This window comes from Trachypithecus francoisi, unplaced genomic scaffold (assembly GCF_009764315.1).
Source record: "Trachypithecus francoisi isolate TF-2019V2 unplaced genomic scaffold, Tfra_2.0 Contig00405, whole genome shotgun sequence".
Classification (NCBI taxonomy): domain Eukaryota; kingdom Metazoa; phylum Chordata; class Mammalia; order Primates; family Cercopithecidae; genus Trachypithecus; species Trachypithecus francoisi.
Genome location: NW_022680625.1, coordinates 29591 through 101637, shown reverse-complemented (window position 1 = coordinate 101637; position 72047 = coordinate 29591). Strand labels below are relative to the sequence as shown.

The window sequence follows — 72047 nt, the reverse complement described above, 5'->3', positions numbered from 1 at the left end:
GCTATTTGCATTATCATGCCACGGGTTGTTGGAATTCTTTTTCACTCATCGTTAAGATCTTGAGACTGTTCACCTCACTGCATATAAGGAAAATACATTTTGAATTATGTTTAGTATTTCACACTGGAATTATTTAAAATGTCTATAGCTAGGTAAGGTGTGGTTGCTCCTGCCACCATCAAACCCCAGCACTCTAGCCTAAGTGATAGAGTGAGATCCTGTCTCAAAAAATACATATAAATAGTTGATATTTATATATGATTCCTGTATGCTGCATAACTCTTGTAGCACAGTCATTTTTTAGATAATGTACATTATTTGCCTTTTTCAGTCATATTTTTATATTTTATGTTCAGTTTAAGTAGTATTTTTATTATTTGTGCAAATAAATATATTCTTGCCTATTTTCAGCTAATAATCTGAGCCACATAGTTTTAAAATATTTTATTAAATTATCTGGAAGAGTTGATACAATAATGTTATTTTATATTTTGTGAGTGAACATGTAAATATCTAGACAATGTAATAAACTAAGTTTGATAATACTTTTCAAATGCTTTTTTAAATCACTCTATTTTAAATTCATCCTTTTTATACATTCTATAAATGGATGGAAGAAGAATACATAGACAGATACTATATAAATGTATGTGTAGATAAATGTAGATGCAAGTTCACATCTGTTTAGACAATGTTGCTTTCAAAATCACAGAGAATGGTCACTTTTCTTTTTTTTGAGACAGAGTTTTGCTCTTATTGCCCAGTCTGGAGTGCCATGGCGCGATCTTGGCTCACCACAACCTCCATCTCCCAGGTTCAAGCAATTCTCCTCACTCAGCCTCCCAAGTAGCAGGGATTACAAGTATGTGCCACTACGCCTGGCTTATGTTGTGTTTTTAGTAGAGACGAGGTTTCTTTGTGTTGATCAGGCTGGTCTCAAACTTCCAACCTCAGGTGATCAGACCACCTCGGTCTCTCAAAGTATTGGGATTACAGGCGTGAGCCACTGCGCCAAGCCCCAATTTTTATATTTTTAGTAGAGATGGGGTATCACCAGGTTGGTTAGGCTGGTCTCAAACTCCTGACCTCGTGATCCATCCACCTTGGCCTCCAAAAGTGCTGGGATTACAGGCATGAACCACTGTTCCTGGCCCAGAATCTGTTTTTTGTTTTCGCTTTTGTTTTGTTTTGTTTTGTTTGAGATGTAGTCTCACTCTTTTGCTCAGGCTGGAGTGTGGTGGTGCCGTGTCGATTCACTGCAACCCCCGCCTCCCGGGTTCCCGCCATTCTCCTGCCTCAGCCTCCCCAGTAGCTGGGACTACAGGGGCCCGCCACCATGCCCAGCTAAGTTTTTGTATTTTTAGTAGAGACCATGTTAACCAGGATGGTCTTGATCTCCTGACCTTGTGATCGGCCCAACTTGGCTTTCCAAAGTGCTGGGATTACAGGTGTGAGCCACTGCGCACGGCCTTTTTTTTTTTTTTTAAAGAAACTAATAAAATACATACACTAAAGGAGGTGACCACCTCTCCTGTTGTCTTATGCCCAATTTCTGCCTCCAAAGAAAGAAGAAGTAAAAACTAAAAGGCAGAAATGAAATCCACAGGCAGACAGCCCGGCGCTGTGCCCTCGGCCTGGTTAAAGATGGACCCTTGACTTAACCAGTTATGTTATCTACAGATTCTAGACATTGTATGGAAAAGCATTGTGAAAATCCCTGTCCTGTTCTGTTCCATTGTGATTACCAGTGCATGCAGCCCCCAGTCATGTACCCTTGCTTGCTCAATCCATCATGACCCTCTCACACGAACTCCCTTAGAGTTGTAAGCCCTTAAAAGGGACAGGAATTGCTCACCTGGGGAGCTCAGTTGTTGGAGACATGAGTCTTATTGAAGCTCCCAGCTGAATAAAGCCCTTCCTTCTTTAACTAGGTATCTGAGGGGTTTTGTCTCTGATTTGTCCTGCTACACCACCACTAGCTAAAGTAATAAAAAGAAAAGAGAGAAGAATAAAATAGACACAATAAAAAATGATGAATGAGATATCACCAGTGACCCCACATAAGCACAAACTACTAACAGAGAATATTATAATCACCTCTATGCAAATACATTAAAAAATCTGAAGAAATGGATCAATTTCTGGACACATACACCCTCCCAAGGCTAAACCAGGAAGAAGTTGAATCCTTGAACAGACCAATCAAGCTCCGAAATTTAGGCAGTAATAAATAGCCTATCAACCAAAAAAACACCAAAAAAAGCCCAGTACCAGATGGACTAACAGCCGAATTCTACCAGCAGTAAAAAGAGGAGCTGGTGAAGCAGCATGGTTGTCTGGAGTAAATACCCGGGGTTGATTATCTCATGCTGAGAAGATTAATGACAGGAACACACACACAAAGTGGATTTTAAGAGCAGAAAGTTTAATAGATAAAAGAAAGAAGAGTGGGAGAAAGACAGTTTCCTTATGCAGAGAAAGCAGAGCACCCCGAGAATTTTTTCCAGGTTTGGAACAGGATGTAACTGATTTTTTAGAAAAGCTTGAGAAGGGGGTGATTGATTTACATAGGGCTCAAAGGATTGGTTTGGCCAGGTGTACCATTTATGTAGCCTACAAAAAAACTGGCCCTCCCATCCCAATCTTTTTTAATGCAAATGTGGCCTCTACCTGGCTGGCTCCAGGACAACTGCACACGTGGGGACAAAGAAAAGGAAGAGGGAGCCGGGCGCGGTGGCTCAAGCCTGTAATCCCAGCACTTTGGGAGGCCAAGACGGGCGGATCACAAGGTCAGGAGATCGAGACCATCCTGGCTAACATGGTGAAACCCCGTCTCTACTAAAAAATACAAAAAAAACTAGCTGGGCGAGGTGGCGGGTGCCTGTAGTCCCAGCTACTCGGGAGGCTGAGGCAGGAGAATGGCGTAAACCCAGGAAGCGGAGCGTGCAGTGAGCTGAGATCCGGCCACTGCACTCCAGCCCGGGCGACAGAGAGAGACTCTGTCTCAAAAAAAAAAAAAAAAAAAAAAAAAGGAAGAGGGAAATGCCATACCGGGTGGTCCTGGCTTTTAGTACAGCTGCCAGCATTCATTTATGCAAACTTTCAGCTTGCTTATTTATGCTTGCAACTTGACTTTTCAGGTTGCTTTAATGTTAGAAAAGAAATGGTTTTTGGGTGCTTTCTATTAGAGAAAAATTTCACTGAGAACTTTTTTACCCTTGCTAACTGCCTAAAATAATTGCTTAATAACTCCTATACTGGTACCATTTCTTCTGAAACTATTCCAAACAATTGAAAAGAAGAGACTCCCCCCTACTCATTTTATGAGGCCAGCATCATCCTGACACCGAAACCTGGCCGGAGACACAACAAAAAAAGAAAACTTCAGGCCAATATCTCTGAAGAACATTGATGTGAATATCCTCAGTAAAATACTGGCACACCGAATCCAGCAGCACATCAAGAAGTTATCCACCACAAACAAGTCACATTTGTCACTGGGATACAAAACCCATTTAACATATGCAAATCAATAAATGTAAACTAAACAGAACCAATGACAAAAGCCACATGATTATCTCAATAGATGCAGTAAAAATCTTCTATAAGGACCGGATGGTGGCTCACACCTGTAATCCCAGCACTTTGGGAGGCTGAGGTGGGTGAATCATGAGGTCAGGAGCTCAAGACCAGCCTGACCAATATGGTGACGTAGCAGGACGAGCGGCAGACAAAACTCCTCAGACATCAAGTTAAAGAAGGAAGAGGTTTATTAAGCTGGTGGCATTGTCAAGATATCGCTCAAGAGCCGAGCTCTCCGAGTGAGCAATTTCTGTCCCCTTTAAGGGCTCACAACTCTAAGGGGGTGCACGTGAGAGGGTCGTGATTCATTGAGCAAGTAGGGGGGACGTGACTGGGGGCTGCATGCACTGGTAATTAGATCAGAACAAAACAAGATAGGGGTTTTTACAGTGTATTTCTGCACAATGTCTGTAATTATAGATAACAGAACCAGTTAGGTCAGGGGTCGATTTTTAACTGCCAGGCCCAGGGTGTGGCGCCCAGCTGTCTGCCTGTGGATTTTATTTCTGTCTTTTAGTTTTTACTTTTTTTTTTTTTTCTGGAGGCAGAAATTGGGCATAAGACAATATGAGGGCTGGTCTTTTCCCTTGTGTCCCCCTTTTGAGACTCTTACTTATTTTATTAGTGGGAGTTTTTACTTTTATTTTTATTACTTATGTTTTCTTGTAAGACAGATTGATAGTGATTTACATAGTACATTTGTGTTGAGGCATTTTGGTGAACTGAGGTAGTAATGAAGTTTTTTATTATTTGAAGAAGTATAGGTATTAAACAAGGGAATAGTAGGCAAGTTTCTATTATTATTATAACTTCTATTATAAGAGTTTTAAATTTTTTTAGCACTGGGAACTATTTTTTAAACATGGCCTCAGGACTAAATTTATGTTACACTTGCACGGGCACATGTGCCAGTTTTGTCATATTTTTAACTATGTTTTTAACTACTTGCCCTTGATTATTTATGTGTAGACAGTAATTAGTAAGGTTAAATTTTTCCAGACCCCTCCTTTAGTTGCTAGCAAGTAGTCAAGAGTCAATTTATTTTGATAGATAGCATTTCTCATCTGAGTTTATTGCCAGGCTAGAACAGTCAAGGCTCTGCCGGTTTTATTAGTGATTATTTTTAAAACAGTTTGTAACTGTGTGATTCGGTTGATTATGTAAATGGGGGTCTAGTATTCCCATGAGCTGTCTTGTGTCCAAGTAGCAGGCCCATAATATTGTATGATTTTCTCAGGGGGCCATTTATTATCTTTTTAATTTTTTATAGTTATGCTTTTCTTTTTATGGGAAGTATAGACAGGGAAGCCCAGGAGTTCGCCTGTTTTTATGGGCAGTAGGAAGAAAGATGGCTTAATAGTGTCAATAACACAAGTACCTGTCCACTGGTCAGGTAATTTGGCATAAGCTCTATGCCTATATATTCAATACTATTCAGTGGGGGCTGTCCAGTCCTGGTGGGACTCCGGGTGGGCCTGCACAGTTTGTAACCTTGGGAATTTGCTAAATGGATTCCTCTCTGTTTGATTTGAACTCCACTAAGTGACTGTTTTTGTGGTGTCATTATATAGTTTCTGTCCCAGATAATTAAGTCATCCTACAGGATGAGGATTAAGGGGATTGATTATTGTAAAGGTAAACTGAGGCTGGAGCTGAACGGGGAACGAAGACACAAGGCAAATGGCAGTGAGAATAGCCTTTATTAGGACTTGCGGGTGAGGTTCCTTGGTCCAAGGGCACAGGCCGAGGAAGTCACACTGAGGGAGGAGGGTAGGGATCTTTTATAGCTCAAGTGATGGGGAAGTTGGTTGTGCAAAACAAGTCCTGGGGGGTCTTGAAACTTCAATGCCATGAGGAAGCGGTCTCTAGAAACTGTTTAACCGAAATTGCTGTTTACAGGTTTGCAGAAAGGTCACAAGGGAGTGCAGCTGCCTAACCGAAACTCTGAAGCATGCAATCCTGTGGGTGTGTGTAAGGGTGAAGGCCGGGCCTAGATCCTTGCCTAACATTCCAATCTCTTTATAATAAGAAAAAGGGGTGACGTGTTCATCTGGCTGCTTCCTGCTGGTATGGGTCGTCATGGGGTTCTTCGGAGGTCAGAACTTGGGTATAGGGGAGGAGCAGCATCTGATTGAAAGTGACCTGGGAGACTTCTTTCATGTGGTCCTGGATAAAGTGGAGGACACAGGGAGCTATGAGTAGCAAGAAGCCAATGATTAGTAAGGGGCTTAGAAAAGGTAGGACTTAACTGGCCACAGATGATTGCCACCACCAAGTTCTGTGGCAGCCGCCAGGGCTTGTAGACAAGGTTGCCAGCCCTGGACCGTGGGGTCTAACTGCTTGGAGAGATAGGCCACAGTCTGGTATGTGGACCCAACCGGCTGGGCTAGGCCAGTAGCTACCTTTTGGTGCTCCTCGGTGAATAGATGAAAGGGCCGAAGGGGGTTGGGGAGAGAGAGAGCGGGGCAGAAAGGAGACAGTCCTGAAGCTTCTTGAAAGAGTTGGCAACCAATGAGGGGTCGGACAGCGGTCCGGTGGGTGTCTCCTTGGCAGCCTGGTAGAGGGAGTTGGCTAGGACCCCAAAGTTGGGAATCCAATGCCTATACCTTACCAGTCCTAGGAAGGACAAGATCTCTTCCGCATCCTGAGGAGGCTGGAGAGTTTCAATGAGGCTTATTCTATCCGCCATGAGGTATTTTGTAGTGGGTGTGAGGAGTATACCTAGGTAGGTGACAGTAGGGGTGCAAAGCTGAACCTTGGCCGGGGTAACCTGGTAACCTCGGTCACCAAGAAAATTTAAAAGTGTAGCAGTATCTGCAAGGGAGCTCTCCCAGGAAGGACTACATAGTAATAAGTCATCCACATACTGCAATAGTGTACTGTGGGTCAGGGGACAGAGGACAACATCCTGTGCCAGTGCCTGTCTGAAAAAATGGGGGCTATCACAGAACATTTGAGGCAAAACAGTCCAAGTCAGCTGGGAGGAAATATGAGTGTCTGGATCTTCCTGTGTAAAAGCAAACAGAAAGTGACAGTTGGGAAGTAAGGGAATGGTGAAGAAGGCATCTTTTAGGTCAAGGACAGTAAAGTGAGTGGTATCGGGGGGAATGCATGAGAGAAGTGTATATGGGTTAGGAACAACTGGAAAGGTGGTGACTACTGCCTCATTGATGAGGCATAGGTCCTGCACGAGGCAATAGGCCTTAGAGCTTTTCTGTACAGGCAGGATAGGAATATTGCATGGTGAGTTGGCGGGGACTAGAATGTGTTGCTGGAGCAGGTGCATAATGATGGGTTGTAGTCCCTGTCGGTGTTCAAGGGAGATAGGGAACTGGGGTCTAGAGGGAAACTTGGAAGGGTCTTTTAGCCAGATGCGGACCGGAGTATGGTGCTGGGCAATGATCGAGGTGGAGGTGTCTTACACCTTAGGGTTAATGGGGACTGGAAACGGGAGTGGGGAGTCAGCCTGGCGGGGTTTATCAGGTGATAGGAGGGAAAAGAGGAACACGAGGTGTGGGGAGGGATTGGGTCAGAAGTGAACTGAGGCCTCTAGCTTGGAGAGGAAGTCTCGTCCTAGTAAGGGGACCAGGCACAAAGGGATAATGAGAAATGAGTGTGAGAAGAGGGAGCCATCCAGGCGACAAGACAGAGGAGGAGTCTGGCGGTAGGTGGAGGGAGTGCCGTCAATTCCTATGACCGTGACAGTGGAGGGGTGGCTGGGGCCACTAAAGGAAGGCAAAACAGGGTAGGTAGCCTCTGTGTCCATGAGGAAAGATATGGACTTACCCGCTACCTGGAGCATAACCCTGGGCTTGGCGAGAGTAAGAGGGGTTCCTGAGTCTGGGCCTCTTCAATCTTCGTGAGTGTTGAGGAGCTGGAAGGCGCCTCCAGTACCTGGAGGAGGGTCGTCACGTGGAGATGTAGCAACCGTCCTCAGGTTGAGGCAGTCTGACTTCCAGTGGCCTATTTACCGACAGCTTGGACAGGGGCGAGTTGGCTCCTTTGGGTTGGGGCACTGCTTGGCCCAGTGGCCGTTGTTGCCGCACTTGAAGCAGGCACCAGGTGGCGCTCGGGGAGTACCTCCTCTCTGAGAGCTCCTGGAGCTGGCCGGCCTCAGGGCTGCTACTAAAGCCTGGGTTTGGAGTTGTATGTTCTCTTTTAGCCTGACCTGTTGCTGGGCCTCAGCTGCTTCCTCCCTGGAGTTGTAGACTTTGAAGGCCAGTTTGACTAAATCCTGGATGGGTGTTTGAGGGCCGTCCTCTGCCTTTTAAACTTTTTTTTGGATATCGGGGGCTGATTGAGAAATAAAGTATGAAGCTAAGATGGCTCCTCCTGCAGGGGAGGTAGGGTCAAGGCGGGTGTACTGAATAAGTGACTCTGTCAGTCGGTTAAGAAAAACAGTTGGATTTTCATCTGAGCCTTGGGCTACCTCCTTTAACTTATTAAAATTGACTGACTTATTGGAGGCTGCCTGCATGCTGGCAAGAAGGCACTGAACCATCATGTTTCGGGGGCAGTGGCCTGCCTGCCTAACCTGGTAGTCCTCGTCGGGCTCAGCCGAGGGCACCACCTGAGTGCCAACTGGCATGGCAGGGTCAGTTAAATGGACCTGGTCAGTGTGCTATCTGGCTGCCACTAGGATATTCTCCCGTTCCTCAGGGGACAGGGTTGAGGTCATAATGACATGGAGATCATGCCAGGTGAGGTCATACACCTGGCACAGGTATCTGAACTCTTTCAAATACCGAGTGGGGTTGGCTGAGAAAAGGCCTACACGCTCTTCAATCTTAGACAGGTCTGCTAGCGAAAATGGCACATGGACCCAGACCACTCCTTTGGCACCTGCCACTTCCTGCAAGGGGCACAGGAGGTCGTTCCTGGACTGGGTATGGGCTGAAACCGGTGAAGAGGAGGAGGAGGTAGGAGAGACAGGGTCCGTCAGGTTTGGTGAGGACATAGGAGGGGTGGAGGGAAGGGGTGGCGCTGACGAGGACAGAAACAACAACGGGACAGGGTAAGGGGGAGGTTGAGTGGGGGACCGAAGCGGGGGCAGGGAAAGAGTATCAGGAGGCTCAGAGAAAGAGGAAGAATCATTCTTCTCCTTGCTTGAGGGAGTAGATTTCATGAGCCAGGCCTGGGCCAACGAACATCGGGCGCAGACATCTGGGCAGGAACGCAAGTCCTAAAAGGCCCAGCAGTGATGGAATTGAGTCTTAAATTTGGTGAGATGGCTCCAGGCTTGAGGAGGGGATCCTGGCTCAGGGAGAGGAGAGCCTGCCCGATCTGGCAGGGGTCCAGGGAGGGGTCTTCTCCTGGGTTTCGGTACCAATGTAAAGGTAAACTGAGGCCAGAGCCAAACTGGGAATGAAGACACAAGGCAAATGGCAGTGAGAATAGCCTTTATTAGGGCTTGTAGGTGAGGTTCCTCGGTCCAAGGGCACGGGCTGAGGAAGACGCACTGAGGGAGGAGGGTAGGGACCTTTTATAGCTCAAACAATGGGGAAGTTGGTTGTGCAAAATAAGTCCTGGGGGGTCTTGAAACTGCAATGTCACAAGGAAGGGGTCTTTAGAAACTGTTTAACCGAAATTGCTGTTTACAGGTTTGCAGAAAGGTCACAAGGGAGTGCAGCTGCCTAACCGAAACTCTGACGCATGCAATCCTGCGGGTGTGTGTAAGAGTGAAGGCAGGGCCTAGGTCCTTGTCTAACAGTTATTACTAGTTCTAAGAGGTTACCTTGTCCCTTAGTACAGGAAGGGCCTTTTTTTTTTGAAGGTGGGCTGGATTTTTTAAATTTTTCATTCAAGTGGCCCAAATTACACAAGACCAGTATTTACATTTATTTTTACACAGTCCTAATTTATGACAAGTGTACTTATTTTTGGTTATATAGCCTTTTTTAAATTAAGAGAACCACACCTTATTTCTAACTTATTACTATTAATGACAGCACAGGCATCAATTTTAAGGTGACTTGTTTGGACATCCCTTTTTCTTCTGTTTTGGCTAACACTTTACTCATATCATTTATGAGTCCCCACCAGTCCTCAGTCCTTAATCTTATTTTTAAAAACTGTGGTCATGGGAGACTCAGATGGGTTATAACATACATTAGGTTGGTTATTTCCTGGGCTACATACCATGTATAGAATAACATTATACAAACAAGTTGTTTTTAGAGTTCCAGTATACTTGTAATAACTGTAAAATAATAGGACTGTAGTAACCTTTTGTCCTACCTTAGTGACTTGGTGTACACACTGGGAGCAGTCCTCAGTCTGAGGAAGGTTAGTTGAAGTTCTTACTGAACAAGTCTAAATTTTAAGGAAAATGAGTCCTGTGATGAGTTTCCTCATGCTTTAGCCATGTGTGGACCAGTCAGCTTTTAGGTGTGACAGGAGCAGGGCTTGTCATCTTCTTCAGAGTCACTTTGCAGGGGTTGGCAAAGCTGCTCCCGTTCACATACTGCTCACAGTCTACTGATGTTTAAGGATGGTCTCGGAGGTTGGGCCTGCTAGAATAAACTGAGTCCAATATCTCTACACAGTTATGTTCAGCTAGGCTCTCTGATACCAGAAGCAAGGTGGTGGGGTTTAGGGTGTTGCAAACTTCAATGGTTATGTGGGGATTTTTACATAGTAAGCTTTGGTACTTGGTTAATCTAGCATTTGTTAACCAGTGATATTCTTTGGTATTTATTAAAGTTACTACAGCATGGGGGTGGCTTTATATTTAGGTTTTGCCTAAGGGTTAGTTTATCTGCTTCTTGTGTTAACAGGGCCTTTGCTGCTAGGGCCCTTAGACCTGGGGGCCAGCCTTTGGAAACCTTGTCTAGTTGTTTTGAGAGCTAGGTCACTGATCTTGGCCAGGGCCCCACAGTCTGGGTTAAAACTCCAACTGTCATTTTTTCTTTTTTTGACACATAGAGTGTAAAGAGTTTTGTAAGGTCAGGTAGCTTCAAGGCTGGGGTCGACATGAGTTTTCTTTTAACTCATGAAAAACTCATTGCTGTTGGTTGTAATAGATGTAGTTTATTTAATTTATATTTTTATTAACTGTCACCTACTAAAATATTGACTCAAATCCTGTAGCTGTTTGATTTTAAGCTTTAAATTGATCTGGTATTCCTCGTGGGACTCCAATTGTGCCTAAATAGACATGAGAGTCAAAAGACCCGTAAGGGGCTTCTTTCACTTTATGATGTTTAATATTTTTTTTCTTCTGGTTGATGAAATGCCAGGGTGAAAGGGATAGCCAATTGGACTAAAGTACAAGTGTCACTCCAGTTATTCAGCATAGTGTCCAGTAAAGGTCCACTTCAATACCACCACATATTTGCTCAGGGATGAACAAGGGCTGACTGATTGATAAGCTCTTGAAAATTTTTAAGCTCACTGTATCCTTTTAGGTCTCCAAGGAATGCTAAATTTTCTCCCTGCCGTGAGAGACATGAAGTGAACTTAGTGTTGGGAGACGGAAGCTGGATCACCCTCGGGGGTTGACCCACAGGGACTTTGGGATATAGCAGAGAGAGCTTGTCGTGACTTATTACTTTAAGCTGTAGAATCCTGGAAAAGAACTATCATGCAGCCTATGCCTGGTCTACTGGAGGATCACCTTAGTGGAAGGGGGACAATGAGGGCCTCTGGCCTGCCATGTGTACAGGCCTGCCATGTGCACAAGCATAACAATTGCTTTTGTTTAATGTGCAGATGGAATACTTGATCCATTCCAACCAGGCATTTGCATCTTGGTATCCTGTCTTAATTGCTAAATTTTGTTTTAAGTCTTTAACTTCTATGATTCTCTAGTAAAATGAACACATGGTTTTAGAGAAATTACAAAAACTGGTTGGGGCAGTCCATCCTTGTTCTTTACGGGTCCACAGAACGTTGGACCAACTATGGCATGAAAACTCTATACTGGGGGCAACACTTCTGGTTGGCACTGGGGTCTTTATCAAAATGCCCCCGGATTAAATGGTCCTAGTTCACTAATGCCTAGTCTGAGGTGAGTCAGGAGGGACAGAAGTACTTTTCTGAAGTAGAAAACTGTCTTTGACTTGGCAAGTCCTCACCGGGTATAACAAGGCAAGTATTAAATTGACTTGGTTATATTAATAACTAGATGGTCAGTAATAGAACGAGGAAAAAAAGAGTAATAGAATAGATTAAAAGAATTAAATTTTTAAAGCTTTAGCTTGGTAGAGTTTTCCCCTGGGACTATGGCCCATGACTCTGGAGGGGGTGGTGCTTTCTTGACTCAGGTGTGATGAGTTCATTCTTTTTTTTTTTTTTGCTGTACAAACAGCAGTCTTGGTGGTTAGCAGCACAAGGTAGGGTCCTTCCCAGGCTGGCTCAAGTTTTTTTTTTTTTTCACCTTTCCACGAGAATGTGATCTTCAGGCTGGTGTTGGTTTGCTGGAAATACTAGGGGTGGTACATGTGCTAAAAGACTTTTAGTTTTTTTGTGTGTGTGTGAGAAAGGAAAGTGGAAGATAAACTAAGTATATAAATTTTAAGAAATTGATCTTTTGTTTTAAGTGTGGGTACCTTGGCAGTGGACTTTATAGTTCTCAGTGCCTTTTTACTGAGAAATTTCCTTTAGCACCTATTTTTATTGGTTTTAAACCAAAGAAAGCCAAATACCATTTTACATTTAACAATGCTTCTCGTATGATTTTTATACCAGATAAGATAAATGTTATTTTTATATTAGTGTGCTATTAATGTTAAACCTAATTTTTTTTTCTTTAGATCAAACCTTTATTCTTAATAATGTTTTTACATTTTAAGGGACTTTTCTATTGACAGAAATTTACCATATGGTACATTTCCCCCCCAATATTATTATATTGTATTTGAAGCTGCTGATGAATCTTTAAATCTTTTTGTACTTATTCACAATGTAAACCTATATTTTAAAAACAGTTTTTTAACTTTTCATTGCTTGGTATAATTCCTTAAACAAATAATAATTACAATTTAAAAGCACATTGGGTAATATTACAAGATAGCTTTATAGCAATTTTGAAGTGGAATGAAAACACTATAGAAAATGAGTCTTTAATAAACACTTAAGTGAATATATAATGTTTTGTGAAAACAGTATTTTAGATGTGATTAAAAGCTTGAATTGTATTGTTCTACTACATGTAAATAAACAATTTGAGCAGTAATCTATATAGCTTATTCTCTCATTGCATTTAGTGAGAGTTTTTTGTTATCATATAAATTCCCAAATCACTAACTATATAGAGAATAAATTGAGGAGTAAAATAACACATCTCTGAGAGAATCACATATTGGCATTCACTGCAAAGTCATTACTTTGTCCTATGATTACTCCAGAAATGAAAAAACATAAAAAGAAGCAATTTAATATGGTCAATGTATAATCATTCTAAAATTACTTACCCATATGAAAATAAAATAGCAAGAGACTCTTGCCTCAAAATATTGATATTGGAGCTAAACCTACTGATGGACTCCTAGAACAAAAATATTTATGACTAACAAATCTTTGACAATTGTTTTCCCTTTTCTGCAACATTATTGTTATAGATTAAACCTAATTTTAATAAAACCTTGTAGATATATTTATTTATTTTTTAATGTTTGACCATAAGGTAAGATTTTATAGACTCTTCTTAATTTTTTATAATTTTTGCTAAAGAGAAGGTTGGTGCTTTAAGAAAAACCTGTTATGCTTTTGCTTTAATGTCCAGTTTACAGAAAAACTGAATGATAATTTTTTAACTTTAGCTAATATGTTTACACACAGAATGTTCTTTACAATTAACATTTTAAAATTTATTTAAACCTTTAAAACAATAACTTTTTAAAACTTTTTAATGTAGGTAAAAATGTACATTCTTATGCCTCCTTATAATTTTTTTACCAAAGATATATTTTGCTTTTTTTATACACCTTGTATATAAACTGTTCTTTTTTTAAAATAGTTTTACATTTAGGAGGCCTAGTTACTTTTAAATTATACAACATTTTTTGCATAAAGTTTTTTTAATATATATTTTTATAACCTTTTTTTAATGAATTTTACAGATAATTTTCCGACATGCCTTAACTATCTGACTTACTACAACATTTTTCTTTTTAAACAACCAGTTAATTTATTTTAGGACAAGAATTTACCATATAACACTCTTTTTATATAAATTCCGCCCCCCCCTTTTTTCCTTTTTTTTTTTTTTTTTTAGGATACTTTTGAACTGGTTAGTTGTGTTCACGATGAGGTTTTCTCTAAAAGTTATTATTTTTTTTTTTACTTTTTTTGTTGTTTTGTTGTTGTCATTGTTAGCAAAGCAGTTGTCACTACAGACTGAATGCATTTGGGCCATCCGTGGGTTACTGGGTTAAGGATTTTTTTTTTTTTTTTTCTTTTAGGAAAGCCTCAGTGCTTTTGGGATGCGCCCTTATTTACACTGACAACAAAGTGGTATTGGAGTGTTATAGAATTACGGAAAATACTTTTAATTATGAATTATAGGTTTAAAATTTACCTTGGCTTTTAAAGGAATAGGGTACACTTTTTAAAAACTGCTTGTTTATCTCTCTCTTTTTTTCTCTCTTTGACTTTGTCTTTTTTTCTTTGACTTTCCTTTTGCCTCTGTCTCTTCCTGTCTCTCTCTGCCTCTGTCTTTCTCTCTCTCTCTCTCTCCTTGACTCCCTCTTTGTCTGTCTCTTCCTCTCCATCTCTTCCTCTCTCTCTTTTTCTCTCTATCTCTTTCCCTTCTCTCTCTCTTTCCTTTCTCTCTGCTGGTCTTTCCTTGCCTCTGCCAGCCGCTTAATCTGCCGTTCTCTCAACCACCGTGTGTTGGGGGCAGGGGATTTAAAACAAGCTGGTCTGGGTTCCCTCGCTTACAGGTTACCTTGTACCATACCTTTGAAACAAGGGACCAATCAAGGCTTTCTTCTAATGGCCAACCTACCTCTAATGCTGGCCAGTCTATCTTATACAAAGTTTCAAGTTTTCCTGGTGTCATAGTACTCCATAGTCTCCCTTAAATCCTTTTTTTTTTTTTTTTTGAAAATTTTCAACATAGTTCCTCATGGGGTGGGTTTACTTTGTGTGTCACCCATGTTTCCTCTAGACCAAACACCACGCTCACACCACATGCACACCACAAAACAAAGAATGGGTAAAAAGGACACACACACACTTTTGCAGTTTACACCAAACCAAAATCAAAACCAAAATCAGAGTATCCAGAAATCCAGGCCAGGTCAAAACCAAAACCAAAGTATCAAGGAATCCAAGTCAAGTCAAAAACAGAAACCAAAGTGCTGGTACAGGCACACCATGGTGATCAGGCTACGCTTCCACTCAAATGGAGTAGGCAAGTTCCAAGACCAATCCTGTTAAGCAATTCAAACCAAGTTAAAACCAAAGCCAAAACCAAAGTGCCAATAAAGACATGCCATGGGTGATCAGGCCACACTTCCACTCAAATGGAGTGGGCAAGTTCCCAAGACTGGTCCTGTCAAGCAATTCAAACCAAGTCAAAACCAAAACCAGAGTGTCGGTAAAGGCACACCATGGGTGATCAAGTCAGGTTTCCACTCAAACAGAGTGGACAAGTTCAAAGACTAGTCTTACTAAGTTGTAGATGTCCAGACTCCAAGTGCCCATTCCTTCCTGGTGTTCAGCCACTGCATTGATCCTCCATGGGGGCCTGCCACACACAGCTCTGGCTGTCCCGCTGGGGCAAATGCCTACCCAGGAGCACTCTCAGCATCCGCATCGCTCTGGGTGGTTGGAGTCCCCCGGAGGGATGTTCCACAGGGCAGGCTTAAGCTACCTAAGGAGCTGCCTCGTCCACCACCATTCACCTCGCTTCCAGGTCAGGGAACCAAGAAATGTAGCAGGACAAGCAGCAGACAAAACTCCTCAGACACAGAGTTACAGAGAGTTACAGAAGGAAGAGGTTTATTCGGCAGGGGGCATCAGCAAGACTTCTGTCTCAAGAGCCGAGTTCCCCAAGTGGACAATTCTTGTCCCTTTTAAGGGCTCACAACTCTAAGGGGGTGCTTGTGAGAGGTTTGTGATTGATTGAGCAAGCAGGGGGTACATGACCGGGAACTGCATGCACTGGTAATTAGATCAGAACAAAACAAGATAGGGATTTTCACAGTGCATTTCTATACAACGTCTGTAATCTATAGATAACAGAACTAATTAGTTCAGGGGTCAATCTTTAACTACCAGGTCCAGGGTGCGGCATCGGGCTGTCTGCCTGTAGGGATTTCATTTCTGCCTTTTAGTTTTTACTTGACATGTGGTGATAAGAAGAATGTATACTGTGTTGGTTTCAGTTGGACAGTTCTATAGGTGCCAGTTAGGACTATTTGGTCAAATGTTGAGTTTAGGTCCTGATATCTTTGTTAATTTTTTGCTCTGATGATTTGACTAATAGTGTCTGTGGGGTGTTGTAGTCTCCCACTATTATTGTGTCAGAATCTAGCTCTCTTCAGGGGTCTCTAAGAACTTGTTTTATATTCATGTGCACTCATGGATTTTTTTAGAACACCTTTCTGTCTTCTGCTTTTGTCTTTTGTGTGCCCAAGGCTACTCCTTAGATGCCTGAACCTAGAATCTACTGAAATTCAGATCTCCAAGAGATCAAGAACCTGTCCAGACATTTAGCTGTTTTTGTTTTTGGTTTTTTGAGATGGAGTCTCACTCTGATGCCCAGGCTTGAGTGCAGTGGCACGATCTCTGCTCACTGCAAATTCTGCCTCCTGGGTTCAAGAGATTCTCCTGCCTCAGCCTCCTGAGTAGCTGGGATTACAGGCATGTGCCACCATGCCTGGCTAATTTTGTGTTTTTAGTAGAGACAGGTTTCAACATGATGCCAGGCTGGTCTCCTGACCTCAAGTGATCTAACCATCTTGGCCTTATAAAGTACAAGGATTACAGACATGAGCTACTGTGCCTGGTCGAGATCTGGCTGTTATAGGAGAAAATATAAATTAGAGATTTATATTTCTATTATATTTTATTAATTTATTAATCAGTAAAATTAATGATTATTATAATTATTAATCAATAATTATATTAATAATTACCATTATTAATTTATATTGGTCTTTATTTTCTTACCTCATCATAAGGGAGGATATTTTGTTCATCTGTCTTTATTGAAGCATTTTGATTATATGTAGATATTCTCTGCTTTTTTGAAATGTACGTAAATTATATTTACAGCTAAAGAAACGTTTTGTCATTCTTTCTGACTCAGGATTGTCTTCATCTAGGACCTCAGAACCATTGCAGTGTTTTTGCCTTGGCAAAGGTTTTTTTTTTTTTTTCTTTTTTTTTTTTTTGAGACGGAGCCTCGCTCTGTCGCCCAGGCTGGAGTGGAATGGCCTGATCTCGGCTCACTGCAACCTCAGCTTCCCAGGTTCCCGCCATTCTCCTGTCTCAGCCTCTGGAGTAGCTGGGAATACAGGCACCCACCACCATGCTTGGCTAATTTTTTATTTTTAGTAGAGACGGGGCTTCACTGTGTTAGCCAGTCTGGTCTCGATCTGCTGACCTTGTGATCCACCCACACCCGGCCCCAGAGGTTTCTTTCTTCTTTCTTTCTTTCTTTTTCTTTCTTTCTTTCTTTCTTTCTTTTTTTTTCAGTCTCTTAAAGTAGATACAGATTTGTTTAGATTAAAACTTATTTTAAGAGCATACAAAAAGTGGAGCACAAATATAGGATTAAACTTAGCAATACAGAATGATAAAGACTAAAAGATGCTGAGGAAGTTTCTTTGACAAAAAACTGATTATCCAAGGTAGTTATCCAATATTTGCAGGCTCAAGTACTTACACTGCAAAAGAAAGAACAGTTCTGTGTATAAACTCAACAGTAGAGTCTGTGGTTACGCTTTGGTTCCTATTTACTACTATTTACTACTTCAAAACAATTAGCATTGTTATGTGTAGTGTTTGTAGACAACTTGCCTTCATATGAATACAGTATTTTCTTCTGTTTTCTCTTCTTCTTCCTTTTGTTTTTGTTTTAGATGGATTCTTGCTCTGTTGCCCATGCTGGAGTTCAGTGGCACGATCTCAACTCACTACAATCTCTACCTCCTGGGTTCAAGCGATTCTCCCACCTCAGCCTCCTGAGTAGCTGGAGTTATGGGCATGAGCCACTGCGCCTGCCTTAATTGTACGATATTTTCTCCAACAGTATGAATATAAGACCACAATATTTAGGATGAATGTCTTAGTCATTTTAATATTAGTTGTACTTTTGAAATATGAAGTATTTTAACTAAATTATAGTTACAGAAAATTTTTAAAAATTCTACATTATTACTAGTACATTAAAATTATTTATGCTTAGATGTTTATATCTAATAACCAAAAAAATTCACTACAAAATTGTTGTGGTAGATATTAGCCTGACATGCATATTAATTTACCCAATAGATGTAGGTAAGCATGATTTCAGTGTCTTTTATTTTACTAAACTTGAATACTGCTATTACAGTACAAATAAACGTGATGCGTAATGTGACCATGCAAGAAATGTAGTAGCTTTTCAGTTAGCTATGTTGTAAGCTCAAATATATTTTACTACATAAACAAAGTCATATTCCAATTCTTCATCAAAAACTGTTGGTGAAGGCTGGGTGAGGTGGCTCACTTCTTTAATCCTAGCACTTTGGGAGGCCAAGGCAGACAGATCACTTGAGGTCAGGAGTTTGAGACCAGCCTGGCTAACATGGTGAAACCCTGTCTCTACTAAAAATACAAAAATTAGTGGAGGGTGGTGGTGGGCGCCTATAATTCTAGCTACTCAGGAGACTGAGGAAGGAGAATCGCTTAAACTTGGAAGGCGGAGGTTGCAGTGAGCTGAGGTCACGCCACTACACTCCAGCGTATGTGAGAGAGCAAGACTCTGTCTCAAAAAAAAAAATTAAAACTAAAAAGTGCTGTTGGAAATTGTCAGATGTATTCCAATATAAATCCCCCATTTAATGGCTAGGAGATAAGAGAGCAGCAGAGATAAAAGAGAAATTTTATAAAATTTTGCTGAGGATATGTCCCCTTTCTTCATAATACTCATGCTTATCATGCTGAGAGTGGCTGTGCAGTTTGGGTGTTTAGAGAGACGTTTATTTTAGGGGAACATTTTCTGGCCAACATGATCAATCTTATATCTAATCTGAGTTTTTTTTTTTAAAGATGGCTCTTCTTTTGTACTCTCAATATAATTTTGCTAAGATGAAGAGCGATTTTTCTCTTCAGTGCTTTGGGTGTCTGTTTCAGAAGCCCTATTACTATCCCATGGTGTCTGTGAATGAGGTGGGCTGTCAAAGGGAGAACTCTTTATGTGGACTCATGCTGAAAATCCAGCAGTATTTTTTTTCATGTCACCATTATAAATAGAAACTGAAGCTGAAACAATGCTCCCATTCCCATTATCATGAAGGTGCAATTTTACCTAGGAGGGCTGAAGGCTGTCTCCTGCAGTTCAGGCTTCGTTACCTGATGTGGGACTGGAGTGCTGCTCTGGCAGTTGGGGTTCATGTAAGATGTGAGCTGCCAGCTATGAGCCCTGTGGTAGGAGTCAAGAGAGGACACTGGCTGTCAGAAAAGGGCAAGCAGAGTCTAGTAAATTGCAAAATTACCTCCTGTCATGAGGATGTGAAAAGTTAATTTTGTCATTGAATATAACCAATTAGCATACACGGATCGCCTCCCCCATTACCAGGTGAATTTAGGATGAACCATGTATTACATGGTGCTGTGAATTCTTTTACTTGTGGACTAATTATGGGAGTGTCTTTTTGTCTTTGCAATCTCTCTTTTTTTTTTTTTTTTTTTGAGACGGAGTCTCGCTCTGTCGCCCGGGCTGGAGTGCAGTGGCCAGATCTCAGCTCACTGCAAGCTTCGCCTCCCAGATTTACACCATTCTCCTGCCTCAGCCTCCGAGTAGCTGGGACTACAGGCGCCAGCCACCTCGCCCGGCTCGCTTTTTGTATTTTTTAGTAGAGACGGGGTTTCACCGTGTTAGCCAGGATGGTCTTGAACTCCTGACCTAGTGATCCGCCTGTCTCGGCCTCCCAAAGTGCTGGGATTACAGGCTTGAGCCACCGCGCCCGGCCTGCAATCTCTTAAGAAGATTGACTGTGATGCATGTCACATTCTGGTTTAATTGTGTAATGAAATAGTTTACTTTCTGTTCTATCATTTTGGAGTTTCTCTAGGGCTGGAGAAATTTTTTCTTTTAATTATATTTTCCAAACATTGTCTAGAATTACTAGACATAATATAAACACATACGGTTCCAGCCAAACTTTACTCTAGAGGGGGCTTTTCCTCTCAGGCTTCCAGTCACTTCAGATTTCTACAAACTTCACAGGGTAGCAGTCAGCCATTTTACCTCTTATTTTGTCTGGCCCCACCTTGAAGTCTGGCCTCACAGAACTGACTGATTGGAAGTTTTGACTGGTGAATCTGTTACATTTTTTAGAGCTGGTGCTCACAATTTTCTGAAACGCGAAAGCAGATAAAATTGGAAAAATAAAGTATGTATTTTAGCATCTTAATTTTTAAATTTTCTGTTAAACCAATACTTGCAGAGACATTTTATTTAGCAACTTGTTTTCTATTCCTGCAGATCCAGTAGTTGCTCCACAAGTCACAAAGAAGTAAATATGAACACAATAAAAATTTCTTTAAACTACATTAAATTCTTTCTGTATCTCTCTCATCTGTCAATATTTAGTATTCTGTACATTTTTTTAAAAACCAAGGACAGAGAAACGAAAGATGAAATAACAGTGCTGAGTCCTTAATCTAAATCCTGGGAATTATTAAACATCTGTGCTAACTCCCAGTTTGTTATGAGAATTAAATCACATAATGTGTTATTCCAAGCATAGTGCTCTGTGACATACTCTTGAGCACAGGCGTTGCTACTTTCTTTTGCCTCTGTAAACTTTACAGAACCAGCAAAGAGTATGATACTTACAGATGGAGATTAGTTGTCTTCATTTGTGCCAGAAGTATTTGTGTTGTGACAAGAGTGCTGAGTGTAAGGGACAGTGCCTGCTTCTCTAACTAATTCTAATGATGAGCCTAGAAGAAACAACATCAGCATTGACTGGGGACTTATTTAAAACACACATTCATGAACCCTTTGTAAACCTACAGAATCAAATTACATAGGGAAGGTCCAAAGTTACCAAGTGATTTATATGCTTATTAAATATTACAAGACAACTGGGCGTGGTGGCTCATGCCTGTATTCCAGCATTTTGGGAGACCGAGGTGGGTGGATCACCTGAAGTCAGGAGTTTGAGAGCAGCCTGTCCAATATGGTAAAACCCCATCTCTACTAAAAGTACAAAAATTAGCCGGGCATGGTGGCAGGTGCCTGTAATCTTAGCTACTTGGGAGGCTGAGGCTGAAGAATCTCTTGAACCCAGGAGCTGGAGGTTGCGATGAGCAAAGATTGTGCCATTGCACTCCAGCCTGGGTGACAACAGCAAAACACCGTCTTAAAAAAAAAAAAAAACATTGCAAGGCAATGCTTAGCTAAATGGTTATCAGCCGGATGAACTTCTCTTAGGTTGGTGCAAAAGTTAATTGACATTTTTGCCATTCTAAGTAATGTGGATTACTTAGGTGTAGACACTCAGATTACATGTGTAATTATTAGAAATCCCTTTACTTGTGCCCTCTTCACAGGTTCTGTTTATTGTTTTGTGTGGACATGTTTATGTTGTTTTAATTAAGTGCCTCATGTGACTCTAAGGTAAGGCCAGAATCAACTATGAGGGGTTCAAGATACATTCATGTGAGTTATGTTTTACTTTTCCACTGAAGGATGGTCACAGGGCCTGTTCTGTTTGGGTTTAGTAAAGACAGGGCAACATGGCTCATATTACCATTATTGTAGCAGAAATTGCTGGTGTCTGTGGTGAGGAGGGTACCTAAGGACAGGAAAGGAGAAACTTCTATTTTTCACTTCATTGTTTCTGAATCTTTTCTGAAGATTCACCCAGAAATGGGTGGACTTTTTCTGAGGATCTTGGTCCTTCTGCCTGTGGGTGTGGTCATAGCATGGAAACAGGTGGAATGTTCTCAAGATGCAGGTGTAATTAGTCCAGAAAATCTCATCTGAAAATAAATCCCAGAGAAGGAGGAGATAGAGGAAAAAGTGGCACTTTTTTTTTCAGCTAAACATGTCTCAAATCAAGAGCTGTGTCCGCTCTGCCTCCTGGAATGCTATGTGTTTAGTACTTGCAAACCTTGCCTTCTATAGTTGTGTTTTTTTCTCTCTAATGAGTTTGTTTTAACTACTTTTAAAAATTCTTGTGATAATCAAGGGTCTCTGAAAAATATTTCTTTCCTATATATCAGAGTCTTTTATGAATTTTTTAAATTATGCCTTTTTATATGCCTTGCAAAATTCTCACCATTAATTTATGATCTGCAGTATTAAAAGTGTTCTTTTTGTGGCTGTTGAACATGGAAAAGTGTGGATACTCAAAGATTACTATTGGGGAAAAGCTGGGATCGTTAGTAAAGGTGGAGAACATGTAATGTTGAAGTTCCATTTGTGTTTGCTATTAGCCCTATGCAGAATAGAATTTAGAAAATGCTTATTTAAACAGGATGGCATTTATTACCCAGAAAGTTCTGAAAAAAAATTATCAGGAGATACCTGTTCTCTAGGATGCTAAAGAAAGACTACTTAAAATCACTATTAAACATTACAGAACATAGAAGATACAGGTATCTTGAATAGAAGATTCCTGTATTTTGAGATATCCTGTATCAAGATAGAAGATACTTATACATTGAAATTTGCATAAAACTGTTGTTTCCACACAGTTGAATTTAGACTATAATTTACTAATTGGAAACAATATTTCAGCAGTGATGCTGTGTCCTTCTGAGTGTTTTAGCACATCATGAAAATTTGTCCTAGTGCAGTTGATGCTAATGATTCACTTGGTAAAGAGCTCTCTGACAGATTTTTTCACTATAGTGTTATTTTTTTCTTCATTATTAAGTATCTTTATGAAGCTGATGGGTATAAGTTATCAAATGTAATCTGGCAGCTGCTCTTCTTTCTTAAGGTTTCTTTCCATATATTTGTCTTTGGAAAATGAAGACTATCATCTCTCTCTTATAGGCTATGAAAACCAGAGGGAAAAAAACAGGTTATTTCACTTATTGGATGTTTGATAAAATATTTTTCTTTGGGGCAAAATCATTGGCATTTCTTGTGAGCTTATTAAAAATTCAGCACAGACTTTATTCCAGATCTTCTGCAAAAAAAAAAAGCATAACAAGATTTCCAGTTTATTGTACACATTAAAATTTGAAATATACCTTGTAACTCAACATATCTTTCATCTCAACAGAACTCATTATGTATAATGTGAATATAGCACTCCAGAATGTACATGCTTGTGTTCATGCCCTTAATTTTATATTTTATTATCCAGAAAAGTATCATATATAAATTGATGTTGTGGATCTTATTCTAGTCTTTTCTCAGAGTTAGAGAATACATCAGAGAATATTTCTGTCTTTAAAATTACTTCATTTGGGTAATTTCATTCACTTTTATAAGTCAACTCTTTAGTCATTCATTTCAACTTGAGTCAAATTAAAAATTTTGCCCATGGCCACTTGGTAAATATGTGTGTGTGTACTTTTCAGGGACCATTGACATTTATGGATGTGGCCATAGAATTCTCTGTGGAGGAGTGGCAATGCCTGGACACTGCACAGCAGAATTTATATAGGAACGTAATGTTAGAGAACTACAGAAACCTGGTCTTCCTGGGTGAGAATAACTTCAATATACAATTCCTAATATACCCTAAAGATTTCATTTTTTTTTTTAGAATGTTTTTTGGTAATTGATCTTTGTATAAATGAGTATCAGATCTCTATTTCTAAGAAAGTCTTGGGGGCCAACCACAGTGGCTCATGCCTGTAATCCTAGCACTTTGGGAGGCCAAGGCAGGACTTTGGATCACCTGAGGTCAGGAGTTCAAGACCAGCCTGGCCAACATGGTGAAACCCCATCTCTACTAAAAAAAATACAAAAATTAGCCAGGTGTGGTGGCACACACCTGTAGTCCCAGCTACTTGGGAGGCTGAAGCAGGAGAATCACTTGAACCCAGGAGGCAGAGGTTGCAGTGAGCCGAGATCGCACCACTGCACTTGAGCCTCGGTGGCAGAGTGAGACTCCATCTCAAAAAAAAAAAAAAAAAGAAAGAAAGAAAATTTTGGGGATTTGTCAGTGTAGAAAAAAAAAATTCAAGATGTTTCATTTTGATCTGGACTTTTTACATTCTTGAGCTGATCTGTATCCTTCACTCTAAATTAGTGGTAATTCCAGAAATTTAGTAGCATAAAATATTGTTTTCTATACCTTAAAATCTAATTATCTTCAGTTTTTGATTCAGTAATACTAAGTAGTAAAATTAAGAACCTACAAATTTAAAAAAGTCTAAATATTTAAGAATTTCTGTTTTAAATTAGTATTTTGTAATTAATTTACTATTCTATTAATTATATTCTCGTTACTGAGCACATTATTTGAAGAATATGAGCAACATTCATGTTATTTATTTTTAATAAAACAGGTATTGCTGTCTCTAAGCCAGACCTGATCACCTGTCTGGAGCAAGGCAAAGAACCCTGGAATGTGGAGAGACATGAGATGGTGGCCAAACCCGCAGGTAGGTGATAGTGAATATAACAGAAGACACAGATGAGAGGTCCAAATGTCAAGGAGAAAGTCAGTTTTTGAAATACGATTTGGGGCCGGATGCAGTGGCTCATGCCTGTAATCCCAGCACTTGGAGAGGCCAAGGCGGGCGAATTACCTAAGGTCGGGTGTTTGAGACCAGGGTGAACAACATGGAAAAACCCCGTCTTTACTAAAAGTACAAAATTAGCTGGGTGTGGTTCACATGCCTGTAGTCCCAGCTACTCGGGAGGCTGAGGCAGGAGAATCGCTTGAACCCGGGAGGCAGAGGTTGTGGTGAGCTGAGATCGCGCCATTGCACTCCAGCCTGGGCAACAAGAGTGAAACTCCATCTCAAATAAATAAATAAATATATAAACGAATAAAAATAAATACAATTTGGGAGTTGTGCTCCAAGAAAAATAGTTTCAGGGAAGCCTGAAGTTTATTTTTTATTTTATTTTTTCTCTTACATAGGTGTGTCTTTTGTCTTATCCTTCTAACTTTTCTAAGGAATATACTTTCCCTTCAGTTATCTTTCCAGTTTTCAGTGAGAGCCAAAGTCCCCTTTTTGGCATATACAAGACTATAAAATCTGCTTTTTTAATGTTTTGGCGGACACATAAATATCTGTGAAATTTTAAGAAACTCTATGTTAAACTATTTTTTAAAGTTTTCTTTCTACATCATGTCTGAAATATGTGAGAATAGTGGTTTCTGTTTCATCTTTTTGTTCATTTTTTTCTGCACATTCCATCCTGTTTTTATTACTATAGTCTTGAAATATAGTTTGAAATTATAAAGTATGTTGTCCTCCTGCTTTGTTCTTTTTCCTCAAGATTGCTTTCATTATTCAGAGCTTATTTGAAGTTTCAAGTAAATGTTATGATTGTATTTTTCATTACTGTGAAAACAAATACCACTGGGATTTTGATAGGGAGTTTATTAAATCTGTAGATCACTTTGGATAATATGTCACTTTAACAGTATTTATTCTTTCAATCCATACACACAAAATATTTTAAACTTTGTGTCCTTTCTAATTTCCTCCATTGATATATCATTTATTGTAAAGGTTTTTTAGATCGTTGGTTAAATTTGTTCTAAGAAATTTATTATTTTAATGCTATTGTCCATGAGATTGTTTTCCTCCTTTATTTTATCAGATAGTTTAAGTTTATGGAAGTTTAAATTTATGGAAGTATAAGTTTATCTTATAAATGTATGTTAATTTTATATTTTGCTAATTTACTGAGTATATTAATTAGTTTAGACATGTTTAAATGTACTGTGTATGTTTTTTACATATGAGATTATATGATCTACAAACAGCAACTTTTTACCTATTTGTCTTCCATTTTAATGGCTTTTTAAAAATTGTTTTGACTATTCTGCTGCATACATCCAGTGCTATTTTAAAATAGAAGCATTGACACTGGGCACAATATAGTTTTGCACTGGTGTCTGTGAATTTCAAGAAACAAACACCTCTTCAAGTTTTTATCAACTGGTTTCAGGAGGTAAAGATCTTTTGTTGGGCCCCCAGGATAATGGGATGCCCTTTGGGTTTGTAATGAAGAGGGATTGTAGGTTACTCACAAGGCTGCTATGTCTGCACAAGGGTTTACTTTAGTTGGCCTGTTACAAGGGGATTGTGTAGTTGTAATTTGTATTTTATTTTTGGACAGGCTGAATATCCTTCAGGACTTTGATCAGTAGGGCAGTCACTAGGCAGGTTTCTGTAGTCATGTCTGCATGTGGTAAGCATTACATCAGGATGTGATTGAGTATGGCTTTCACTGAGCATCAAAGAGGATTTTGCCAGGTCACTGTGTGGGTTTCTATGTAGGCAGAACTGGCCTTGAACTGAGTCATGGAACTGCTTCAGGGACCACAGTAAAGGCTAAGGTCTTGCAAACCTGCCTGCATGACTATAAATGGGTATCTTCCTCCAGCCCTGTGGAAGGGCAGGACCTCTCCCAGACTGTGACTGGGAAGAGTATGAGATTGTTACAGGGTAAGTTTAATATTCTCAGTGGGACCAAGTTTGGTGGGCTATTTTTCAGTCTGCCAAGAACAGAGGTCCTATAGTTTGCCACCTGAATGAATGCCTGCCTTCCGAAAAGGATGTGCCTCAGTCTGGGGCATTATCAGTTCCATAACTCCCTCCCTGGATCTCAAAGCTCTCTCTCTCTCTCTCTTTCTGTCTCTCTTTTTTCTTTTGAGACGGAGTCTCACTGTTGCTCAGGCTGGAGTGCAGTGGCACCATCTCAGCTCGCTGCAACCTACGACTCCCAGGTTCAGGTGATCTTACCCCCTCAGCTCCCAAGTATCTGGGATTACAAGCATATGCCATCATGACTGCATAATTTTTTTTTTTTTTTGGAAGCGGGGCGTGGAGTCTCGCTGTGTTGTCCAGGCTGGAGTGCAATGGCACAATCTTGGCTCACTGCAACCTCCTCCTCACAGGTTCAAGTGATTCTCCTGCCTCCGCCTCCCAAGCAGCTGGTACTACACGCACTTGCCACCACACCCGGCTAATTTTTGTATTTTTACTAGAGATGGGTTTTCACGATGTTGGCCAGGCTGGTCTCGAACTCCTGACCTCAGGTGATTTGTCCGCCTCGGCCTCCCAAATGCTGGGATTACAGGCGTGAGCCATCCCGCCCGGCTATGCCCGGATTTTTGTATTTATAGTAGAGATAGGGATTAGCCATGTTGGCCAGCCTGGTCTCGAACTCCTGAACTCAGATGATTCACCCACCTCAGCCTCTGAAAGTGCTGAGATTACAGGCATGAGCCACTGCGCCCGGCTTTTTTTTTTTTTTTTTCTTTTTTTTTTGAGATGGAGTCTCATCTCTGTCACCCACACTGGAGTGCTGTGGCCTGATCTCGGCTTACTGCAACCTCTGCCTCCCGGCCGGGTTCAATCAATTCTACTGTCTCAGTCTCCCAAGTAGCTGGGATTACAGGCATGTGCCTTCACACCTGGCACATTTTTGTATTTTTAGTAGAGACGGGATTTCACGATGTTGGCCAGGCTGTCTTGAACTGACCTCAGGTGATCCACCCGCATCAGCCTCCCAAAGTGTTGAGATTACAGGCATGAGCCATCGTGCCCAGCCATGCCTGGGTAATTTTTTTTATCTTGGTAGAGATGGGGTTTCGCCATGTTGGCCAGACTGGTCTTGAACTCCTGAGCTCAGATTATCCACTCGCCTCAGCCTCTCAAAGTGGTGAGATTACAGACATGAACCACTAAGGCCGGCCTTTTTTCTTTCTTTCTTTTTTTTTTTTTAAGAGGGAGTCTCATCTCTGTCACCCAGGATGGAGTGCAGTGGCCTGATCTCAGCTCACGGCAACCTCTGCCTCCCAGCCTGGTTCACTCAGTTCTGCTATCTCAGCCTCCCAAGTAGCTGGGATTATAGGCATGCACCACCATGCCTGGCTAATTTTTGTATTTTTAGTAGAGAGAGTGTTTCAGCATGTTGGCCAGGTTGGTCTTGAACTCCTGACCTCAGGTGACCCACCTGCCTCAGCCTCCTAAAATGTTGAAATTACAGGCATGAACCACCGTGCCCGGCCTTTAAAGCTCCCTTAAAGGCACTTATTTTGGAGATGAGGACTTGCTGCATACCCCAAGCTGGTCTGAAGAAATTCTCCAACCTCAGTGTACCATGTTGTTGTCATTACAGGTGTGACATGATGGTTGGCTCTCTCAAAGACATTTTTGTTAGGGATGGCTGACAAATTTTCTTGCTCTCAGGGTATAAGAAAATATGTCACTTTTTATTTTTCCATCAAACTAATGTCACCCTATTCATTTTTCTTTCTATTTTGTATTTCAAATTTGTCCAAAATTTTGGATTCACACATTTAGGACAATATGTCACAATTTAAGTGTTATGAATAAAGTAAATTAGATACTTAGTAGGCACTCCATATTTACTAAAATACTTATACATTTGTTTGCTGCAGGCAAAGAGGAATTACAGGATTTGCACTCACTTTCTTCAGCCTATATCTAAATAAAAACATAATTTATTTTCAAATATTTGTTTTATATATATCAGAGGCTTTAATTATATTCTGCAAAAATATATATTTCTTTTTAATTTAGCAATATAAGGCTATTATTTTCTTCTAAATTTGATTGATTTTTTTTTTTTTTTGAGATGGAGTCGTACTCTCTTGTCCAGGCTGGAGTGCAGTGGTGTGATCTCGGCTCACCGTAACCTCCAACTCCTGGGTTAAAGTGATTCTCCTGCCTCAGTCTCCCAAGTAGCTGGGATTACAGACATGTACCACCAGGCCTGGCTAGTTTTTTGTATTTTTAGTAGAGATGGAGCTTCATCGTGTTGGCCAGGCTTGTCTTGAATTCCTAACCTCAAGTGATCCGCCCGCCTCGGCCTCCCAAAGTGCTGGGATTACAGACATGAGCCACCATGTCTGGCCACAATTTTTTTTTTTTTTTTTTTTTTTTTTGAGACGGAGTCTCGCTCTGCCGCCCAGGCTGGAGTGCTGTGGCCAGATCTCAGCTCACTGCAAGCTCCGCCTCCCGGGTTCACGCCATTCTCCTGCCTCAGCCTCCCGAGTAGCTGGGACTACAGGCGCCCACCACCTCGCCCGGCTAATTTTTTTGTATTTTTTAGTAGAGACGGGGTTTCACCGTGTTAGCCAGGATGGTTTCGATCTCCTGACCTCGTGATTCGCCCGTCTCGGCCTCCCAAAGTGCTGGGATTACAGGCTTGAGCCACCGCGCCCGGCCTGGCCACAATTTTTTTAAGGCTGAATAAAATTCCATTGTATGTATATGTTATCATTTTTATGTTTATGAATCGAAAGACATCTGGATTACTTCAGCCTTTGCCTTTTGTGAGTGCTGGTACAATAAATATAGATGTTTATGTATCTCTTCTAGGTCCTGTGTTGCAAACTTTGGATATAGATTCATAAATGGGATTGCTGTATTTAATTATAATTCCACTTTTAATTCTGTGTGAAACATAACATTTTAAAATAATGGCTGCATCCTTGTTTTCCATCAACAATGAACATAAGTTTCATTTTCATAGCATCGTCAACAGATTTGGTGGTGGTTTTTTTTTTGGTTTTTTGTTTGAGACGGAGTCTCGCTCTGTTGCCCAGGCTGGAGTGCAGTGGTGCGATCTCGACTCGCTGCAACACCCGCCTCCCAGGTTCAAGCGATTCTCCTGCCTTAGCCTCCCAAGTAGCTAGGACTACAGGCACATGCCACCATGCCTGGCTAATTTTTCGTTTTTTTTTTTTTTTTTTTTTGAGACAGAGTCTCGCTCTGTCCACCAGGCTGCAGTGCAGTGGGCTATCTCGGCTCACTCAAGCTCCGCCTCCCAGGTTCCCGCCATTCTCCTGCCACAGCCTACCAAGTAGCTGGGACTACAGGTGCCCGCCACGGCGGCCGGCTTTTTTTTTTTTTTTTTGTATTTTTAGTAGAGACGGGATTTCACCATGGTCTCGATCTCCTGACCTTGTGATCCGCCTGCCTCGGCCTCCCAAAGTGCTGGGATTACAGGCGTGAGCCACCGAGCCCGGCGAATTTTTCGTATTTTTAATAGAGACGGGGTTTCACCATATTATCCAGGATGGTCTTTATCCAGCCTCCCATGGTGTTGGGATTATAAGCATGAGCCATCATGCCTGGCCAGATTTGGTGTTTTTTTTAGAAACATGATAGTGGTCATTTATCTAATGATGATGGGTGTGGGGTGATTTTGCTTTTCATTGTGATTTCTATGTATGTCTTCACAAATTAGTAAATTTATGTGTCCTTTCAAATGCTCTTTCTCATTTTTGTATCTTTTGTTTGTGTGTGTTTTTCGTTTGTTTTTGAGACACAGTCTCCCCCTGTCACTCAGTTTGGAGTACAGTGGCGCAATCTTGGTTTGCTGCAACCTCTGCCACCCAGGTTCAAGTGATTCTCCTGCCTCAGCCTCCTGAGTAGTTAGGATTACAGGCGCCTGCCACTGTGCCTGTAGAGACTGGGTTTCACCATCTTGGCCAGGTTGATCTTGAACTCCTGACGTCGTGATCCATCTGCCTCAGCCTCCCAAACTGCTGTGATTACAGGTGTGAGCCACTGCACCAGCCTGTTTGTGTTTTTTTCAGACAGAGTCTTACTCTGTCACTCCGGCTGGAGTGCAGTGGCGTGATCTCGGCTCACTGCAATCTCCACCTCCTGGGTTCAAGTGATTCTCCTGCCTCAGCCTCCCGAGTAGCTGGGACTACAGGAGTGTGCCACCATAACTGGCTAATTTTTGCATTTTTAGTAGAGACAGGGTTTCACCATGTTAGCCAGGCTAATCTTGAACTCCTGACCTCAGGTGATCCACCAGCCTTGGCCTCCCAAAGTGGTGGGATTACAGGGGTGAACCACCATGCCCAGTAGTGTGTATTTTATTTTTGTTTTGTTTTGTTTTGTTTAGAGACAGAGTCTCATTCTGTCACCCAGGTTGCAGTGTGGTGGCATGATCTTAGCTCACTGCAAGCTCCGCCTCCTGGGTTCATGCCATTGTCCTGCCTCAGCCTCCCTAGTAGCTGGGACTACAGGCGCTCGCCACCACACCTGACTAATTTTTGTATTTTTAGTAGAGACAGGGTTTCACTGTGTTAGCCAGGATGCTCTCGATCTCCTGACCTCATGATCCACCTGCCTCAGCCTCTCAAAGAGCTGGGATTAGAGGTATGAGCCACCGCACCTGACCCAGCCGTATATCTTTTAAATGAAAATTTAGTTCAATTATTCATCCTTTTCTAAATCAAGTTATTCAACTTTATTGCTCAGTATTAAGAGCTGCTTATATGTTCTGAGTATTAACTCCTATTATATGATTTGCAAATATTTTTACCAGTTTCCTAGGAGACATTGGCACTTGAATTTTTTTTTTTTTTAATCTGCAGAAACTTTGAAGTATGGTTGGTTAAATTTTCCTGTTCTTTTTTGCTCATACATTTAATTTGGTATCTAAGAAAATAGTGCCAAGACCAATATCATGTCTTTCCCCTATATTTTTTTCTAAAAGATTTGTTAGTTATTTTTTAATGTTTAAGTATTTTTTTTTTAGATTTCCTTTCTAATGTTATTTTTTTATTTATTTTATTTATTTTTTAAATTATTACTATACTTTAAGTCCTAGGGTACATGTGCATAACGTGCAGGTTTGTTACATATGTACACTTGTGCCATGTTGGTGTGCTGCACCCATCAACTCATCAGCACCCATCAACTCATCATTTATATCAGGTATAACTCCCAATGCAATCCCTGCCCCCACCCCCTCCCCATGATAGGCCCCGGTGTGTGATGTTCCACTTCCCGAGTCCAAATGATCTCATTGTTCAGTTCCCACCTATGAGTGAGAACATGTGGTGTTTGGTTTTCTGCTCTTGCGATAGTTTGCTGAGAATGATGACTTCCAGCTGCATCCGTGTCCCTACAAAGGACACAAACTCATCCTTTTTCATGGCTGCGTAGTATACCATGGTGTATATGTGCCATATTTTCTTAATCCAGTCTGTCACTGATGGACATTTGGGTTGATTCCAAGTCTTTGCTATTGTGAATAGTGCCACAATAAACATACGTGTGCATGCATCTTTATAGCAGCATGATTTATAATCCTTTGGATATATACCCAGTAATGGGATGGCTGGGTCATATGGTACTTCTAGCTGTAGATCCTCGAGGAATCGCCATACTGTTTTCCATAATGGTTGAACTAGTTTACAATCCCACCAACAGTGTAAAAGTGTTCCTATTTCTCCACATCCTCTCCAACACCTGTTGTTTCCTGACTTTTAAATGAATGCCATTCTAACTGGTGTGAGATGGTATCTCATTGTGGTTTTGATTTGCCTTTCTCTGATGGCCAGTGATGATGAGCATTTTTTCACATGTCTGTTGGCTGTATGAATGTCTTCTTTTGACAAATGTCTGTTCATATCCTTTCCCCACTTTTGGATGGGGTTGTTTGTCTTTTTCTTGTAAATTTGTTTGAGTTCTTAGTAGGTTCTGGATATTAGCCCTTTGTCTGATGAGTAGATTGCAAAAATTTTCTCCCATTCTGTAGGTTGCCTGTTCACTCTGATGGTAGTTTCTTTCGCTGTGCAGAAGCTCTTTAGTTTAATTAGATCTCATTTGTCAATTTTGGCTTTTGTCGCCATTGCTTTTGGTGTTTTAGACATGAAGTCCTTGCCCATGCCTATGTCCTGAATGGTATTACCTAGGTTTTCTTCTAGGGTTTTTATGGCATTAGGTCTAACATTTAAGTCTCTAATCCATCTTGAATTAATTTTCGTATAAAGAGTAAGGAAAGGATCCAGTTTCAGCTTTCTAGTTATAGCTAGCCAGTTTTCCCAGCACCATTTATTAAATAGGGAATCCTTTTCCCATTTCTTGTTTTTCTCAGGTTTGTCAAAGATCAGATGGGTATAGATGTGTGGTATTATTTCTGCGGACTCTGTTCTATTCCATTGATGTATATCTCTGTTTTGGTACCAGTACCATGCTGTTTTGGTTACTGTAGCCTTGTAGTATAGTTTGAAGTCAGGTAGCGTGATGCCTCCAGCTTGCTCTTTTGACTTAGGATTGTCTTGGCAATGTGGGGTCTTTTTTGGTTCCATATGAACTTTAAAGCCGTTTTTTCCAATTCTGTGAAGAAAGCCATTGGTAGCTTGATGGGGATGACATTGAATCTATAAATTACCTTGGGCAGTATGGCCATTTTCATGATATTGATTCTTCCTATCCATGAGCATGGTATGTTCTTCCATTTGTTAGTGTCCTCTTTGATTTCACTGAGCAGTGGTTTGTAGTTCTCCTTGAAGAGGTCCTTTACATCCCTTGTAAGTTGAATTCCTAGGTATTTTATTCTCTTTGAAGCAATTGTGAATGGAAGTTCATCCATGATTTGGCTCTCTGTTTGTCTGTTACTGGTGTATAAGAATCCTTGTGATTTTTGCACATTAATTTTGTATCCTGAGACTTTGTTGAAGTTGCTTATAAGCTTAAGGAGATTTTGGGCTGAGACAATGGGGTTTTCCAGATATACAATCATGTCATCTGCAAACAGGGACAATTTGACTTCTTCTTTTCCTAACTGAATACCTTGATTTCTTTCTCTTGCCTGATTGCCCTAGCCAGAACTTCCAACACTATGTTGAATAGGAGTGGTGAGAAAGTGCATCCCTGTCTTCTGCCAGTTTTCAAAGGGAATGCTTCCAGTTTTTGCCCATTCAGTATGATATTGTCTGTGGGTTTGTCACAAATAGCTGTTATTATTTTGAGATACGTTCAATCAATACCTAATTTATTGAGAATTTTTATCATGAAGAGCTGTTGAATTTTGTCAAAGGCCTTTTCTGCTTCTATTGAGATAATCATGTGGTTTTTGCCTTGGGTTCTGTTTATGTGTTGGATTACGTTTATTGATTTGCATATGTTGAACCAGCCTTGCATCCCAGGGATGAAGCCCACTTGATCATGGTGGATAAGCTTTTTGATGTGCCACTGGATCCTGTTTGCCAATATTTTATTGAGGATTTTTGCATCGATGTTCATCAGGGATATTGGTCTAAAATTCTCTTTTTTTGTTGTGTCTCTGCCAGGCTTTGGTATCAGGATGATGTTGGCCTCATAAAATGAGTTAGGCAGTGTTCTCTCTTTTTCAATTGATTGGAATAGTTTCAGAAGGAATGGTACCAGCTCCTCCTTGTAACTCTGGTGGAATTCAGCTGTGAATCCATCTGGTCCTGGACTTTTTTTGGTTGGTAGGCTATTAATTATTGCCTCAATTTCAGAGCCTGCTATTGGTCTATTCAGGGATTCAGCTTCTTCCTGGTTTAGTCTTGGGAGAGTGTAAGTGTCCAGGAAATTATCCATTTCTTCTAGATTTTCTAGTTTATTTGTGTAGAGGTGTTTATAGTATTCTCTGATGGTAGTTTGTATTTCTGTGGGGTCGGTGGTGATATCCCCTTTATCATTTTTTATTGCATCTATTTGATTCTTCTTTCTTTTCTTCTTTATTAGTCTTGCTAGCGGTCTGTCAATTTTGTTGATCTTTTCAAAAAACCAACTCCTGTATTCATTGATTTTTTGGAGGGCTTTTTGCATCTCTATCTCCTTCAGTTCTGCTCTGATCTTAGTTATTTCTTGCCTTCTGCTACCTTTTGAATGTGTTTGCTCTTGCTTCTCTAATTCTTTTAATTGTGATGTTAGAGTGTCAATTTTAGATCTTTCCAGTTTTCTCTTGTGGGCATTTAGTGCTGTAAATTTCCCTCTACACACTGCTTTAAATGTGTCCCAGATATTCTGGTATGTTGTATCTTTGTTCTCATTGGTTTCAAAGAACATCTTTATTTCTGCCTTCATTTCATTATGTACCCAGTAGTCATTCAGGAGCAGGTTATTCAGTTTGGTTTTGATTGAGTTTCTTAGTCCTGAGTTCTAATTTGATTGCACTATGGTCTGAGAGACAGTTTGTTATAATTTCTGTTCTTGTACATTTGCTGAGGAGTGCTTTACTTCCAATTATGTGGTCAATTTTGGAAAAACTGTGATGTGGTGCTAAGAAGAATGTATATTCTGTTGATTTGGGGTGGAGAATTCTGTAGATGTCTGTTAGGTCTGCTTGGTGCAGAGATGAGTTCAATTCCTGGATATCCTTGTTAACTTTCTGTCTCATTGATCTGTCTAATGTTGACAGTGGGGTGTTGAAGTCTCCCATTATTATTATATGGTAGTCTAAGTCTCTTTGTAAGTCTCTAAGGCCTTGCTTTATGAATCTGGGTGCTCCTGTATTGGGTGCATATATATTTAGGAGAGTTAGCTCTTCCTGATGAATTGATCCCTTTACCATTATGTAATGGCCTTCTTTGTCTCTTTTGATCTTTGTGGCTTAAAGTCTGTTTTATCAGAGACTAGTATTGCAACCCCTGCTTTTTTTTGTTTTCCATTTGCTTGGTAGATCTTCCTCCATCCCTTTATTTTGAGCCTGTGTATGTCTCTGCATGTGAGATGAGTCTCCTGAATACAGCAAACTGATGAGTCTTGACTCTTTATCCAGTTTGCCAGTCTGTGTCTTTTAATTGGACCATTTAGTCCATTTACATTTAAGGTTACAATTGTTATGTGTGAACTTGATCCTGCCATTATGATATTAACTGGTTATTTTGCTCATTAGTTGATGCAATTTCTTCCTAGCCTCGATGGTCTTTACATTTTGGCATGTTTTGCAATGGCTGGTACTGGTTGTTGCTTTCCATGTTTAGTGCTTCCTTAACGATCTCTTGTAAGCAGGCCTGGTGGTGATGAAATCTCTAAGCATTTGCTATCTGTAAACTATTTTGTTTCTCCTTCACTTATGAAACTTAGTTTGACAGGATATGAAATTCTGGGTTGAAAATTCTTTTCTTTAAGAATGTTGAATATTGGCCCCCACTCTCTTGGGGCTTGTAGAGTTTCTGCTGAGAGATCTGCTGTTAGTCTGATAGGCTTCCCTTTGTGGGTAACCCGACCTTTCTCTCTGGCTGCCCTTAAGACTTTTTCGTTCATTTCAACTTTGGTGAATCTGGCAATTATGTGTCTTGGAGTTGCTCTTCTCGAGGAGTATCTTTGTGGGGTTCTCTGTATTTCCTGAATTTGAATGTTGGCCTGCCCTACTATGTTGGGGAAGTTCTCCTGGATGATATCCTGAAGAGTGTTTTCCAACTTGGTTCCATTTTCCCCCTCACTTTCAGGCACCCCAGTCAGACGTAGATTTGGTCTTTTTACATAATCCTATACTTCTTGCAGGCTTTGTTCATTTCTTTTTCTTCTTTTTTCTTTAGATTTCTCTTCTCGCTTCATTTCATTCATTTGATCCTCAATCGCTGATACTCTTTCTTCCAGTTGATCGAGTCGGTTATTGAAGCTTGTGCATTTGTCACGTATTTCTCGTGTCATGGTTTTCATCTCTGTCAGTCCGTTTATGTCCTTCTCTGTATTAATTATTCTAGTTATCAATTCTTCCACTCTTTTTTCAAGATTTTTAGTTTCTTTGCGCTGGGTACATAATTCCTCCTTTAGCTCTGAGAAGTTTGATGGACTGAAGCCTTCTTCTCTCATCTCGTCAAAGTCATTCTCTGTCCAGCTTTGATACGTTGCTGGCGATGAGCTGCATTCCTTTGCAGGGGGAGATGCACTCTTATTTTTTGAATTTCCAGCTTTTCTGCCCTGCTTTTTCCCCATCTTTGTGGTTTTATCTGCCTCTGATCTTTGGTGATGGTGACGTACTGATGGGGTTTTGGTGTGGGTGTCCTTTCTGTTTGTTAGTTTTCCTTCTAACAGTCTGGACCCTCAGCTGTAGGTCAGTTGGAGATTGCTTGAGGTCCACTCCAGACTCTGTTTGCCTGGGTATCAGCAGCAGAGGCTGCAGAAGATAGAATATTGCTGAACAGAGAGTGTACCTGTCTGATTCTTGCCCTGGAAGCTTCCTCTCAGGGGTGTACTCCACCCTGTGAGGTGTGGGGTGTCAGTCTGCCCCCAGTGGGGAGTGTCTCCCAGTTAGGCTACTCAGGGGTCAGTGACCCACTTGAGCAGGCAGTCTGTCCCTTCTCAGATCTCAACCTCCATGTGGGGATCCACTGCTCTCTTCAAAGCTGTTAGACAGAGTCGTTTGCATCTGCAGAGGGTTCTGCTTGTTGTTGTTGTTGTTGTTGTTTAGCTGTGCCCTGTCCCCAGAGGTGGAGTCTACACAGACAGGCAGGTCTCCTTGAGCTGCTGTGAGCTCCACCCAGTTCGAGCTTACCAGCGGCTTTGTTTACCTACTTAAGCCTCAACAATGGCGGGTGCCCCTCCCCCAGCCTTGCTGCTGCCTTGTAGTTAGATCGCAGACTGCTGTGCCAGCAATGGGGAAGCTTCCTGGGTGTGGGTCCCTCCCAGCAAGGTGTGGGATATAATCTCCTGGTGTGCCCATTTGCTGAGACCCTTGGTAAAGTGCAGTATTGGGGTGGGAGTTACCCAATTTTCCAGGTGTTGTGTGTCTCAGTTCCCCTGGCTAGGAAAAGGGATTTCCTTCCCCCTTGTGCTTCCCAGGTGAGGCGATGCCTCGCCCTGCTTCAGCTCTCGCTGGTCGGGCTGCAGCAGCTGACCAGCACCTATTGTCTGGCACTCCCTAGTGAGACGAACCCAGTACCTCAGTTGAAAATGCAGAAATCACCTGTCTTCTGTGTCACTCACATTGGGAGCTGGAGCCTGGAGCTATTCCTATTCGGCCTTCTTGCTCCGCCCCCTCAAGTATTTTATTTAAAATATTTTTGTATATGGTCAAAGGAAAGGATCCAGCTTTATTAGTGTAAATGTCCAGTTTTATTTTCTCTTTTCTTTTCTTTTCTTTTTTGTTGAGATAGTCTCTCTCTGTCTGACCGGAGTGCAGCGGCACGATCTCGGCTCACTGCTACTTCCGCCCCCTGGATTCAAGCAATTCTCCTGCCTCAGCCTCCTGAGTAACTGGGATTACAGGAGCCTGCACCACACCCCGCTAATTTTTACTCCTGACCTCAGGTGATCGCCCTCCTCGGCTTCCCAAAGTATTGGGATTACTGGCATGAGCCACCACGACTGGCAATATCCAGTTTTCAACATGATAGATTTTTTATTTTTTGAGATGGAGTTTTGTTCTTGTTGCCCAAGTTGTAGTGCAATGGCATGATCTCAGCTCACTGCAACCGTTGCCTCCTGTGTTCAAGCAATTCTCCTGCCTCAGCCTCCTGAGTAGCTGTGATTACAAGTGTGTGTCACCACGCCTGGCTAATTTTTTATTTCTGGTAGAGACGGGATTTCACTGGGTTGGTCAGGCTGGTCTCGAACTCCTAACCTCAGGTGATGCATCCACCTCAGCCTCTGAAAGTTCTGGGATTATGAACGTGAGAAACTGTGCCCAGCCTCATCATCATTTTTTGAAGAGATTATCTTCTCTCTATTGTGTGCTCATGGCAACTTTGTGGAAAATCATTTGATTATATACAGAAAGGTTGATTTCTGAGCTCTCTATTATATTCCTTCACCTGTTTATCTGTGTGTCAGTACCACATTGTTTGTGTTATTTAGCTTTTAATATGTTTTGAAATCAGGTAGTATGATGCCTCATCTTTTTCATGGGTGTTTGGCTAGTTATAGTTTGTAATCAAATTCAAAAGTTCTTAACAATGTTTCTGTAAAAATGTGCTATTGAGATTTTTATAGAAATCTCACTCTGTTGCCCAGGCTGGAGTGCAGTGATGTTATCTTGGCTCACTGCAACCTCTGCCTCCTGGGTTCAAGCAATTCTTCTGTCTCAGCTTCCCAAGTAGCTGGAACTACAGGCTCATTTCACCATGCCATGCTAAGTTTTGTATTTACAGGGTTTCACTGTGTTGGCCAGGATGGTCTGGATCTCCTGACGTCATGATGCACCCGCCTCAGCCTTCCAAAGTGCTGGGTTTATAGGTGTGAGCCACCGAGCCTGGCCACAGTTTCTTTTTCTTTTCTTTTCTTTTTTTTTTTTTTTGAAGATTGTTGGCCATGTTTTTAATTTATTATTCTTTAATTTTTAAATTTAATTTTACTTATTGAGACAGAGTTTCACTCTTGTTGCCCAGGCTGCGGTACAATGACGCGATCTTGGCTCACCACAACTTCTGCCTCCTGGGTTCAAGTGATTCTCCTGCCTCAGCCTCCCGAGTAGCTGGGATTACATGTCCCTGCCACCATACCTGGCTAATTTTGTATTTTTAGTAGAGATGGAGTTTCTCTATGTTGGAGAGGCTGGCCTCAAATTCCCGACCTCAGGTGATCCGCCCTCCTCAGCCTCACAAAGTGCTGGGATTACAGGCATGAGCCATTGTGCCCAGCCTGTTGGCTATTTTATTGTCTCTTGAGATTCCTTATACTTTGGGGTTGTTTCAATTTCTTCTAGAGTGAATGAGAAATTTAAAAGAAACTTGCATTAATTCTATAATTACGTTGAGCAGTATGGACATCTCTAAAATAATAATTTCAATCTTTGAACAGGAGTGTGCTCAAGAGTCTGTTGTTTAATTTCAATATATTTGTAGATTTTGCAGTTTTTTCTATTATTTTATTTTATTTTTTGGAGACAGAGCCTTGCTCTCTTGCCTAGACTAGAGTGCAGTGGTGCCATCTCAGCTCACTGTAGTTTCCAACTCCTGGGTTCAATCGATTCTCCTGCCTCAGCCTCCTGAAGTAGCTGGGACTACAGGCGTGCGCCACCACGCCCAGCTAATTTTTGTATTTTTAATAGAGATGAGGTTTCACCATGTTGGCCAGGATGGTCTCAATCTCTTGACCTCATGATCCGCCACGCTCGGCCTGTTTCTTTTTTATTTCTACATTGATATTCTTTTACTTCTTTCTTTTCTTTTTTTGTTTTTTTGAAACAATCTTGCCCTGTTGTCACCCCAGCTGGAGTGCAGTGGTGCAATCTCGGCTCACTGCAACCTCTGCCTCCCGGGTTCAAGCAATTCTCCTGCCTCAGTTTCCTTAGTAGCTGGGACTACAGGCATGCACCACCATGCCTAATTTTTTTTTATTTTTAGAAGACGCGGGGTTTCACTGTGTTGGCCAGGCTGGTCTTGAACTCCTGACCTTGTGATCTGCCTGCTTTGGCCTCCAAAAGTGCTGGGATTATAGGCATGAACCACCGCCCCGGCCTATTTTACTTCTTATTTTATTTTTGTGTATCTGTGCAGATACATTATCTGTGGTATCTTGGGGTTTACATAATACTTCTAAAACATATAACAATATATTTTAATCTGGTAAAAAGTAAACTTAAGTTGCATACAAAAATTATTCCTCAGATTTTCAATTCCTTTATTCTCTAAAATTCCTTCAGATTTTAAAAACAATTAAAAAATTTCTGCGCCATTATGATTATGCTGAGAAATTTTATTTTTGTGTATGTGCATATCTTTCTCAGAAAATAATTGTCATTTTCTGGAATCATGTTTTTGCTGTAAAAGAAACTGCTTTCAGCATCTTTTATATTTGGGCATATGCACTGCCCATATTCTTTTTCAGAATTTGGTTATTTAGGAAGGCTTTTTTCTTTTTATTTGGCAAGATAGATTTCCTGATGGTATTATTCTCATTTGATAGCTACTTTTTTTTTTTTTTTTTTCAGAAGTTTTGACCATATTACACCGTTGTCTTCTGGCCTGCAAAATTTTAGATGACAATCCACTGATTATCTCATAAGACTCTGTAAATGACACATCACTTTTATCTTGCAGCTCCCAAGATTGTCTTGTGTGACTTGAAATTGTGCTTAACCTGTGTTTCTTATAAATATCTTTGTGTATCATAGTTTGTTTGTTGAGTTTCTTTATTTTTACATTTTTTATTTTAGGATTTTTCAATTATAATTTTTTGTGTGTTTTTTACCTCCACAATTTTGTTTTTTTTTATATTTGTAATATTTTTGTTCTTAACCTCATTTTTAAAAAAATTCTTGATAGTTGTATGTGTTCCTATTTCACTCATTGAGTATTCAATTATTTTATTTTCTTTCTTTCTTTTTTTTGTTTCAGACGGAGTCTCGCTCTGTCACCCAGGCTGGAGTGCAGTGGCACTATCTCTGCTCACTGCAACCTCCACCTTCCAGGTTGAAATGATTCTCCTGCCTCAGCCTCCAGAGTAGCTGGGACTGCAGGCGCATGCCATCATACGTGGCTAATTTTTGGTATTTTTAGTAAAGATGGGGTTTCACCATGTTAGCCAGGATGGTCTCAATCTCCTGACCTCATGATCCACCTGCTTCAGCCTCCCAAAGTGCTGGGATTATAGGCATGAGCCACTGCACCTGGCCTCATTTTCAATTTTAAAAAGTAATGTATACTTTATTCAAGGTGTTTTTCTGAAAACTTTATAATATTCTTGCGGGGACTTTATTGTCCTATTTTGTATACATGGTAATATTTAATTGAGATTTGGATATTAAAAAAAGCTATCTATCACAATTTTTATAATGTAGCTTTGTCCTGGCATAGTCTGAAAAATTTTCTCAGCTAGAAATTCTGAGAGTGTCTTAAACATGTTCCTAGGATGTGTCTTGTCTGAAATTTGTTTTTTAATTTAAAAAGTTTATTCATGTTTCTTCTTGATAATCAGTCACCACTTGCTAAACCTGTTCGCTGTCTGTGATACTGCAGTCTCTCTGCTGCTGTAACATTTAGCTTTGGTTTCAGCAGATTCAAACCGTCATTCCAAAGTATACCAACACTTTTTTCAGCACTTTATGTCGTGCAAGACAGAAACCAGTGTCTGGAAGGGCTCATAGAAATGAAAAAAAGATGTATGTGCCAGTGTTCTACTTGTCTTTAAAAAACAAAGAAAGAAAGAAAAACGGGGTTGGCTATTCACTTTTTTTTTTTTTTTTGAGAGGGAGTCTCGCTCTGTTGCCCAGGCTGGAGTGCAATAGCGCAATCTTGGCTTACTGCAGCCTCCACTTCCCAGATTCAAGCAATTCTACCTTAGCTTCCCGAGTAGCTGGGATTACAGGCGCCCACCACCATGCCTGGCTAATTTTTGTGTTTTTAGTAGAGACGGGGTTTCACCATGTTGGCCAGGCTGGTTCCAAACTCCTAACCTCAGGTGATCCACTCACCTCGGCACCCAAGTGCTGGGATTACAGGCGTGAGCCACCCTGCCTGGCTGGTTATTCACTTCTAAAGGCACTATATTATATTGGGGAGAGGGATGAACTGTGTTGGGTAAACATAACAGACTTTTCTCATTATTCTTTATGACTCTTTGCATTGTCCTCTCCTCCTGGGGCACTGTACACACTTAACTCATGTATAAATTTTTCACAAATATATTTTGGTTTGTGTATTTTTCTTACATTTATATGTCTATAAGAAAATTAGGGCCTTTGGTATTTTGTTGTGCAGTTTTGTTTTGGTTGTTTTTGAGTCAAAGTATTGCTCTGTTGTCCAGAGTGGAGTGCATTGGTGTGATATCAGCTCACTGCAACTTGTGCCTCTCAGGTTCAAGCAATTCTCCTGCCTCAGCCTCCTGTGTAGCTGGGATTACAGGTGCATGCTATCATTCCCGGCTAATTTTTTTGTATTTTTTAGAAAAGATGGGTTTCACCATATTGGCCAGACTGGTCTCAAACTCCTGACTTCAGGTGATCTGCCCATCTCAGCATCTAAACGTGCTGGGAGTACAGGCATTAGCTACCATGCCCGGCCTTCTTATGCAATCTTGTTTATGTAGTTTGTATAATTTTGTAGGTTAGATTTGTAAAGAATATGTATCTGAATCTAGTATGTGGAGTAAGTTGTTATTTTTATTTCTTTCAGGTATGTGTTGTTATTTCACCCAAGACCTTTGGCCAGAGCAGAGCATAAAAGCTTCTTTCCAAAGAATAGTACTAAGAAAATATGAAAAATGTGGACATCACAATTTACAGTTAAAAAAAGGCTATAAAAGTGTGGATGAGTATAAGGTGCACAAAGGAAGTTATAATGGATTTAACCAGTGTTTGTCAACTACTCAGAGCAAAATATTTCAATGTGATAAATATGTGAAAGACTTTCATAAATTTTCAAATTCAAATAGACGTAAGACTGAAAAGAATCCTTTCAAATGTAAAGAATGTGGCAAATCATTTTGCGTTCTTTCACACCTAACTCAACATAAAAGAAATCACACTACTGTCAATTCCTACAAACTTGAAGAATGTAGCAAGGCTTTTAATGTGTCCTCAACCCTTTCTCAACATAAAAGAATTCATACAGGACAGAAACACTACAAATGTGAAGAATGTGGCATAGCCTCTAACAAGTCCTCACACCTTAACACACATAAGATAATTCATACTAGAGAGAAACCCTATAAACGTGAAGAACGTGGCAAAGCTTTTAACATATCCTCACACCTTACTACACATAAGATAATTCATACTGGAGAGAATGCCTACAAATGTAAAGAATGTGGCAAAGCTTTTAACCAGTCGTCAACCCTTACTAGACATAAGATAATTCATGCTGGAGAGAAGCCCTACATATGTGAACATTGTGGCAGAGCTTTTAACCAATCCTCGAACCTTACTAAACATAAGAGAATTCATACTGGTGATAAACCTTATAAATGTGAAGAATGTGGCAAAGCCTTTAATGTGTCCTCTACCCTTACTCAACATAAGAGAATTCATACTGGGGAGAAACCTTACAAATGTGAAGAGTGTGGCAAAGCCTTTAACGTGTCCTCAACTCTTACTCAACATAAGAGAATTCATACTGGAGAAAAACCATACAAATGTGAAGAATGTGGCAAAGCCTTTAACACATCCTCACACCTTACCACACATAAGAGAATTCATACCGGAGAGAAACCCTACAAATGTGAAGAATGTGGCAAAGCCTTTAACCAGTTCTCACAACTTACTACGCATAAGATAATTCATACTGGAGAGAAACCCTACAAATGTAAAGAATGTGGCAAAGCTTTTAAGCGGTCCTCAAACCTTACTGAACATAGGATAATTCATACTGGAGAGAAACCGTACAAATGTGAAGAATGTGGCAAAGCTTTTAACCTATCCTCACACCTTACTACACATAAGAAAATTCATACTGGAGAGAAACCCTACAAATGTAAAGAATGTGGCAAAGCTTTTAACCAATCCTCAACCCTTGCTAGACATAAGATAATTCATGCTGGAGAGAAACCCTACAAATGTGAAGAATGTGGCAAAGCTTTTTACCAATACTCAAACCTTACTCAACATAAGATAATTCATACTGGAGAGAAACCCTACAAATGTGAAGAATGTGGCAAAGCCTTTAACTGGTCCTCAACTCTCACTAAACATAAGGTCATTCATACTGGAGAGAAACCCTACAAATGTAAAGAATGTGGCAAAGCTTTTAATCAATGCTCAAACCTTACTACACACAAGAAAATTCATGCCATAGAAAAAACTGACAAATATAAAGAATGGACCGGGCACAGTGGCTCACACGTGTAATCCCATCACTTTGGGAGGCCAAGGCTGGTGGATCATGAGATCAAGAGATTGAGACCATGCTGGCCAACATGGTATTTAGTAGTATCTATTTAGTAGTCTCTGCTAAAAAATACAAAAATTAGCTGGGTGTGATGGTGCATGCCTGCAGTCCTAGCTAAGGAGACTGAGGCAGGAGAATCCCTTGAACCCGGGAGGTGGAGGTTGCAGTGTGCCGAGATTGTGCCACTGCACTCCAGCCTAGTGACAGAGCGAGACTCTGTCTCAAAAAAAAAAAAAAAAAAAAAAGTGGCAAAGCTTTTAACCAATTAACAACTCACTATACAGAAGATAATTTATACTGGAGAGAAACCCTAGAAGTGTGAATAATGTGGCAAAGCCTTTAACAAGTCCTTAATTCTTAGCAGACCTAAGAGAATTACTGGAGAGAAATTCTACAAACCTGAATGATAACAATGCAGTTGACAACACCTGAACATTTCTAAACACCTTTAAATGGTTGTCACACTTGATTGTAGGTAAAATACTTTATACTAGAGCTAGAAACCTCTACAAGTGTGAAGAATGTGGCAAAACATTTAACCAGCGCTGACACTTTATTGGACAGGAAATGATTTATACTTGAGAAAAATTATGCAAATATAAAGAATGTGAAGAAGCCATTAATATCTGCTCACATCTTATTCAATATCAGAGAGTTCATACTTAATAGAAGCATTAAAAATGAAATTACTGTCAATAGATTTTTCAGAAAATACAAGCTTTTAAAGTGAAGAAGAGTATTTATTTTGAAGACAAGCATTAAAATATCAAGAGTGAGCTGGGCATGGTGACTCATACCTGTAATTTCAGCACTTTGGAGGCCGAGGTGGGTGGTTCACTTGAGGTCAGAATTTCAAGACCAGCCTGGCCAACATGGTGAAACTCCATCTCTACCCAAAATACAAAAATTAGGTGGGTGTGGTGGTGCATGACTAATCTCAGCTACTAGGGGGTTGAGACAGGAGAATCGCTTGAACCTAGGAGGCAGAGGTTGCAGTGAGCTGAGTTTGTGCCACCGCACTGCAGCCTAGGCACTCCAACTGCACTCCATCTCAAAAAAAAACTAACATGAAGAGTGTTGTGGTACCGTTACTTGTATTACAGATCTTATTTTACACATTTTGTACTAGAGGAAAACCCTGAAGTTGTTGCTGAAACTTTCTTGAACATCAGAGAATATATCTTGAAGAAAATCGCTGCAAAGGTAATAAATTTAGGAAAACATTTTTTTACAAACTACAGCCTAGGAAACACCAGAGAGTTCATACTAAAATATATTTTTGCAGATGCAGTAATATAAAAAATTGGTTATTTGAAAATTAAGTCTGTAAATATCAATTCAGAGTAGATATATCTAAGGAACTGACACTTCAGACAGTGCACTAAATCAGAGTGCTGAGTTTAGAAAATAAAACTGAAATTTACATAAATATTTTGTATATAACTTTAAAAAGTGTAAGATATTTGGAGAGTTATTGCATTCAAAGTATGCTTTTCTTTTTTTGTTTTTTGTTTTTTTTTTTTTTTTTTTTTGAGATGGAGTCTTGCTCCCATCGTGCAGGATGGAGTGCAGTGGTGCTATCTCGGCTCACTGCAACCTCCACCTCCCAGGTTCAGGTGCTTCTCCTGCCTCAGCCTCCTGAGTCGCTGGGATTACAGGTGTGTACCACCATGCCTGGCTAATTTTTGTATTTTTAGTAGAGACAGGGTTTTGCCATGTTGGCGAGGCTTTGCTTTTTTTTTTTTTTTTCAGACGAAGTCTTGCTCTGTCACCCAGGTTGCAGTGCAGCCTCTGCCTCCCAGTTCAAGTGATTCTCATGCTTCAGCCTTCCGAGTAGCTGGGATTACAGGCATGAGCTACCACGCCTGGCTAATTTTTGTATTTTTAGTAGAGATGAGGTCTTGCCATTGGGCAGGTTGTCTTGAACCCTGCCTCAGCCTCCCAAAATGCTGGTATTACAGGCGTGAGCCACTGTGCCCACCAAAATATACTTTTTTCTTGAAAAAAAATTTATAGGTTTTTTAATATGTGAATAATGATGGAATTCAACTCTCAAATTCATGCTGTTTCTTTATTCCTATTGTATTCACATGTGAAAGTATGTGATGAATGGTTCCTGCGTGAAAGATATGAGAGATTCTTTTTTATTAGGTGGGCATTATTATCTCTTCTATGAAAGAGTAAAGACATTAAAATGTAAGATGTATGATGAGAATCTAAGTAGGGATGCTCTTTGTGGTTAACTTATAATATTGAGTGATGCATGATACTTATAATATTGAGTGATGCATGAAGTAGGTGTTCAGTTTAATCTGCTTTATGAGAAAAATATTTTTAATTTTAGTTAAAATTTAATAGTGTTATTTTACTAATTGTACTTTTATGTGATACAATCTAGTACATTTAAAAACTTTGAAGTTATGTGTAGACTTAACTTTTTAATTTAACATTTTTAACATGTTAAATACCATTGTGCATTCAATAAAGCATTATTTTGCCACTAACCTTAACCCATTCCACCTTACTCAAGAGTGTAGGTAAAAGATAGTATTATTTGTTAACATAATAAAGTAGTATCTGTAGTAATCTTTTTTTGCTAGTGGCTTTAAACTGCAAAGAAGTTAAAGAATGTTGTTCCTGTATGTTAAATTTTTATTTTTTCTTATTTAAATTTACTTAATATTTTTGGGTACATAGTATGTATATATATTTAAACCACATATGGCATATTTTGATACATACAATATATAATAATGACCTCATGGTAAATTAGGTATCTATCATCTCTAGCATTTATCCTTTGTATTATAGAAAATTTAATTTTACGCTTTTTGTTAGTTTAAAATGTACAACTAAACTGTTACAAATGGCCTTACCTCTGGCATTTATCCTTTGTATTACAGAAAATTTAATTTCTCACTTTTTGTTAGTTTAAAATGTACAACTAAACTGTTACCGATGGCCAGGCACCATGGCTCATGCCTGTAATCCTAGCACTTTGGGAGGCTGAGGCAGGTGGATCACCTGAGGTCAGGAGTTCAAGACCAGTGCTGCCAACATGTTGAAACCCTGTCTGTACTATAAATACAAAAGTTAGCCAGGCATCTTGGTGAGCACCTGTAATCCCAGTTACTCAGGAGTCTGAGGCAGGAGAATCACTTGAACTTGGGAAGTGGAGGTTGCAGTGAGCTGAGATCGTGCCACTGCACTCCAGCCTGGGTGGCAGAGTAAGACTCTGTCTCAAAATGAGTAAATAGATATTGACTACAGGGTAATTTCTATTATTGTATTATTTAGAAGTATGAATAAAATGCATACATTTGTGAGTCTTATATACATATTTTTATAAATTTCTTATATATTTTTATTTGAACATGTGGCCTCTCTGCCTGCAAACACAGAAAGACTTTTAATTTTGATTTACATGAAGTTAAAAATGCACATGTATCACTCTAAAGATAAACCTTAGGAAAGAAATTATGGAGTGAGTGTGTTTGTATGAGTATGAGTTTGTACCTATTTTCAGAAGAATAAAGCAATATTGGAACAAAACAAATTGTTTTAATGAGGTGATTACTAGATAATAAAAACCTCAAAAATGCTGAAAGAAAATTTTTGCTCTCAGCTTTGTATTAAATTCATTACTGTAAAACCGTATGGCTTATGGTTCAGAATCTCTCCATACAAACTCTTTGCCTGGTACTCATGCCAGACCTATAATTTTGTTATAATTTTTTGTTTTATAGTTTATGAAGTATCCACTATGTGAGCTGGTCATGATTATAATAATTTTTTATAAAATTCAGTAGTGCACACAATTTTTAGATATAATTCCATAACTAATGTTATATTTTATTTAGAACATTCCATTTTGTTCTTTTAGTTGCAGATGCCTATATAAGCCTACTTTTCTTTAGTTATTGTCCTTTTACTTGTTATAGTTGACATAAGTGAATTTATTTATTGAGTCATTTTTTTTCATGTAAGTACTAGGGTACTAGGGAAGTTTCATAAGTCATGAGAATGTTTTCATATATAAATGTATCAAAGAAACATGACAGTGAGGCCGGGTAAGGTGGCTGATGCTTGTAATCCCGGCATCTTGGGAGGCCAAGGTGGGCAGATCACCTGAGGCCAGGAGTTCAAGACCAGCCTGTCAAACATGGCAAAACCCCATCTCTACTAAAAATACAAAAATTAGCTGGGTGTGGTGACATGCGCCTGAAATCTCAGCTACTCGGGAGGCTGCGGCAGGAGAATCACTTAATCCCAGGAGGTGGAGGTTGCAGTGAGTTGAGATCAGGCCACCACATTCCAGCCTGGGTGACAAAGTGAGATTCCCTCTCAAAAAGAAAAAAAACAAAAAAGGAAACATGACAGTGCTTGCTGTGTAACTGATGTTCCATAATAAGCCATAAATATTTCTGCTGGAGTTAGTTTGTAACTTCAAGTCAGCGGTTTCTGGTTTTTTTTTTTCCTGCTCCATTGGAGTATGTGTCTGTTTTTCTTCAATTACCATACTGTTTTACCTAATAAAGCTTTTTTAGTGTATTTCAAAGTCAGGTAGGGTGATACCTTCACACTTTTTTTTTTTTCTTTTTTCTTTTTTCTCGCACTTTCTCCCAGACTGGAGTGCAGTGGCACAGTCTCGGCTCACTGCAAGCTCCGCCTCCCGGGTTCACGCCATTCTCCTGCCTCAGTCTCCGGAGTAGCTGGGACTACAGGCGTCCGACAGCATGCCCAAGTAAATTTTTGTATTTTTAGTAGAGAGGGGGTTTCACCGTGTTAGGCAGGATGTTCTTGATCTCCTGACCTCGTGATCTGCCCGCCTAAGCCTCCCAAAGCACCCCCCCTTTTTTTTTTCCTTCATTGCTTTGGCTACTTTGGGTCTTCTGTGGTACAATATAAGTTTTAGATGTATGTTTTAAAATTTATACCAGTGTGTCACTGGTATTTTCCTAGAGATTGCATTATGTCTGTAGATTATTTTGTGTAATACAGATATTTAATGATAATAACGCCAATTCATTTATAGGTAATATTTTTCCATTTGTGTATTATTTAATTTTGTACTTCAATATTGTTTAGATTATAATGCACAGGGTTTTCCACTTTTTGGTTAAATTATTTCAAAGTGTAATTACTACAGTTATTGTAGATTAGTTTTTTTTTTTTTTTTTTTTTGAGAGGGAGTCTCTCTGCTGCTCAGGCTGGAGTGCAGTGGCACAATCTCAGCTCACTGCAACCTCTGCCTCCCAGGTTCAAGCTATTCTTCTGCCTCAGCCTCCTAAGTAGCTGGGACTACAGGCATGTGCCACCACATGTGGCTAATTTTTGTATTTTTAGTAGAAACTGAGTTTAACCATGTTGGTCAGGCTGGTCTCGAACTCCTGACCTCATGATCAGCCTGTGAAATTTTGCTAAAATTTCTGAATTAGAAAAAGAAAACATTTTTTCTAATAAATTAATAAACGTCTTATGGCCATATCCCAAAAATGGTGAAGCAGAGGGTGTAGGTTATTTAAGATCATGCTGCAGACCAGGCACCTTGGCTCACGCCTGAAATCCCAGCACTTTGGGAGGCCGAGGCGGGCAGATCACGAGGTCAGGAGTTTGAGACCAGCCTGACCAACATGGTGAAACCCCGTCTCTATTAAAAATACAAAAATTAGCAGGGTGTTGTGGCACGTGCCTGTAATCCAGCTACACAGGAGGCTGAGGCAGAATAATCACTTGAACCCGGGAGGCAGAGGTTGCAGTGAGCTGCGATCGCGCCATTGCACTCCAACCTGGGCGACAGAGCAAGACTCTGTCTCAAAAGTAAAAAAAAAGCTGCTGCAAATGCTCATTCCGTCACAACCATGCTAGTGAAAAAAAGGAAATGGGTTAGAAGGTAGTTTTAGAGTATGTTTCTTACTCTTTCGCCCTGTAAAATTTTTGTCTTTATTACTTGCCATGTAGAAGCCTGTACTTCAACAAAAGATGTCATTAATTTCAAGTAAATATGCTCCCACATATATTCTCCCTAGAAAGGTACTGGTGTATTTCCAGTCATGTTGTAGCGTTTCTGGCCGTTTTTGTGCTGCTGTGTTTGTGTGAAATAAGGCAGGAAGTGAAGCGGAGTCAACCATGACATTTCTTGTTTCTAAAGCCACAGCTTCTAAAATTTAATGTTATGTCAACTAGAATAATGACAGTATTTAAGAACTAAAAAAAAATTCTTTATATTTTTTATAGTTTATAAAAATTTATTTTTGAATTATAAGTTAAACAAGTTGAACATGCAGATACCTAAAAATGTCAGCTAGGTGATAGTATTAATATTTTAATAGCTTATAATTGTGAGTCACAATTGCCCCATCAGGTTTACTGAAAAGCAGTTATTTATCTTCTGTGTGTGAATGGAGAATAAGCTTTTTATAATCCTAAGCATACAGATCTTTTAAGATTAGCGCTATGTTTAGATCTGAATAAAATTTATAGGCTTGTAATAACAGAAATTTTAATACCTTTTTTCTAATAGAAGTGAAAAACAGTAGAAGTCATTTGTTAAAATGAGTTTGAGAAATTTCACATGTATTAATTAAATAATATTTAAACCACATTGTAAGTTACTGATCAGTAATTCCAATCTATTTTATTTTAGTCACTGAGAAAGCATAACGTTCTTTATTCAATCAGAAAGAGTATTCTTATTAATGTTTCTGAAACTTATAGCAACTGTAGACTGCTCAATGGATGACAAGGTTCATGCAGACAACAAATTTTCTATATAATAGGCTCATTTTAAGTTTAAATATAAACACTCATTATTTCAAAAGTAAAATTAATGGTTCTTATAAGAGGAATAATGTTGTAATTCATTTACTGAAGTGTTTGTCTCAGACTTTGTAATGAATACTTTAAACCAAAAATTAAGTTCTACATACTATCTGTGGATAAAAAGAAGTGGTTTCTAAATTTATCTTTATTTTTACTAAATAAAAAAATTTAAAGCCAAAATGTTAGGTCAGGATTTAAAATAAGCATTGGGTGACAGGTTGTTGGGCATAATGGTTAAGATTGAAACTCGATATCAGCTGGTTGCTGATTGCATCCCTAACTTTAGGGTTTTGGTAAAATTAAAGCAATTAATGCAAATAAAGTTGCCCGAAGAGCACCCAACATATAGCTCTCATTTGTTGATTCTGTTAGATCATGATCAATGTTAAGCCTAAAAACAAGGTGGCCACATCAGTGGTTTGTAACCCATGTTTATTCTAATCAGTCAGTGTGGGGCTATATATAATAGTAGTTGAATGTTTATAATACTACCCTTGGAAAATTCCCATATATTCACACCCAGCATGGATATAAATATAGAAAGATTTCTCATTGAGTACTTCTCTTTGGCATTCCAGTAACACCAGACAAATAAGCACCTAAATGCCAAGTGTGTCAGTTTTAAAATTAGAAAAGAAGGCATGTTGTTTTCTGGTCTACTTGTTTAATAAATTTTTTATTGCCAAGTACATATGTTCATTTGATTTAATATGTTGAAATGTGGTTTAAAATACATATTCAAATAACTTTTCTCTAACAAATGAAGAAATAACTTATTTACGAATGTAGAAATAATGTTACTCTAAGCAGTTGCTTTAGAGTCTGTCTTTTATAGTATTGTATTCTTTTGAATATTAAAAATAAACATTTTATTCCTGAGTGTTGGGTTTAGACTATTCATTATATTAAAAGTTCACTTACGGCTGGGTGCGGTGGCTCATGCCTGTAATCCCAACACTTTGGGAGACCGATGTGGGCGGATCACCTGAGGTCAGGAGCTCAAGAACAGCCTGGCCAACATGGTGAAGCCCAGTCTCTACTAAAATTACAAAAATTAGCCGGGCATGATGGCGGGCGCCTCTAATTGCAGCTACTCGGGAGACTGAGGCAGGAGAATCGCTTGAACCTGGGAGGCGGAGGTTGCAGTGAGAGACCATGCCACTGAACTCCAGCCTGGGTGACAGTGAGACTCCGTCTTAATAAAAACAGAAAAAAGAGTTTACTTACATCACTAAAGGAGCAAGCCATTTGAAATATATATATATATATATATATGAAAAATATACGTATGTTTTCTAAGATTTTAAAATGAACACTTTTTTTCTCGTCAAATTTCTTAAAGTTTATTTCTCTTTAAAGTATGAGTAGTATTTTTGATTGGCAAATCAAAGTTGAATGAATTTATGGGGTAAAATGTGATGTTTGAATATATGTATGTAATGTGGAATGATTGAGTTAAATAACATCTATCAACTCGCTTACCTATCATAAGCGAGTTGATAGGTAAGACATTTGAAATTTACTCTTAGTCATTTTAAAATACAATTACGTTATGGTTTACTATAGTCACGCTGCTGTGAAATAGATCTCAAAAACTACTTACCTTGTCTATTTGAAACTTTGTACCCTTCAATCAATCAAAAAACTCTTAATTTCTTCCCACCACATCAAGTCTCTAGTAACCATTATTTCACTTTCTTTTTTTTTTTTTTTTTGAGTTAAACTTTATTAGATTCTACATATAAATGAGATTATGAAGGATTTGGCTTTCTGTGTCAGGCTTATTCCATCTAGCATAATGTCTTCAAATGTATATTGTTTCAGATGACAGGATTTAGCCCTTTCCAAGGCTAAGTACACAATAGTACTCCATTGTGTATCTATACCATATTTTAAGAAATAATTTAAATATATACTTATTGGTCAAAAGACTTGTGTGTTATAAAAATAGTTCTGTGTTGCTGGGCACGGTGGCTCACACCTGTTGTAATCCCAGCACTTTAGGAGGCTGAGGTGGATCACCTGAGATCAGGAGGTGGAGACCAGCCTGGCCAACATGGTATAACCCTGTCTCTACTAAAAACCCAAAAATTAGCCGGACTTGGTGGCACACGCCTGTAATCCCAGCTACCCAGGGGGCTGAGGCAGCAGAATCGCTTGAACCCAGGAGGCAGAGGTTGCAGTGAGCCAAGATCCCGCCACTGCTCTCCAACCTGGGCAACAGGGCGAGACTGTCTCAAAAAACTGAACAAAAAACAACAAAAAGCCCAAAAAGCAAAGGACAACAAACAAACCCTTCAAACAGAAAATAAATAATTTAACACTCATTTATAATATAAATTAACAAAAATGGAATAATTGGATACATTTTCATTGTTATATATGTGTGTGAATCTATAAAATGGTACATAAAGAAGAAATTAAGCCAGAAAAAAGATATTTGTAATGAATTAAGTTGGAAAGTAGTTAATTATTATTTGCAGGTATCTTTGTTTACTTAGATAACAAAAGCAACTGAAAGAATTTGAAAAGTCTATTCAGGTCCAGGCGCGGTGGCTCACACTGTAATCCCAGCAGTTTGGGAGGCCGAGGCGGGTGGATCACCTGAGGTCAGGAGTTCAAGACCAGCCTGGCCAACGTGGCAAAACCCTGTCTCTACTAAAAATACAAAAATTAGCCGGCGTGGTGGTGGGCACCTGTAGTCCTAGCTACTCAGGAGGCTGAAGCAGGAGAACCACTTGAACCTGAGGTGGAGGTTGCAGTGAGCCAAAATCACACCATTGCACTCCAGCCTGGGTGACAAGAATGAAACTCCATCTCAAAAAAAAGAAAAGTCTATTCAGGTAGATAGATAAAATTCTAAGATGACTCCCAGCTGTTGCACACCTGCGGTGTTACTTTTTTAGTGTAAAAAAAGTGTGACTGCCCGTATGCGGTGGTTCACGCCTGTAATCCCAACACTTTGGGAGTCTGAGACAGGTGGATCACCTGAGGTCAGGAGTTCGAGACCAGCCTGGCCAACATGGTGAAGCCCCATCTCTACGGAAAATAAAAAATTAGCCAAGCATAGTGGAGGGCGCCTGCAATCCCAGCTACTCGGGAGGCTGAGGCAGGAGAATCCCTTGCATCTGTGAGGTGTAGGTTGCAGTGAGCTGAGATCATACCACTGCACTGCAACCTGGGCCACAGAGTGAGACTCCATCTCAAAAACAAGTGTGATTTACTGTGGTAGGGAATTAATTACTCATGAAATTAGGTTATTAATGTGTTGACTTTGTGTTTATCAAAAGGGAGATTATCCTGATTGGGCTAAACTTAGTTAGAGCTGCTTTTAAGAGAAAAAGGCACATCAGAAAAACACTCCTGCTGGCCTGGAAGTAAGTGACTTCTAGAGGGGTCGTTTTGTAAGCTGCTTATGGTGGTCCCCTGGCAGGAAATATATTTATATGTTGTCATAATTCCTGCCTCCCACATGTTGTTTCCAGTAGGGAGGACAGGAGGATCCCAAGGAAGAGGAAAAAAAGGGGGTCTCATTCATGCAATAAATAATCACCTCTCATCTGGGATGGCTTAAGATAAACAGAGGAGACCACCACATGACCACATCAATGAGAGAAAAGGAAACGTGGTTGAAAGAATTCACTGGGATTATGGAACATTTACTAAGTTGTAGTGAATGATCAGCTCCTGAGATACCAATATTCCACCATGAAGGCTGAACTCATTCTGATTAAATGAGCATGTCTGCATAAGTCTGGTGACCCAGTTTTACACTATCTATTACAGAAATACCATGGAGACCAGTGGGTACCCTTCTAAAATTGAACTTATCGTGAAAAGCATACCTGATTCTTTAACGATTGAAAACCCTTGAAAAAAATTTTATTGATTGATTTATTTTGTTTTTTGAGACAGAGCCTCACTCTGTTGCCCAGGCTGGAGTGCAGTGGTGCAATCTCGGCTCACTGCAGCCTCCACATCCCAGGCTCAAGTGTTTCTCCTGCCTCACCCTCGTGAGTAGCTGGGATTACAGGTGCACCACCACACCTAGCTAATTTTTGTATTTTTAGTAGAGACGGGATTTCACCATCTTGGCCAGGCTGGTCTTGAACTCCTGACCTCATGATCCACCTGCCTCGGCCTCCCAAAGTGCTGGGATTACAGGCGTGAGCCACCGCACCTGGCCTAATTTATTAATGATAAACTTCTCATTTTTGAGAATTCCACTCTACTGTCATATAATATTGAACATTAAATACCTTAATATGAAAATTTATTTGAGACAGAGTCTTGCTCTGTTGCTCAGGCTAGAGTGCAGAGGTGCCATCTTGGCTCACTGCAGCCTCTGCCTCTCAGATTCAAGAGAATCTTGCGCCTCAGCCTCCTGAGTAGCTGGGATTAAAGACATGCTTCATTATGCCCAGATAATTTTTGTAGTTTTAGTAGATACAGAGCTTTTTCCGTGTCAGCCAGGCTGGTCTCAAACTCCGGACTTTATATGATCCTGCCTCCTTGGCCCTCAAAGTCCGGGATTACAGGTTTGAGCTACTGCATCCAGCTAAGATAAATATTTCTGGAATGCATGTAAAGTTATGTAGATAGATCCTCTTAAATTAACATAAAAGTAACAATTTTTGAAATGGGATAAAGTTAACTACATGTTTTCAAAGGCTTGGCATAATTGCTGTGCTTTTTGAAATGATTAGATTGCTAACAAGAAGCAAAGACAGTATTTTGGCTTCACTCAATTATTCTTGACCTTTTGAAATCTAAAATTCTGGCTAAATAGTTTGAATGGAATATATTCTATGTTAAGAAGAATTATGGTGGGCAGGAAAATGCATTCTATCACGCCTGTAATCCCAGCACTTTGGGAGGCCGAGGCGGGCGGATCACGAGGTCAGGAGTCCAAGACCAGCCTGGCCAACATAGTGAAAGCCTGTCTCTACTTAAAAAAATTAGCTGGGCATGGTGGCAGGCACCTGTAATCCCAGCTACTTGGGAGGCTGAGGCAGGAGAATCTCTTGAACCCTGGAAGCAGAGGCTGCAGTGAGCTGAGATTGTGCCACTGTACTCCAGCCCGGGTGACAGTGTGAGACTCCATCTCAACAACAACAACAACAACAAAATGCATTCTACATGCATTGTGCTTCTCTGATTTGCTTTAACACTGAAAGATTGAAGATTGCAAATCTAGTCTCTCAATTTCAAGTAAATTAACAAAATATTTTTCAGCCAGTCAAATAATTGTATAGGACTAATGGGTAACAGATATCATTAGCTGCTAAAAAAAAAAAAAAAAAAAAAAAATTATGATTAGGTTGAGTAGGTATCTAGCCATAGAAATGACAGTCCAATTAAATTAAGAGCCTGATAGGTGCATGTGGAAAGCATTGATGTGCAGTGTGGTACACCTCCACTCAGCAGCACCTTCCTCTGCCTGTTTACAAATACCAATTTCCCCTGAGTGACTCAGGGTGAATACTGGAAACTGAGAATGTTGTGGTCAGAGTGATTACTGGAAGCGTGGTTAACATATTCCTTTTATATTATAAAGAAATTTTATGAATCTTACTTTGCAAAGGCTTTTAGTAAAAGATTATAGTTTTGAACTCAGTTTGAATTCATAAAGTCAATATTCAAGATAAGTCAGAGACTCTTAAATGTCAGCCATATTTCATAAAACATATTTGAATTAGATCAAGTCTTCTTAGCTAAGAATTTTATTTTATTACTAAATGTAGAGAAAAATAGAAAACCAGTACTTTGGGCCAAATAACGGTGTTTGGCACAGGAGTATCACCCAAACAAGTGCTCTTTATCATTCCCGGGACCAGCTGGCCTGTTTTCCACTAATACAGAGTGGAGAAGACATTGAAATGGTTAAAAAAGGTGATATAAGTTGCATATTTATACAAAATACAATTTTTAATAAAAAGAATTTGATGTACAAATATAGATGAGACTATTAGGATAAGGTTATAATTTTTTTGCTTCTATTGACAGAATAACTTCATTCACAGTATTCTTATTTCAAATAATATATTTTCTGCTGTATATTTGCTAGCTTTTGGTTTATAACCTGAGCTCTATAGAAATCAACAAAATGGTTATTTTACCAGAAGCATTTTACTCATGCATATGCCTATTTTGCTTACCCACTTTGCCTATTAGTGAGTAAAAGTGATGTGTGGGTAAGATGCAAATGTGTCTTCTCTGCATTGTTTTTTTCTTCCATTCGCTGAAGAAAGGAGAATACAGACTGAAGATGAAAGAACATATGATCGCTGAAAGACCATGGAGACGTCCTCTTGACCAGAGAAAGAAAATCAACCAGGCATGGTGATCTAAGCAGAGAATATAATATTTTGCTAAGCCTCTGAAATTTCAGTGTACAACCATCATTGCTATAACAAATGTGTTATTTCTTCAGTATTGATTCTTCAGTCTATGATTCAATTCCCTGGTTAATCCAATTTGAGAGGAGAATAACTTATTTGTTAACTTAAGAGATGTAGACAAGACCTATTATTTTTTATCAACATCTCCTCCAGTCCCAGGCAATTATCATTCTACTTTCTGATTTTATGAATTTAAACTTTTTTACACTCTAAATAGAAATGAGATCATGTGATATACTTTTATTCTGTGCTGGCTTATTTTCATTAGCATAATGTTCTCTAGGTTTATCAATGTTGTTGCAAATAATAAGACTTTCTAATATAAATAAACGGATATCATTCCATTCTGTAAATATACTACAATTTCTTTATTCATTCACCGGTTGATGGACACTTAGCTATACCTTAGCTATTGTGAGTAATCCACTTTCTTTCTTACATTTCATTTGTTTTTATACCTCTTTTTTCCTTCCATTTTTATTTCTAGGAATAAAACAATGGACACATTTAAACATTTTTTGAAAATTAAAAAGTGCTCAGACATAAAACTATTAAAACATTATTGATAAAAAGATGAGGCTTTATTTTACTACAGAGCATTTGTGCCTCTAAGCTTAAGTTCCTTGAACCTTTAAAAACATGCTTTAGCAGGGCGCGGTGGCTTACACGTGTAATCCCAGCACTTTGGCCGAGGAGGGTGAAACATGAGGTCAGGAGTTTGAGACCAGCCTGGTCAACATGGTGAAACCTTGTCTCTACTAAAAATACAAAAATTAGCTGGGCGTGGTGACATCTGCTTGTAAATCCAGCTACTCAGGAGGCTGAGGCAGGATGATCTCTTGAACCTGTGAGGTGCAGGTTGCAGTGAGCCGAGATTATCCCACTGCCCTCCAGCCTGAACAACAGAGCGAGACTCCATCTCAAAAAAACAAAAACAAACAAAAAAACTAAAAAGAAGAACATGCTTTAGTTTTTTCTTAGTTTTCAAATCCAATTTTGTCAAAAGTGCATATAACAATAAACAAATGTAAATTATTTTGGAATTGAATACAAATCATTAAATAAAACATTAAATTTGATTGTGTTGGAAATTGTTTTAAGAAATTGAATATTGTGATAAAGTTGAAATTTGTAAAATATACATGCTTTTATGACAAATCATTTTGCGATCATTTAAATTTTCTTTCTTTTTTTTTTTGAGATGGAGCCTTACTCTTTCTCCCAGGCTGGAGTGCAGTGATGTGACCTTGGCTCACTGTAAGCTCCACCTCCAGGTTCATGCCATCCTCCAGCCTCAGCCTCCCAAATAGCTGGGACTATAGGTGCCCACCAACATGCCCAGCTAACTTTTTGTTTTTGTATTTTTTTAAAAATACTTTAAGTTCTAGGGTACATGTGCCCAACGTACAGGTTTGTTACATATGTATACATGTGCCATGTTGGTGTGCTGCACCCATTAACTCATCATTTACATTAGGTATATCTCCTAATGCTATCCCTTCCCACTGCCCCATCCACATGACAGGCCCCAGTGTGTGATGTTCCCCTTCCTGTGTCCAAGTGATCTCATTGTTCAGTTCCCACCTATGAGTGAGAACATGTGGTGTTTGGCTTTCTGTTCTTGTGATAGTTTGCTGACAAGGATGGTTTCCAGCTGCATCCATGTCCCTACAAAGGACACAAACTCATCCTTTTTTATGGCTGCACAGTATTCCATGGTGTATATGTGCCACATTTTCTTAATCCAGTCTGTCACTGATGGACATTTGGGTTGATTCCAAGTCTTTGCTATTGTGAATAGCACTGCAATAAACATATGTGTGCATGTATCTTTATATCAGCATGACTTATAATCCTTTGGGCATATACCCAGTAATGGGATGGCTGGGTCAAATGGTATTTCTAGTTCTAGATCCTTGAGGAATCACCACACTGTCTTCCACAATGGTTGAACTAGTTTACAATCCCACCAAGAGTCTAACACTGTTCCTACTTCTCCACATCCTATCCACACTTGTTGTTTAGGATTTTTTAATGATTGCCATTCTAACTGGTGTGAGATGGTATCTCATTGTGGTTTTGATTTGCATTTCTCTGTTGGCAAGTGATGATGAGCATTTTTTCATGTGCCTGTTGGCTGTATGACTGTCTTCTTTTGAGAAGTGTCTGTTCATATCCTTTGCCCACTTTTGGATGGGGTTGTTTGTCTTTCTCTTGTAAATTTGTTTGAGTCCTTCATAGGTTCTGGATATTAGCCCTCTGTCAGATGAATAGATTGCAGAAATTTTTTCCCATTCTGTAAGTTGCCTGTTCACTAGGATGGTAGTTTCTTTTGCTGTGCAGAAGCTCTTTAGTTTAATTAGATCCCATTTGTCAATTTTGGCTTTTGTTGTTGTTGCTTTTGGTGTTTTAGAAATGAAGTCCTTGCCCGTGCCTGTGTCCTGAATGGTATTACCTAGGTTTTCTTCTAGGCTTTTTATGGTTTTAGGTCTAACATTTAAGTCTCTAATCCATCTTGAATTAATTTTCATATAAGGAGTAAGGAAAGGATCCAGTTTCAGCTTTCTACATATGGCTAGCCAATTTTCCCAGCACCATTTATTAAATAGGGAATCCTTTCCCCATTTCTTGTTTTTGTCAGGTTTGTCAAAGATCAGATGGTTGTAGATGTGTGGTATTATTTCTGAGGGCTCTGTTCTGTTCCATTGATGTATATCTCTGTTTTGGTACCAGTACCATGCTGTTTTGATTACTGTAGCCTGGTAGTATAGTTTGAAGTCAGGTAGTGTGATGCCTCCAGCTTTGTTTTCTTGGCTTAGGATTGTCTTGGCAATGCAGGGTCTTTTCTGGGCCCATATGAACTTTAAAGCAGTTTTTTCCAATTCTGTGAAGAAAGTCATTGGTAGTTTAATGGGGATGGCATTGAATCTATAAATTACCTTGGGCAGTATGGCCATTTTCACAATATTGATTATTCTTATACATGAGCATGGAATGTTCTTCCATTTGTTTGTGTCGTCTTTTATTTCACTGAGCAGTGGTTTGTAGTTCTGCTTGAAGAGGTCCTTTACATCCCTTGTATATTGGATTCCTAGGTATTTTATTCTCTTTGAAGCTATTATGAATGGGAGTTCATTCATGATTTGACTCTCTGTTTGTCTGTTACTGTTGTATAAGAATGCTTGTGGGCCAGGCGCAGTGGCTCAAGCCTGTAATCCCAGCACATCGGGAGGCTGAGGAGGGTGGATCATGAGGTCAGGAGATCGAGACAATCCCAGTTCACACAGTGTAACTCCGTCTCTACTAAAAATCCAAAAATATTAGCCAGGCATGGTGGCGGGCGCCTGTAGTCCCAGCTACTTGGGAGCCTGAGGCAGGAGAATGGCGTGAACCCAGGAGGCGGAGCTTGCAGTGAGCCGAGATTGCGCCACTGCACTCCAGCCTGGGTGACAGAGCCAGGCTCCATCTCAAAAAAAAAAAAAAAAAAAGAATGCTTGTGATTTTTGCCCATTGATTTTGTATCCTGAGATTTCGCTGAAGTTGCTTATTAGCTTAAGGAGATTTTGGGCTGAGATGATGGGGTTTTCTAAATATACAGTCATGTCATCTGCAAACAGGGACAATTTGTCTTCTTCTTTTCCTAATTGAATACACTTTATTTCTTTCTTTTGTCTGATTGCCCTAGCCAGAACTTCCAATACTATGTTGAATAGGAGTGGTGAGAAAGGGCATCCCTGTCTTCTGCCAGCTTTCAAAGGGAATGCTTCCAGTTTTTGCCCATTCAGTATGATATTGTCAGTGGGTTTGTCATAAAAAGCTCTTATTATTTTGAGATACGTTCCATCAATACCTAATTTATTGAGAGTTTTTATCATGAAGGGCTGTTGAATTTTGTCAAAGGCCTTTTCTGTTTCTATTGAGATAATCATATGGTTTTTGTCTTTGGTTCTGTTTATATGCTGAATTACGTTTAATGATGTGTGTATGTTGAACCAGCCTTGTATCCCGGGGATGAAACCCACTTGATCATGGTGGATAAGCTTTTTGATGTTCTGCTGGATCCTGTTTGCCAATATTTTATTGAGGATTTTTGCATCGATGTTCATCAGGGATATTGGTCTAAAATTCTCTTTTTTTGTTGTGTCTCTGCCAGGCTTTGGTATCAGGATGATGTTGGCCTCATAAAATGAGTTAGGCAGTATTCTCTCTTTTTCTATTGATTGGAATAGTTTCAGAAGGAATGGTACCAGCTCTTCCTTGTAACTCTGGTAGAATTCAGCTGTGAATCCATCTGGTCCTGGGCTTTTTTTGGTTGGTAGGCTATTAATTATTGCCTCAATTTCAGAGCCTGCTATTGGTCTATTCAGAGATTCAGCTTCTTCCTGGTTTAGTCTTGGGAGAGTGTAAGTGTCCAGAAAATTATCTATTTCTTCTAGGTTTTTCTAGTTTATTTGTGTAGAGGTGTTTATAGTATTCTCTGATGGTAGTTTGTATTTCTGTGGGGTCGGTGGTGATATCCCCTTTATCATTTTTTATTGCATCTATTTGATTCTTCTCTCTTTTCTTTTTTATTAGTCTTGCTAGCGGTCTGTCAATTTTGTTGATCTTTTCAAAAACTAGCTCCTGGATTCATTGATTTTTTTGGAGAGTTTTTTTGTGTCTGTATCTCCTTCAGTTCTGCTCTGATCTTAGTTATTTCTTGCCTCTGCTAGCGTTTGAATGTGTTTGCTCTTGCTTCTCTAGTTCTTTTAATTGTGATGTTAGAGTGTCAATTTTAGATCTTTCCTGCTTTCTCTTGTGGTCATTTAGTGCTATAAATTTCCCTCTACACACTGCTTTAAATGTGTCCCAGATATTCTGGTATGTTGTATCTTTGTTCTCATTGGTTTCAAAGAACATCTTTGTTTCTGCCTTCATTTCGTTATGTACCCAGTGACTCATTCAGGAGCAGGTTGTTCAGTTTCCATGTGGTTGAGCGGTTTTGATTGAGTTTCTTAGTCCTGAGTTCTAGTTTGATTGCACTGTGGTCTGAGAGACAGTTTGTTATAATTTCTGTACTTTTACATTTGCTGAGGAGTGCTTTACTTCCAACTATGTGGTCAATGTTGGAATAAATGCGATGTAGTGCTGAGAAGAATGTATATTCTGTTGATTTGGGGTGGAGAGTTCTGTAGATGTCTATTAGATTCGCTTGGTGCAGAGTTGAGTTCAATTCCTGGATATCCTTGTTAACTTTCTGTCTCGTTGATCTGTCTAATGTTGACAGTGGGGTGTTGAAGTCTCCCATTATTATTGTATGGGAGTCTAAGTCTTTTTGTAAGTCTCTAAGGACTTGCTTTATGAATCTGGGTGCTCGTGTATTGGTTGCATATATATTTAGGATAGTTAGCTCTTCCTGATGAATTGATCCCTTTACCATTATGTAATGGCTTTCTTTGTCTCTTTTGATCTTTGATGGTTTAAAGTCTATTTTATCAGAGACTAGGATTGCAATCCCTGCTTTTTTATTGTTTTCCATTTGCTTGGTAGATCTTCCTCCATCCCTTTATTTTGAGCCTATGTGTGTCTCTTCATGTGAGATGAGTCTCCTGAATACAGCAGACTGATGGGTCTTGACTCTTTATCCAGTTTGCCAGTCTGTGTCTTTTAATTGGAGCGTTTAGTCCATTTACATTTAAGGTTAATATTGTTATGTGTGACCTTGATCCTGTCATTATGATATTAACTGGTTATTTTGCTTGTTAGTTGATGCTGTTACTTCCTAGCCTTGATGGTCTTTACATTTTGGCACACTTTTGCAATGGCTGGTATCTGTTTTTCTTTTCCATATTGAGTGCTTCCTTCAGGGTCTCTTGTAGGGCAGGCCTGGTGGTGACAAAATCTCTCAGCATTTGCTTGTCTGTAAAGGATTTTATTTCTCCTTCACTTATGAACCTTAGTTTGGCTGGATATGAAATTCTGGGTTGAGAATTCTTTTCTTCAAGAATGTTGAATATTGGTCCCACTCTCTTGTGGCTTGTAGAGTTTCTGCCGAGAGATCTGCTATTAGTCTGATGGACTTCCCTTTGTGGGTAACCCAACCTTTCTCTCTGGCTGCCCTTAACATGTTTTCCTTCATTTCAACTTTGGTGAATCTGACAATGATGTGTCTTGGAGTTGCTCTTCTCGAGGGGTATCTTTGTGGCAGTCTCTCTATTTCCTGAATTTGAATGTTGGCCTGCCTTACTAGGTTTTGGAAGTTCTCCTGGATGATATCCTGCAGAGTGTTTTCCAAATTGGTTCTATTTTCCCCATCACTTTCAGGCACACCAATCAGATTTGGTCTTTTCATGTAATCGCATGTTTCTTGGAGGCTTTGTTCATTTCTTTTTACTCTTTTTTCTCTACACTTCTCTTCTTGTTTCATTTCATTCATTTGATCTTCAATCACTGAGATTCTTTCTTCCAGTTGATCACATCAGTTACTGAAACTTGTGCATTTTTCATATAGTTCTCATGTCATGGTTTTCACTTCTATCAGTTCTTTTATGGTCTTCTCTCTATTGATTATTCTAGTTATCCATTCATCCATTCTTTTTTCAAGGTTTTTAGTTTCTTTGCACTGGGTACATAGTTCCTCCTTTAGCTCTGAGAAGTTTGATTGACTGAAGCCTTCTTCTCTCAACTCATCAAAGTCATTCTCCATCCAGCTTTGTTCAGTTGCTGGCAATGAGCTGTGTTCCTTTGGAGGGCGAGATGTGCTCTGATTTTTTGAATTTCCAGCTTTTCTGCCCTGCTTTTTCCCCATCTTTGTGGTTTTATTTGCCTTTGGTCTTTGATGATGGTGATGTACTGATGGGGTTCTGGTATGAGTGTCTTTTCTGTTTGTTAGTTTTCCTTCTAACACTCAGGATCTTCAGCTGCAGGTCTGTTGAAGTTTGCTTGAAGTCCACTCTAGACCCTGTTTACCTGGGCATCAGCAGCGGAGGCTGCAGAAGATAAGACTATTGCTGAACAGTGAGTGTTGCTGTCTGATTCTTGATCTGGGAGCTTCATCTCAGACGTGTACCCAGCCATGTGAGGTGTGAGGTTTCAGTCTGAAGCTAGTGGGAGATGTCTCCCAGTTAGGCTACACAGGGGTCAGGGACTCACTTGAGCAGGCAGTTGGTCCATTCTCAGATCTCAACCTCCATGCTGGGCGAATCACTGCTCTCTTCAAAGCTGTCAGACAGGGACATTTACATCTGCAGAGGTTTCTGCTGCCTTTTGTTTAGCTATGCCCTGTACCCAGAGATGGAGTCTACAGAGGCAGGCAGGCCTCCTTGAGCTGCAGTGGGCTCCACAAATTCGAGCTTCCCAACAGCTTTGTTTGCCTACTTAAGCCTCAGCAATGGCAGGTGCCCCTCCCCCAGCCTTGCTGCTGCCTTGCAGTTAGATCTCAGACTGCTGTGCTAGCAATGAGGGAGGCTCCATGGGTGTAGGACCCTCTGGGCCAGATGTGGGATATAATCTCCTGGTGTGCCAATTGCTAAGACCCTTGGTAAAATGCAGTATTAGGGTGGGAGTTACCTGATTTTCCAGGTGTTGTGTGTCTCAGTTTCCCTTGGCTAGGAAAAGGAATTCCCTTCCCCTTTGTGTTTCCCAGGTGAGGCGATGCCTTGCCCTGCTTCAACTCTCGCTGGTCAAGCTGCACCCGCTGACCAGCACTGACTGTGCGACACACCCCAGTGAGATGAACCCAGTACCTCAGTTGAAAATGCAGAAATCACCTATCTTTTGTGTCACTCACACTGGGAGTTGGAAGCTGGAGCTGTTCCTATATGGCCATCTTGGGCATCCCCTTCCACTTTTTGTATTTTTAGTAAAGACGGAGTTTCACTGTGTTAGCCAGGGTGGTCTTGATCTCCTGACCTCGTGATCTGCCTGCCTTGGCCTCCCAAAGTGCTGAGATTACAGGTGTGAGCCACTGCACCCAGCTTGATCATTTAAATTTTTCAATTTAGCATTTTTATATAGCAGACTTCAATATAAGTTGGCTGTTTGAAATGTGAATATTGACATATCAGAGAATAAAATGTTTATAATAAAAAATACAAACAAGTGCGATAGTGTTAGTGGCTGTTGTGAGACCTCAGTTTTTGTCTTCTAAGTTAAAAAAAAAACTGAAACATGAGACACACGACAAAAGAGATGTAGCATAGGACAATTTATTGCAAAAGGGAAAGACTTTTAAAAGTTACATGCAGGCTAGGTGTGGTGGCTCACACCTGTAATCCTGGCACTTTGGGAGGGTGAGGGGGCAGATTGCTTGAGGTCAGGAGTTCGGGACCAGCCTGGCTAACATGGTGAAACCCTGTCTCTACTAAAAAGAAAAAAAAAGTTAGCCTGACGTGGTGATGCATGCCTGTAGTCCCAAGTACTCAGGAGGCTGAGATGAGAATTGCTTGAACTTGGGAGGCGGAAGTTGCAGTGAGCGGAGTTCACACCACTGCACTCCAGCCTGCAAGAGAGTGTGACGTTGCCTCAAAAAAAAAAGTTAGATGCAGAATAGCCGGTACACCCCGGGAGAAAGGGATTCAAGACAGGCTGTAAGAATGTGACGGGAAGGAAAGGAACTAGGGAGACTCCACTTATGTGAACATTACACAATTATTTATAAGGAAGTGCAGAGAGGTGTTACTACTAGTAAGCATGTTCTGGGTGTTCCTGTTGGTGCACATTCACAGTGGCTGTACGTGCTTCTTCATATGTCACATGTCTCAATGACATTTTAAATCTCTACCCATGGGCATGGTTTTTTACTATTAATAATGAGTAAGAGGTCAGGTCAGTCTGAGGACAGGTAAAATAAAAATGTGCATGCTCTTTACAGGAAAATTTTCCTATTGGAGAGAGCTTTGCTTGAATGAGCTGGAATACAAAGCAAACATTGGGTTTATTGTGTTGATAGTATGCAGTCACCATGCAATCACCATGATTGCTGCATCCCAAGGACATGCTCACTTTCTTGACTACCCATCCTCCCTCAGTAGTGCTTGCTGTGATTTATTCCCAAGCACTAACACTGAACTATAACTGAACAGTTTTGTCAACATTGTCAACAGTGAGAGAATTAAAAATTTTAATATCAAACATATATGAGCCTGATTTGGGTCATTAGCTGTGTGCCTAGTAGAAATTATTTTACATCCTTGGAGCTTCAATCTTCATCATTAATAAAAAATACTATTTCCCCCAGGGCTATTTTAATTCATACTTGGTAGCTGTAAGTACTTTTTACTGAAAGTCTTGTCTAAATATAGTAAATATTTAAGAATAACAATGCAATAACAGACTAAAGGTTTCTACATTGTGATTTGCTAATTTTTACATATGGCTGTGACTGCTATTGTTGAATTCAGGTTGAATTTTAAACTCACTGTTGTTTAGCTTGTGTGGATTTTTGGTTCGTGTGGGAAACCAAATGTATTAGACGTGGACTGTTTGCGGTAACTTGCCTTCATTTCTGCTGTTTTTCTATTCTTACATCTGAGGCTTTAGAAATGACTTGGATTCAAGTAAGATTGATTTGGAATCAAGCCACAGAAAAATTCCAGAAAAACTGAGAGAAATAGCTACCCAATAGTGCCTTTTAGTGAAATTTATACAGAGTTCAATTGAATTCATAAAATCACTGTAAGTTTCTTAAATTTTGAAACTAACCGCCTACAATATATTAGGAACTTGCCTTAGTCTCTCTATGGCATCTTTAGCTTGGGGAAACTGTCATTATGGAAAATAATATTGCTACTGTAATAAGATTTGGAACAAATTTTTGTGTGCTTGTAAACATTCCCCTTAATAATCCTTAGATACATGTCATTCTTGCGCAATTATTTTGGCACAACTGCTACAATTCCAGAGACTGTTTTTTTTTTTTTTTTTTTACCAAATTCAAGTCATGGTGTTTTCAACTTTTTATGTTTATTTCTACCCAGTAAGCTTTATAGCTACAAGCATTTTATTGGCATCCCCCAGGCAATCCCTGAGCCCTAGATCTGACCATCCTACCTCATCCTTTTTGTTTTGCATGCTCTGTTGTTGAGTCCTTCTTACTCCATACTTGAGCCCTCATGAGGTCTCAGTTTGGAGGAAGCAGAGAAATGAGTTGCCATATATGCTGGGTTAGGAGTCAAAATCCTCTTGAGGATAAATACTTCACCTTTATGATTCATAATACAAAGCAGTGTTTTTAAGATGTGAAAATGTTTCACTCACATTAAATATGAATGATTTAATCAACATGCCAATGTGGTAAAAATAATTGTATCAAGTTCACCAAATATTCTGCTTTAGACTCTCTCAACACAAAGAACAATATGTATGCATTGGTGGATGCTAGTTTTTTTTTTTTTTTTTGAGACGGAGTCTCGCTCTGTTGCTCAGGCTGGAGTGCAGTGGCCTGATCTCAGCTCACTGCAAGCTCTGCCTCCTGGGTTTATGCCATTCTCCTGCCTCAGCCCCCCAAGTAGCTGGGACTACAGGCGCCGACCACCACACCTGGATTTTTTTTTTTTTTTTTTTTTGTATTTTTAGTAGAGACGGGGTTTCACCGTGTTAGCCAGGATGGTCTCAATCTCCTGACCTCATGATCCGCCCGTCTCGGCCTCCCAAAGTGCTAGGATTACAGGCTAGAGCCACTGCGCCCGGCCCTTTTTCCTTTTTTTTTTTTGAGTAGGTTTTCTTTTTGTGGGGATGGAGTGGAGTCTCACTCTGTTGCCAAGGCTGGAGTGCAATGGCGGATCTTGTCTCACTGCAACCCCCGTCTCCCAGGTTCAAGTGATTCTCCAGCCTCAGCCTCCCGAATAGCTGGGATTGCAGACGTGCACCACCGTGTCCTGCTAATTTTTATATTTTCAGTAGAGATAGGGTTTCACCATGTTGGCCAGGCTGATCTCGAGCTACTGACCTTAGGTGATCTGCCTGCCTCGGCCTCCCAAAGTGCTAGGATTACAGGCGCGAGCCACTGCGCCCAGCCTGTTTTCATTTTCGAAGATTTATTTTATTTATTTATTTGTGTATTTACTTTTGAGGTGGAGTTTTGCTCTTGTTGCCCAGGCTGGAGTGCAATGGTGCCATCTCGGCTCACCGCAACTTCCGCCTCAAGTGATTTTCCTGCCTCAGCCTCCCTAGTAGCTGGGATTACAGGCATGTGCCACCACACCCGGCTAATTTTGTATTTTTAGTAGAGACAGGGTTTCTCCATGTTGGTCAAGCTGGTCTTGAACTCCCGACCTCAGGTGATTCGCCCGCCTTGGCCTCCCAAAGTGCTGGGATTACAGGCATGACCCACCGCGCCCCACCAAAGATTTATTTTATTTATTTTATTTTATTTTATTTATTTTATTCATTTTTTCTTCCCAGAGATGGAGTCTTGATGTGTTGCCCAGGCTGTAGTGCAGTGGCATGATCTCTGCTCACTGCAACTTCTGACTCCTGGGTTCAAGCATTCAAGCAATTCTCCCTGCCTCAGCCTCCCGAGTAGCTGGGGTTACAGGTGCCCGCCACCATGCCCAACTAATTTTTGGATTTTTTAGTAGAGATGGAGTTTTGTCATGTTGGCCAGGCTGATCTTGAACTCCCGACCTCAGGTGATCCCCCTGCCTGGGCCTCCCAAAGTGCTGGGATTACAGGTGTGAGCCACTGCACCTGGCTTAAGATTTATTTTCTACTGTATGCTACACAAAGCTTACCAAACGCTTCATTTTACAACATTCTTAAAACGAAAGTTCAAATACTTAAATATTGAAAGGCTTACCATTTTCTAGGTGATTTTGCTTGCATTTATTAGTACTACATACTAGTTTTTTCTTATGTGGTGCAAGGTTATAAAATGCTTTTCAGTTGATTTCTTAAGTAACAGCAGATTCTGTTTTCTCAGACAAAAGCATAAAAATTCTTGATATATAACCTTTAGAGGCACTAAAAGCAACTGGATAAATATGCTGAAATCTGGATTTATTTATAAACTCATTAGAGGCTGTCATAGAAACACATGTTAGTTCCATTCAATTTTTTTTGTCTAAAATCTTGTTGAGCCACATCCATCTGTATATGTAACTTGGTAACAGTTTCTTAAGTCAGAGCTCATTTTACCTGGTGATTTTACTTTAAATATATAAACTGTATTATATATCATTCAAATAAGTAATAGAGCCCGGGCGCTGTGGCTAATGCAGGTAATCCCAGCACTTTGGGATGCCTAGGTATGAGGATCACCTGAGGTCAGGAGTTCAAGACCAGCCAGGCTAACATGGTGAAAACCCGTCTCTACTAAAAATATAAAAATTAGCTGGGTGTGGTGGTGCATGCCAGCTACTCCGGAGGCTGAGGCAGAAGAGTCACTTGAACCCGGGAGGCGGAGGTTGCAGTAAGCTGAGACCATGCCACTGCACTCCAGCCTGGGTGAAAGAGCGATACTCTGTCTCAACAACAACAACAACAACAACAACAAAACAAATAAGTAATATAAATTTAATTTAAAGAATATGGAAAAAGACATACAGCCACACTAAAAATGAATTGGGATCTGGCACCTGGCACTGATTAACATGTTTAGCTAACATGTTTAGTTTAGACCAGACCTAAATTTCTGTGAACAATATTGAAAGACCAAATTTTAAATTAAAAACATCGTGGCTGGGCGCGGTGGCTCACACCTGTAATCCCAGCACTTTGGGAGGCCGAGGTGGGTGAATCACCTGAGGTCAGGAGTTCGAGACCAGCCTGGCCAACGTGGTGAAACCCCATCTCTACTAAAAATACAAAAATTAGCCAGGTGTGGTGGCAGGCGCCTATAATCCCAGCTGCTTGGGAGCCTGAGGCAGGAGAATCGCTTGAACCTGGGAGGCGGAGGTTGCAGTGAGCTGAGATCGTGCCATTGCACTCCAGCCTAGGGGACAAGAGTGAGACTAATCTCAAAAAAAAAAAAAAAAAAAAAAAAACTTCAACAATTTAATAGGCCTATAAGATTTTCGAAAACTTTGCTTACCCGTCATCAATCAATATTAGGTTACACTAGAACATTTTTAACACACCATACATAAAATAATATAAAGTTAGTCAACTATTTTCCAGAAAATTTGATTAAAGCAAGACTTCTTGCTACTTGAAAACATCAAACTGGGCCAGGCGCAGTGGCTCACACCTGTAATTCCAGCACTTTGGGAGACTGAGTTGGGAGATCACCTGAGGTGAGGAGTTGGAGACCAGCCTGACCAACATGGAAAACCGTGTCTCTAGTAAAAATACAAAAAAAAAAAAAAAAAAAAAGAAAAAAAAATTAGCTGGGCCTGGTGGTGCATGCCTGTAATCTCGTCTACTCAGGATGTTGAGGGAGGAGAATTGCTTGAACCTGGGAGGTGGAGGTTGCGGTGAGCCAAGATCGCGCTATTTCACTCCAGCCTGGGCAACAAGAGTGAAACTCGGTCTCAGAAACAAACAAACAAAACACACCAAATTATTGATGAAAAATGTTCATTTTGAACAGATATTTGATCTCATATGTACATTACTACTAAGTAAAACCTAATACCAATAGGTTTGATTTATAAAATATTAGTGAATGTGTATCACTGTAGTTTAAAATCAATAAATTATTTAAATCTGCTGTCTAAATACTTTTGATTAAAACATTTGGTATTTTATTTAAGTGCCAGTATTCATATAGCATGAAAAACCACCCATTTCTTTACTATTTTACCATTTTATAAAATAAGCCTGAATTTGTGGAGGCATTTCTTTAAAAAACTAATCTTTCCTTAAAAAAAATTAGAAATCAAAATATAGAGATATTGTCATAGTACACACATCGTTTGCTAAACCCTACAGAAATTTGTAAAGTTTGTTTGCGTACACCAATCTTATATTACCTAAAACATGAAGAAGTGTCTTTTTAATGTTATATTTAACATACAAAAGTCCAAAATACATTCAGACAAACAGAAACTGGCTGCCACTTAAAAAACAAAAAACAAAAAAAACCCATCGGCACGATACACTGTTCTGTGTATGCACAGATGGAAAACCAAACTTTGAAGTTTTCAAATAAAAAGCAGGAGCATTATTTGTGAGTAAGCCTTAAATATATAAAACAAATACATACAGTTTACTCTTTTTAATTAAAAGTATACTGCACTTTGAACAATTCAAGTAATGTAAGACTATCAAAAACTTTATAAGCCATACAAGTGTCAACTGCCCTTTTAAAATTATAAGAACTTAAGAAAATGTAAACTAAACCGTGACAATTTAGTATAAAAGGATGATAAATGACTTTTTATTTCCACTTATGATGAAGATCACCTTTATTCATTTTGAAAAACAAAACAGAAAATGATGCAGTTGTATCTTGCCGGGTGGTAGGAATGGTGGGATCCAGTGGACCAGAGTCGTC

At 39.9% G+C, this 72047-nt stretch overlaps 1 protein-coding gene across 1 annotated transcript; it reads left to right on the top strand.

Moving 5' to 3' along the window:
- The first annotated feature begins 22876 nt into the window (after positions 1-22876).
- Positions 22877-44441, top strand: LOC117083905 (zinc finger protein 724). Its single transcript, XM_033212096.1, has 3 exons — positions 22877-23410; positions 24220-24315; positions 42702-44441. The coding sequence occupies exons 1-3, from the start codon at positions 23263-23265 to the stop codon at positions 44369-44371; spliced, it is 1914 nt and encodes a 637-aa protein (XP_033067987.1). The 5' UTR covers positions 22877-23262; the 3' UTR covers positions 44372-44441.
- Positions 44442-72047: the final 27606 nt, after the last annotated feature.

Coding starts and splice junctions, on each gene's coding strand:
- LOC117083905 (XM_033212096.1), top strand. CDS start 23,263: ATGTGTGTGTGTACTTTTCAGGGACCATTGACATTTATGGATGTGGCC. Junction 23,411..24,219: donor CAGAAACCTGGTCTTCCTGG/GTGAGAATAACT, acceptor TTAATAAAACAG/GTATTGCTGTCTCTAAGCCA. Junction 24,316..42,701: donor GATGGTGGCCAAACCCGCAG/GTAGGTGATAGT, acceptor TATTTCTTTCAG/GTATGTGTTGTTATTTCACC.